At 40.5% G+C, this 72,089-nt stretch overlaps 2 protein-coding genes and 1 long non-coding RNA gene across 5 annotated transcripts; 1 reads left to right on the top strand and 2 right to left on the bottom strand.

The window, feature by feature from the left end:
- Positions 1-11,055: 11,055 nt before the first annotated feature.
- cldn11a (claudin 11a) lies at positions 11,056-14,139 on the top strand. The gene is made up of 3 exons (XM_080871808.1): positions 11,056-11,492; positions 11,753-11,917; positions 12,765-14,139. Exons 1-3 carry the CDS (start codon positions 11,267-11,269, stop codon positions 13,025-13,027), a joined length of 654 nt encoding a protein of 217 aa, XP_080727934.1. The 5' UTR covers positions 11,056-11,266; the 3' UTR covers positions 13,028-14,139.
- A 5,431-nt stretch (positions 14,140-19,570) lies between these two features.
- slc7a14a (solute carrier family 7 member 14a) lies at positions 19,571-44,806 on the bottom strand. 2 transcript variants are annotated; one of them, XM_080870858.1, is made up of 11 exons: positions 39,524-39,580; positions 38,416-38,528; positions 32,177-32,702; positions 31,598-31,834; positions 28,284-28,501; positions 27,995-28,141; positions 26,104-26,312; positions 25,869-26,016; positions 24,449-24,944; positions 24,101-24,337; positions 19,571-22,348 (listed from the first exon to the last, which is right to left on the bottom strand). In XM_080870858.1, the coding sequence occupies exons 3-11, from the start codon at positions 32,481-32,483 to the stop codon at positions 22,050-22,052; spliced, it is 2,298 nt and encodes a 765-aa protein (XP_080726984.1). In that variant the 5' UTR covers positions 32,484-32,702; positions 38,416-38,528; positions 39,524-39,580; the 3' UTR covers positions 19,571-22,049. The 2 variants fall into 2 exon arrangements, with proteins under 2 accessions (XP_080726984.1, XP_080726983.1); XM_080870857.1 differs by lacking the exons at positions 38,416-38,528; positions 39,524-39,580 and adding an exon at positions 44,681-44,806.
- A 24,538-nt stretch (positions 44,807-69,344) lies between these two features.
- LOC308389915 lies at positions 69,345-71,893 on the bottom strand. 2 transcript variants are annotated; one of them, XR_013970363.1, is made up of 4 exons: positions 71,827-71,893; positions 70,527-70,675; positions 69,657-69,821; positions 69,345-69,579 (listed from the first exon to the last, which is right to left on the bottom strand). It is a non-coding gene; the product is annotated as an uncharacterized lncRNA (long non-coding RNA). The 2 variants fall into 2 exon arrangements; XR_013970364.1 differs by lacking the exon at positions 71,827-71,893 and having other exon boundaries at positions 70,527-71,025.
- Positions 71,894-72,089: the final 196 nt, after the last annotated feature.

Below are 72,089 nucleotides of genomic sequence, written 5' to 3'. Positions count from 1 at the left end.
TTATACAAATGCCTTTATAACAGGTCTGCCAAGCCACAATTGAGCTGATTTTTAACTAAATTGTGTATTCCTCTGCCACTCAGTAATTTATGAGCTTCAAACTGGCAACGTGAGGCCTGATTTATCCCCTACTAGCTTGAATATCCAGCATTAATCTCCGGTGCTGGACAGTCTCCCAAGTCTCATTAATTGTCAGCACTTGCCACCTCTCTGCACACTTTTATAACAGTATCACCCCAGCTGCTTTCTGTTGTTCTGAGAAACAAACAGACACATTGGTCATTGTAGTTGCACTGGATCAGTGACCAATCCATCTCCTATCTCTCAAATAATTGCTCTCTCAATTTATTCAGCCAGAGTGAAGCCCCAAAGAGCGAAGGTCCGTTACTCCTGTCTACCTTTCCTCTGTTTGTCTCCTTATGATCCCCCAGGCCAAGTTCAAACTGTGAATTACTAAAGTCCTTGAGAAAGCCTGATTCAGAGAATTCAGTGTCAGCTGCACAGCCCTCCTGCGTGCCATTGTGATCCTTGGCCCATCCATCTATTACTCCCCTTTAGACAACTCCACCTCTGCTCCCTTCCCTCCTCCTCACCAGCACTTCTGATACTAAATCACTTCCAATAGTTATCTCAGCCTGCAGGAGGCAAGGAGAAGAAAGGAGCAAAATTAATTTAAACTAAAAACAAAAACTATTATGTCAGCTGCACACAAGAGAGAGAAATGTTGATTTCAAGCATTTCATGATTAGACTTCACCTGTTCCTAAAAGAAAAACTGCTGTTTATAGGCTATAATTCAGTGAGGATTATCATCTCAACATCAGATAACTTTTCTATCGGATAATAGGTGGTTTGTTGTTGTTGACAACTGCTAATTAATGTGCTATTTTGTTAAATACAATTTAAGGAGTACTTTACCCAGGATAATAAAATTATTAGTTACAAACTTTGATGGCTTATCTAAAAATACATCCACTTTCTACATGTAATGATTTTTGATTTCTGAGTGTTTGTGATGGGCGGTCCATTTAAGAGAGAAAAACGTAAAGAACAGAGCAAAGAGGACAGTGAAGAATCAGAACCGATGCTCATTTTAAATTCTGCCTTGACCACTGGGTTTTCACTCATTCCTCCTCTCTGCAGCAGTTTGACAGACAAGCCTCTGCAATTGTATAAAGGTGTAGCGAAATGTGTCATCCGTCTTTCCTGGTGGACCAATGTCAGCCTCAGTCTCATATGAGATGCTGTTTGTGTGACAAACGGCCCTGAGGCGTGCCAGCTAGAACAGATCAGGGGCAGAGGGAGGGATGCGGGCCATTTTGATATTAGGTTGATGGAGACACTGCTCTGGTTTTCCACACGGAGGGCCCACAGCCAGATTTCTTCTTCTGAGAAATGAATTAAGCTCAATCCCCCATACACAGGAGACGGGAGGTTTACGGAACTGAACAGAATCAAAGCAAAAAATGTTGCAGGTGTTGTTTTTTTGCACAAAAATTGATTGATGAGGTGTGAGATAAAAATTTCCTTTGGCAGGTTTACTCAGGCTCATTTTAAAATTATATTATCGGAGCTCCACGCTGTATTGTGTGGTATTTGCCTTGAGTCTAGTCTATTTCACATAGGACCTGGCTGCCAACTCTGTATATATGTGTGTTTCTAATCTGTATTTATCCAAGGAGGGTTTGCTCAGCACTTAGGCTCTTTATGCAGTAACACTCTGCTTCACATTTATTTAGCCAGTTAAAAACATTCATATCTAGGCAGTTTCAAGAACACTTAGAGTTGTAACATGTCAGCTGCTTAACTGTTTCAAATAACGCAAAAAGGGAATATGCATCTGATATATGCTTCAGGACATTTTGATAGTAATTGTTAAGGGAAAAGGAGAGTGTTTATTTTCTATTTTTCGCTGCCTGGGTATCCTAGCTTGCCTTGCAATCTCAAGCGGCAACTTTTCAAATTCAAAAACATTCAAGATCTGACATTATGCAATGACTGCAGTCACTTCGGGACAGGCCCAAAGGAAGTGATTATTATTGGCTGGAACTTGGTGACAAAGCTGGTGTGATCTTAAAGCGTGTGGTGGAAAAAGTCATTAGGATTAAAAGACCCAATCAGATGCTAATCATCTGATCTTAGGGGACAAAATGGGGCCTTGTTTGTCTGCTACAGTTGAAGCCACACAAATAAGACAGGAAGGAAGAGGAAATGAGCTACACGTGCACAAACTCTATGCACACACACACCCCAACAGCATAAGAGGGCAGGTGTACTAGATGCCCTGCCATGGCTGACTGACTAGCTGACTGGCAAGGTCACACCGATTTGGGATGAGTATGCTGGGCATCACTGAACCCAGCACTGACAGGGGGAAGGCTGCACGTGCATGCTCGCAAGCACCCACACGAGCCTGTGGGGATTTCTCCGGCTCTCTATCAGACACACACACACGCACACACACACACACACACACACACACACACACACACACACACACACACACAGTCACTTCTAAACACAAACAAGCAAAGACATACACACACAGAAATGCATGAGGGCAAAGAAGCCTCCATGATTAAATTGGTTTATTTAAGAGGGAGAAAGCAGGGTTGGCAGTCAGGGAGCAAAGGCAGATAGGGGGTAAATACATTTAAATGCATTTGTAGGGTTTTATGAACGGGGGCTGGGGGGGGGGGGGGGGGGGACAAATAAATTCAAGTTTTTAAGGATTGAGGTAGGATAAAATAGGCAGAGGAACATAAGACGTGACTAATGAAATAAATACTTGCAAAATCTGCACATACAATATGCATAGGACTCATGTCCTATGTTTGTGCACGCTACAAATTAAAGCGCTACATGTACACATGTGCACACAGACATATAGGGAAATTGTTGGAGACAAGCTGGTGGTTAAGGCTGGCGCAGATCCCAACTGCCTCTTTGACAGGCAGCTAAACCGCATTAGCTGAAACAATGGAGCACTCAATCTTATCCACGTTCCCCAGAGAGTCCCAGATAGGGGTAGAGGGGTGAAAGGAAGGAGATTTAGCCGACTTTACATGGGGGGTAGAGGGTGAGGGTGCTTGGGCTTTAGCATGACCCCTTTTCCACACTCCTGTCTGTCAGCTGGTAATTGAGGAATAGCAAAGTATAGGCCGGTGCCTGAGTCAGTGGATAAGTAATGATCTTCTTGGGTCATTGACCTCCGTCCATTATAGTTAATCTTATCTGAAAAATAAATAATGAAATTCACCTATGAGGCCACACTGAAGTGGATCAGTACTCTTGACAATGCGTCAGCACTCATACTAAAAAGTGTCAATTCCTGCCTGTTTGAAGGATACCAAAAATATAAAGCAGCTGTGTGAAGGACACAGCTGCTTTATATAAAGTGTGTCTGATACTGAATTTTATGGGCAATGTCAATACCATTTTTTTTTCAGGATTGAAACATTCAGAAACTCCTAGAAATATATACCAATATAATATTCCACCGTTGTTGATGCAGATTTCCCATGAACACATTGCTTGTCTCACTGTCAGCATCTGGTTATCTTACTATAATGGACAAACTGCTTATGATTGCACAATTTCTTAACTACTCCAATGATCTTTTCCGGTATACCTTTCTGTCGCTGCGATATTTAAAATAAAGGTAGAGGTGTTAAGGTGTAGAGGTCTCCTCATGAAAACAAAGAACTTTAATTACTTATCCAAACCTCAATCTAGATTTTTTACACTATTTTTTCTTCCAATTTTGTTTTTTAATAATCATATTGCTATACTTCTAAAATGGAAAATGTGACATTAGCAGGCGTTTGGAGTTTTGTGTTTAAACCGATCGAATGAAGCTCTCCTTTTAGATTAGTTTTGGTGCCTCAAAGCACAGGAAAAAATCTTTAGCTACTAAATGGTCCATAAAGTTAAATGGTCAGTGTGCTAACTGTCATTTGGTGCAGGGCATGTAGTATATGGTGGAAAACAGCCAACTGCTGTTCTGGGAAAAGGGTTATGAGAGCAGTGAGAAAAGTAATGTTTAGGGATATAACACCAAAGAAATTAGTTAATGACACGCAAATGATAGCCGGAATTCACTGTACGATTATTTTTGATTAATGTGTTAAAATTTTCCATTTTAGAAGATATAAATCTGGGCTTACTTGATTTGTGAATTCAGTCACCCATACATTCACTGAGCTGGTGCGTAAGCTAGCTCAACTTAAAGAATGAAAGCAGCTAGCTAGCATGGCTCTGCCTGCAGCTTCCTTTAAAGTAGGAAAATTTAAGTGCTTTAGCTCATTTAGATGATTTAAGGTTCTGGGGAAACTTACTGTATATGCTGGAACAATTTCTTAACCAGTGACAGATAGGACTTTTTATGGCACTATTCCAGCAGTCTGTCATCACAATAATTTTGCCAGGAGTGTTACCATCATGCTTCTGTTTATCTGCACACAGTACAGATATATATGCCATGCTTAAAACCTGCCTGCAGTCACAAATTGTTGCTCGGACTAAGTCAGACATGTCCTGACTTCTGGACCTCATTTAACACACAGAGTCGAACTATCCCTTTAACTGGTCTAACGTAATCCTGTGGTTCACATATGGCCCAACTTCAACTCAGTCCACTACTGCAGAGCCTCTCATCAAAATGATTTACGAGTCACAACATGGCTCCTTCTCCCTATATCTCTCCATCTCTCTCTCTTTCTGTCTCACTTCCCAACACATTCCCATCTCCTATATTAGATAATGCACAGCCCACCGTGTAAAGAGCAATAGATTATTCTATTCCTGGTGACAACAGGGGAGAGGGGAGGGGAAGAGGAGGATTATAAAGAGCAGAATGATGAGGAGGCTAATTTAAGCAGTTTGAAAATGCCGGAGAGAGGAGCTGTATGAAAGGAATAGGACGAGATGGGAAAGACGGAGCTCAGGTTTAGAAACAAGTTCATGTGCCAGCTGACAGGTAGCTTCAAAATATGTTTGTATACAAGAGTTTCAGAACATGTATTTTGGAAAACACCCCTTTCTTAATCCACCCTCCTAACCCCTGGTAGCTACGTAAATCTCTTCCCAGCATTAATGAAATATTATGACAAATCCTGTGAGTGCATTTACTGTGTTGACAGAATCTGCGCTCCTCGGTCCCAGAGGGTCAGGATGAATTATATATCACCTTTGTTTCCATTTGTCTCTCCCTCCCTCTTTATCCTTGCTTGTTCTCTAGCTGTAACTTTCTTCCCTCTCTTCAGCCATATGGGGAACGACACATGTATCTCTCATCTTCTCCCAGAGAGCGACGGGGTTCTACCACTCTGTTATGTTCTGTGTGGTATGTAGTTAGCAGAGCCAGTGGTGATGTATTGAGTGTAATGGCCAACAGCATTTGCTGAGATTAATTGATACTAATGGCTAACACAGTTAGTGGTGAGTGATGGCTGCTACACTGCAAACACATGGCCAACTCTGCTCCAACTGCAGCAACATGCTCCAACTGCTCTGCCATCTACAGTGCAGTCAAATCAAAGAGATATGTGTGTGAGACCATAAAGTAGCACTCAGCCACTTACTTCACTAGTGGTTTTACTGAAGACTTTTGTCACAGTGAGATCCACTTCCTGACAGCCAAAGGCTAACATTAACTGGTGTTCAAATAAAGTTAATTAGTGGAAACCCATTTTAATGAGAAAAATTATGAGCCACCAAAGCAATTTCACAAAAAAGACATTTAAAAAAGCACAATACCAAAGAAGTGAAGGTGTTGTGCAAACGTTCATATAAAAAAAATCAAAAAAACAAAATGGAAATTGCAGGAGTATGTCAATCAAATGATCTAATAACTCAGCAACATTATTACAGGAAGTGATGTGAATGATGGATGTACACAGTGGAGGAGAATAGAAAATGTAAGTGTAATCCATCTTAATCGTGTCTGTGCAATATCCCAACAAGAGATGCATGTTCACGCCAGGCATAAATCCAGGGATGTATAACAATTTTCAAAAGTACAACTAAGCAGCAATTTAAATTTGGGAGCTCTGCACTAAAGTCTATTTGAAAGAAAGGATCTTTCCTTTTAATGTCTTATAATTGCATAAGGAAATGTCAGCAAAAGTGTGCCTATGTGCCTAAAATACATCCTTTAGTTTTACTTAACCAAACTTCACCATAATTTATGTAATTTAAACATTGCTTTGAGAAATACAGTACTGTGCAAAATTCTTGACCCAGCTCTTATTTCTGTATATCTAGCTTTCCTATCATTTTTAATTTTTAAGTGGTGTTGAGCGAAGATTTTCTTTGGTTATTGGCTACTTTTTCAGTAACTTTCAGTCCACTACATACATATATTTATATATAATATATATTTTGGATTCACGCAGGAGAGATTATATAGCTCAGCTGGCCTGGGAACGCCTTGTCGATGTTCCCCCAGAAAGGCTGGAGGAGATGGTTGGGGAGAAGGAGGTCTGGGCTGGGATTTTGTTTTTTAAGCCATTTAACAATGACCTTTGACTTATTCAAGCATAAAAAACACATAACTCAAGGGGTGTTGTGTTTACACATAAAAGACAATTTAAAAAAAGCTTTGAAATGTCCTCCCAAAAAGCCTTTTTAAAGACTGCTTATGTATATTCAAAGAAGGCTTGCCAAAGAGAGTTCAGGAGGTGTTGAAGAACAAAGGTATCCGTAACAATATTGACTTTCAAGTTCACTGGAATTGTATAAAACCCCTTTTTTAAGACTTATATGGTTTATTTTTTATGTATCTTTGCAAATGTGTAAATAAATTGCTGCCCTTGTTTCTCAACTTAATATCAAAATATAAACGTCTTTGCATAGTTCTGTCAAATGACCAAGAGATGCATAATGGAACAACAGAGACTGTCACTATGCAGAAAAACATAACTGCAGTAATTAAAATATAGTTAATAAATGACCCAACATCATAAAAAGTCAAGTTGATACTTTATGTTCTTGATAACGCTTTTGATGAGCAGATGCTTTGTGTTTAACATTTAAATGATGCATACTCGTTTTTTCCTCAACACATCAACTGTGAAGCACTTTGATTGAAATCTCATCAGTGCAAGTCACGTCACTGTTGGAATGATCGTCTTCTCCTCCGCTTCTGGCTCCTGTTAATCACAGAATGTGACTTGATATCTATTTGAAAAAGTACCCATCATTCCCTTAGGCTGGGGATGACTCATCCAATATGGCTGCCACTCCATCACAGTGGGCTGGCCTAAAACGGTAACCTTCTTCTTCCAATCACTTTATCATTGCTTCTCTTCACCTCCCCACTCATAACTCATTCTCTTCCAATGCAACTCCACCTCTGAACTGGACGACTAGTCCGGGTTTTCAGAGACAAAGAGCATGTCATTGGTCTTCATCTCTTCCAGCTGACTGACTGACAGCTCTGACAGCATGAGGGGTTAGAGAGGAGTTACTCTCTTGTGCTTCCTGTCTTCTGTGTTCAAATGCCCTGTCCACAGGCACACACACAAACATGCTGCATGCACTGCCCCCTCCCCTCTTTCTCTCCCTAGGAGGGATAGAATCCCATCATCCCTCTGTGTCAGTGTCACTGTTGCAGTCCTTAATCCATTAGCATAATATTCCCATCCCCTTGCCGCCTGACTCAACCAGTATCTTACGAACTGCTCAGGGAATCATAGTGGGATTTTCTCTTCCCATGTTCAGGACATTTCTTATTTTTTGACTCTTTTTTTCCATGTGGTTTCCCCCGTTCATGCATGGATACTCCCTCACTTTTTTCCATCTTTGATTTAGTTACTAAGGGCAATCTATCTATATCCATCCATCTTTCTATCTATGCATTCATCCATTTCTATTAGGCAGTTGAGCTGGAGAGTTGAGGGGAGAGACAGAGAGCGATATGAATGACACAGAGTAGTTAAATGGTGGGAGAGATGAAGTGTAACACTTCTTATATGGCTGACTGGCTTAAACCACTTACCCCAATGATCTATGTGTTTATCTAATGTGTTTTTATCCCACCACTTTTACACTAATGTGATGCACACAGACTGTGTCTCATAAGGTTGGAGATACTATCTGAAGATATACGTTTGTGTTTTTCCTTCTTTTCTTTCATTTCTTTCATTTACTCACCACTAAACACACTGCCTGTGCATCCATTAATACATTTTGGATATAAGATTAACCCAGTAAAAGCAAGGTAATCTACAATAAAACAAAAGCCTACAAAAAGTCAGTGGTGTCAGCTGCAGATGGTGTAATGGTAAAGACATTTTTAATAGTCTAACACCACCAAGTGCATGCAGCAAACCCCTTTGCTGTCTTGAATGGAACAAAGTATAAATATTGATCTGAAACAAAGTAGTCTCTTTTAAAATATAACAAAGCTACACTGAATGACTATAACTCAATAGCTCTGTTGGACCCAAGTGAAAGTCATAAATGATTATCTTCAGTGGAAGGTTTTCTCTTTGAAGCAGCTGAAAGAAATATTGAAACTGCATTAACAAGATACATTGCTATTACCCAAAAAAAGAATAATCTGATACCAACAACTTTGGCTTTTCAGCAGCTTTTTGTCCTGCTGATACATTTAAGTCTTAGTCTTTCCTTACTGTTTTTTTCCCCACAGTACCTGGTGGAGTTTTTTTTTAAAGAAGTATGCAGTCTGTGTTAAATTTTGATATGCAGGGTGAGGTAATACTATCGAGCCCACATCTCTGATGTCAAAATTTTCTCAAAGTAAAATCCATTGACCTGGAAGCTATGACAGATACATTGAAAGTAACACTGCTTTCAGGATACTTGTCGAGAAACGTTTTCTTTCAGGCTGAAAATAGCATAGGCCTACCTGATGAGAGGCCATTTCTGTTTAGATATTCTGATCATACCTGATCTGATGAGATGTGCTGAAATAAATAAAATCTGAGATTTGTGCATCTGTGGCAAAGAGCAATGGGCAAAACACGCAATAAGGATGTAGCCCAAAGATGCCATTACAGTCAGTGACCTTGGGGTATCTGAAAAGTCTCAGTCAGTTTCAGTCTTCCTCTCAGAATGATTGCTATGCTGCTGCCACGTCACTGAGTGATGTGAGTGATGGAGGACTTACTTAACTCCATCCAGCAAGGACGGGTGGAAGGAAACACCTTGTCATACAACACCTGAATGTAAACGGTGGACCAATGCTGTGCTTTATCGCCCCCTGTTGATGATTTGGATCATTAACTAGTGGCTCCAAGATTGAGGGATCTTTACCATGATGTTAGAAGTCCCAAACTGTGTCTACATGTAACAGCACAGAGTAACCAGCAGAAATCATACTGAATGTGGGTGTAGATCAAAAGTGGGCATGCATCTAAGACTCATAGGTATGAAAAAATGAAGCTAATTTCACCTGTTTGTGAACTACAGGAGGACACAGTAAATTTCTCCCAGGCTTGTAGTACACTATATGGGAGAGGTGACAGAGAGTTAAAAGCCAGGCAAAAAAAGAGAAAAGATGCCGGCACAGAAACAAAGGAAACAAAAGAACAGAGTAAAGTGACTGGAAATACTTCCTAACACACCCTGGTACAGCAGCCAAATAAACAAATCTACTCCAATTTGCTTTAAGGAAAAGGCACTGTATATACATGTGGACAATAAATTAGAGCAGAAAATCCAGGAGAAAAATAAACAGCTATGATATTTAATCTGCGATGACTGAACAATTTTAATCTACTGAGATCATCATCATTTGTTAGGTAGAGCCCCCAATTCCTGTGGGCTATCATGTTGTATGTTGATACATAGATAGGCTCCTTCAGCTGAACACTGAGTATGTGGTTCTGATCTCCCACCCTGCGTCGTCACATGACAAAATTAATCAGTTTACCTTACACCCCAAGACAACTAAGTCACTTTACAGGCAGAGGAAGCTGGCGTTTAGGTGGTAAACAAGACCAGCAAACATAAAATGCTCATTGTCAGCCACAGCCTGTATATGTCAAAAAAAGGAAGAAGGAGACGAGTTGCACAGAAGGTAGCTCCACATATTTGATTTGACATATTTTTAAGGTGGATTTCCTAACTGACACAGCCCCCGATGGATTTGTGTCTACTTCTAGAATCGATCCTTTGCTTGTTAGGTGAATGTGTGAACCACTGCACAACATATAAAATTATTACTGACTGTTCTTGGGTGATGCTGAACATGTTGTGCTGATAAATTGGACTGCTGTCACAGATAGACATTCAAGGTTATTTCACAGTGTTGATTGTGCTAGCGGTCTTGATCATGCCTTGTGTCTGTTTGCCCAATAAATTAAGATGCTGAGCTTGTCCTCTTTCCTTAATTAGCATCTATATAAAGAAGATTACTTGTCATGTAGGGTTTAGTTCCAGCAACGATAGAAGAAGATTTATCAAAAATGGTAAAATTTACGCCAGGAAGAGTCTTTTTTTTTTAACCAAAAAAACCCCCCACAACAACACCCCCCCCCCCCCCCCCCCCCCCCAAAAAAAAAATAAATAAATAAATAAATAAATTAACATGTAATATATAGTAAATTAACCGATCTACTTTTGTTATTTTAAGGGAAATAACAGGCGGTCACAGACAGAAAATTATATACAGTAAAAATATAAAAGTACATAAAAATTGTGGATTTCAAATAACTTTATTATCCCGCAACGTATCACACAATAATAGAAGTGCGGAAAATAAACGTAGCGATATAGTGAGGAATGTGTACCTTAACTCGGGTCTTCTTTTATTCTTCTCCAACTTTTTATTGAGGGATTGTTTCGTTGGAGACGATGCACCTTTCTGCCAGTCCGTTTGAAGAGAATGCAGAATGACCAGTAGATGGCAGCAGGCCTCTTGTTAAACATTCTGTGCTTCAATCTCAGCCACCTACACAGTCTGCATCACTTGATCCGGTAAAGGGGAGTGCACATTTTGTTTTTTGGAAATAGCAAACGTGATTTTCTGATTGGCTGAAAGTTTTAGGCTAGTTTTTTTTCTTTACTGAACTTCCCCTTATAAAAGGTATCGTCATATTAAACCTTTCTTTTGAAGTACGCAACAGATCTCATTTGATGGAATTATTCAATTGGACGTGGACCGGATTATCTTGTGTGGTGGAACTGATTTAACGCTTTATCACTTACATTTCTGTTTTGTCATTTTACTCAGCTTTAGTTTTAGGGATTCTTACGGTTTCTGAACTCGGGACAAGTGGTCTTTACTCGCAGTTTTCATCATGGCAAACTCTTGTCTCCAACTGGGCGGGTTTCTCCTCAGCTTCCTCGGGTGGCTAGGTATAGTGATCGCCACATCCACCACTGACTGGGTGAATATTTGTAAATACGGTTTAAACACCTGTAAGAAGATGGATGAGCTGGAGGCCAGGGGACCATGGGCGCATTGTGTCATCTCTACAGGGCTCTACCACTGCGTATCCCTTACACAGATCCTGGATCTGCCAGGTAGACACTGCTCCGTCTACGTTGTCTGAACAGCACAGTGTTTGTTTATACACGCTGAGTTATTCTCTTCACTTGAGCTCATGCGGTTTGTTACACCATATTTTTGACACTAATTATTTTATTTCCCGTTATCTAACTACAAGTTCTTTATAATTTCATTCTTTTTCATCTATTGATTCATGAGTTGATTGTCAAAAAAACTGCATTGTTTTTTATGCCGTGTACATTCCTCGCATAACTTTCCTTTTCTGCGTCTATAGCCTACATCCAGACTACTCGTGCCCTGATGATCACAGGTTCAATCCTCGGTTTCCCAGCAGTGGTTATGCTCCTCATGTCCATGCCCTGCATCAACCTTGGGAGTGAACCCCAGAGCTCCAAGAACAAGCGTGCCATCCTGGGAGGAGTGCTTATACTCATAGTTGGTAAGAGATTAGTTAATATACACGTCAACATCTCTTTGAACCTTCCTGATTCTGACCACTTTTATACGTGCACCAGATGCTTACAAGCTGTGGCGAGCACAGGATGTTGAATTTGACTGTTTTCCTCCCTGGGGTACACATGCACTCCTATATGTTCCTGTTCCATTGAACCCACCCCCAAGGTTCCATCACATTCCTCTCCTCCACCTACTCGTCCACACCCTGTCTTTGTCCTGAACAACATGAACTCTGTGCTTATAAATATTTCACTGGTGCTTTAGCATTTCCAGCGCCTGTGTCCCTGAAATGAAATTTCAACCCTAGTGACCAAATCATTTCATACTGCCCATTTTTCTCATGACAGATTTTCTTTCACCATGAAGCTCAGATTTAATGAAGCTAGTAAAAAGTTTTCTTTAGCTATCAGGAACATATATGGGTATGCATGTTTTTAAATACTTATTGGATAGCATAATTAAAATTCAGTGGGCATGTTGCCTTATTGTAACTATATGTTACTATATGTACTCTGTTGTCTGTAAAACTATAATCCACATTTTATCTTTATATCTGTGCTTACTTCTTTACATAAGTAGCCGTATCATTTATATATCTTTGATCGTGTTCACTTAGAATTTGTTCTTGTATGTAATGATACTGGATATAGGATGGATTTAAGTGCACTATTTAAATGTAATTTTTTACATTTAGACATTGTTTGTTTTACACAGGCTTTTTGGGATGAGTTTAAATTCAAGATTCAGTTCTCATAAAATCTAATCATATGTTTTTTTTACATTAATTTCCTGTTTCTAACTGAACATTTTGTCTGTCTCTTTCTCCTCAGCAATCTGCGGTTTGGTGTCCACTATTTGGTTTCCCATTGGGGCCCATCGTGAGTATGGCCTCATGTCATTTGGCTTCTCCCTCTATTCTGGGTGGGTGGGCACTATTTTCAGCCTGCTCGGTGGATCCATCGTCACCTGCTCATCCGATTCCTCCTCGTCTCGCTCCTACCAGGAGAACAACCATTTTTATTACTCCAAACAGGGAGGCAGCAACCCACCAGCTGCGCCCTCCACCAATCATGCCAAAAGCGCCCACGTCTAAGATTGGAGATTAAGCCCATGTGGATTTTTGATAGCAGTGGTTTGTACATAGAGACCTATCCACGAGTGTTAATATATCCCCGTTTATTGCAGTAATCTTTACATGTCCCAGAAGAGAAGGCAACCCATTCTCACACCCATTCATGAAATGGAAATTTCACATTTTTGAATGCACGCATATGCATACACAAAAATCCAAACATAAAAGACTGTTTTGGTGGAGTCGTTTTCCCACCAGTGGACTGTTTTTGTGTCTTCCAGCCTCCTCATCTTGGGTGCGGTGCAAACATTCCCAAATGTTGCATAATTGTAGAATCTCTGAGCAACGGATGCTCAGTCACCTGAGGTCATAGTCAGATGAGGCCTTGTGTCATTCAGACATTGTATTCTATTCTGTATTCTATTTTTTTTTCTATTGTGTACCTAAAGATGAAATCCTTTGAGTGCCTTTGTTAATGAATGTGTTTTTTAAACTGAATAATATCATGACCTATTGCTTTGATTTTTGCAGGGTATGACAGTATTGTTCTTGGAATTAAAAGCATGTTCAATGTTTATGCACATTGATTTTCTTTGACAGTGTTATACAACTCTCTAGCCTCTTGAGTGATAGACTTGATTAAAATGATGTACCACTGCTTTCTGTTCTAGTCCCCACTGAATGATGGTAGAACTATGAGGTCATAAATTTTACAGGAGAGCTTTACCAGTGTTACAGGCTTCATTAAAGTCTCACTTTTTGCACTGAAAAACCTTACTGTAGAATACAACTTTGAACTATGTCATCTGATAGCAGTATTTCTTAGTCCCTTCTTTTGCTACAGTTTAATGTTTGAATAATGACTTTCTGGCAAAATGTAACTTCAGGTGTTGTAAATTTTCCCACAAAATATCAGTTAAATTTTCTCATATATTAGCTCTTGAAAAATGTCTACAGCTAAAAGTATGTTTAACTTGTGTGTGCAAAAAAGCAGCATTGTGTCGATTAATTTCTCGTGAAAGAATATAACACAGATGGAGCCTGATACTTTCAAGCAACTCTGTACATAAGCAGTGTCGGCAATGACTATTTATTGTTTTTACTTATGTGTTGTTTTATTTTCAGCAATAAAGGCAAAGTAGTGAAATGAATAATGCTGGAAGGGTATTTTTTATCTTCTTTTTTTTCTATTTATGGGTGGAAAGAAACTGGAGAAAGCATGTGGTGTGGATGTGTGAGATATACTGCAATGTAACATGCTGTGTTGATTTTTGTTGCACATTAGTTACAAAGACAAACTATAATTGGCGTGTTTGTGCATGAGTCTGTATTTTTTACAAATCTGAACTGAAGACAATGAGAAAACATTACGCGCTGTGATAAAATGTGACTCAGTGACCTTGAGTTAAATCAGTAAATGAAAGCCTGTTTCAACCACACAAATAATATGCAACTAAGAAAGATAATTGTTTCCTTCGTGTGCACTTCTGTGCCCATATCGAGGTCACTTAGTCATACCACAGATATGACATGACACTTTGAAAACAAAATGTGCTATCTCTTTGTCCTGAGCTTTTCTCCTACCACACACGCAACCATCTATAGTGTGCGTACAGATTTCCACTGTGTTACTGTATTTCTGCATATCATTGTCGCTCTGCATGTGAATTTCCTGGCACGCCTGTGAGTGCAGGTGTGTGATCATGTCGGTGTGTGTATTCCCTGAAATGTGATGCTGTTCTAGGCATAAAGCCATCCAGTCAACAGGAGGCCAGTGGGAGGATAGCAAGCATACAAGCTGTCCTGTATTGCTGAAAAAGACTTGTAGTGTTATGATATCCTATACATAAATATTGCTGCTGTCCATCAGGGACAGAACTGACTAAGAAGTTTGAAGGTAATATGGCTCCCATTTACCATGTTGTATCATTTTCAGTAGCTAAAAGTACTTACCAGTTCCTAATGATGCTTACAACGTAGGTACATCATGGGAGTCACAGTTGGCAGTTTATAGCAAAGAATAAACTAATTGTGGGATTTTTTTAATCTCTCCTGGGACATTCTCATACACCAATCTTTATTTTCTGACTAAGTATTTAATTTTCTCTTCTTGTGTTTGCGCCATCATTCAACCTAGCTTTTCTATTTCCATTTCAGTCCCGAATCCAGTTCAAATCCACTATGTAAACATCCATTAATTTTTCTTCAGCTGTGAAGAAAATCATAGTAATGTTTGATTTCCCTTGACCACAACGCAGTGGTCTACACTGCTGATGTGGGTGTTTCATTGTTATTTCTGCCTGTTATGTAATGGATTTCTCACAGTTTCTTCATCACTGATGCAGAATGTCCCTCACTGTATTTTCATACTGTAAAAGACTATAAATAATACCAGATTTTAAGTACATTTAATCCTTATATGCTGTTCAAGTACCAGATTTCAACTTTTAGGTTAAAATGTCATTCTTTTAACCTAAAAGTTGAAATTATGTTTTATTGGACAATGGTGATAAAGTTTAAGGGGAACCTTGACATTGTCATGACGACTGTCTGTGTTTGCCCAGGTTCCTGCAGAGACAGGTACATGGTTTTTGAGGGTTCATGGGAGAATCTCAAAACAGTGAAATAGTAAAATAGCACAGGAGTGACCTGGATATAAGGAACAGATGTTATACAGGGGTCAGAGGCTGTTTTGACACAGACATGAAAGCTGTGCCTGCAGGTGCAAGTGCCTACAATTTATTCTGAGATGTATTCTATGATAACTGAGACGCCGGTGGATCACTGACTTCCTGACGGATAGGAAGCAGCATGTGAGGCTGGGAAAGAATGTCTCGGACTCCCGGACCATCAGCACCGGCTCCCCTCAGGGCTGTGTTCTTTCTCCTCTGCTCTTCTCCCTGTACACCAACTGCTGCACCTCCACCCACCAGTCTGTCAAGCTAATCAAGTTTGCAGATGTCACCACCGTTATTGGACTCATCTCGGACGGGGATGAGTCTGCCTACAGGAGGGAGGTTGAACATCTGGCGTCCTGGTGCAGCCACAACAACCTGGTGCTGAATGCCCAGAAGACAGTGGAGATTATTGTGGACTTCAGGAAGCACACAGCCCCACTCCCCCCCATCATCCTGACTGACACCCCCATCACCTCTGTGGACTCATTCCGCTTCCTGGGTACCACCATCACCCAGGACCTGAAGTGGGAGCCCACCATCACCTCCGTCATCAAGAAAGCCCAGCAGAGGATGTACTTCCTGAAGCAGCTGAAGAAATTCAACCTGCCAACACGGACGATGATGCAATTCTACACTGCAATCATCGAGTCCATCCTCACCTCCTCCATCACCGTGTGGTACGCTGGAGCCACTATCAGGGACAAACAGAGACTGCAGCGTGTTGTGCGCTCTGCTAAGAAGGTGATTGGCTGCAGACTCCCATCTCTGCAGGACCTGTACACCTCCAGGACACTGGGGCGTGCAGCTCGGATCTCAGCTGACCCTTCTCACCCTGGACACAGTCTGTTAGACCTGCTCCCCTCAGGCAGGAGGCTCCGGTCCATTTGCACCAGAACCTCTCGCCATAAGAACAGTTTCTTCCCCTCTGCTGTCGGACACATGAACAATAACCGTATGACTGTTCCCACCACTAACACATGACCCTACGCTGTGTCACTGCATCATTCCATGTTTGGCACTGATCACCACCTGCACTCATGTATATATCTATCTACTTAGCACTTTTAATTCTTATTCTTATTTTTATTTTCATGTCTATTTTAGCGTAATTTATGACAGTATGTTTGCACTGAAGCACCGCAGCAATTTCCTAATGTGGTAAACCTGCTCAACATTTGGCAATAAAACCCTTTCTGATTCTGATTCTGATTTTGAGAGCTAACTAAAATTAAAACAGATCAAAAGAGGAGTTCAAGGGGGTCATAAATTTATAAATGCACCTGAGCTGCCATTTCAGTCAGTGCAGGAAACACATGTGCAAGGGTTTCCTTCCAGTGCTTTGAATACACAGACTAGTGTGCAATTAGCATGTTTTATGTTTTCTGTTCTGCTAATTATGAGAATTTTTTTTATCATATAGCTGTGAGGGCACTAAAAAAACAGGACAAGTCTATTTTTACATACCAAATACTAGTATTTCAAAACAAATAAAGTCGATCATACTGTGGAAACATGAAATATACACAGTATTGTCTGGGTCCCCCATTGTAGGGGTCCAGCTGTCCTCCTCTGTAGACATGGCAACAGTGAGACATCTTATACTGATGACAAAATGCTAAAACAACAGTTTTATATTTTGAGAAATCAATCCGTATGCCTTTTTAAAATGGTCAATAGAAGTAAATTTGTATCTCATTTCGGTTAAAAATAGAATATAACATAAAATAGCTTGCTTTCTGCATTGCAGCCAAAAACTTTAACTGCATACTTTTGCACAGACATAAGAATTTGTATGTAATAAAAAATAAAAATATATCTATTTTAAATTTTTAGTTTTAGAGGGAAAAGACACGGAAAACATCTGTGTATGCATGTGCATTCACCTAATGTGTGAATAAATGTGCGAATAAACGAGCAAGCCACTGTTTTGTAATTGCAATAACTAACTTTCATTGTTGCATGGAAGCAATATCAACAACTCAGCAAAAACAGTGCACCCAGGAGCAAATTAACCACACATATGGAAGAAACCTTTAAAAAACAAAAATTAAAAACAATTACATTATACAGCTTTGTGCCAAAATATACAGAAGTGAAAAGGAATAAAATCTGCTGTTGCAAGAGAAGCCAATCTCAACAAGTCCAACACACACTGACTGGACGCTTGGCCACAGTGAACACAGAGCACAGGAAGAACATGGCACACCTTTTCCAAGACTAAATAAACAAACAGTAACTGACTTTAAAAGCAACAGAGGCAATCTTTGATTTTGTGTGTAGTTTACCATTTATAGAATCGTATTAAAATAGTTTCTGCGTGTTTTCTCTTATTAGTTATTAGTATTCTTACTCCTAAACCACCTATAGTCGTATTGACGTCTTGAACAACCATTTGAAAAACCTTCAAAGGAAAATATTAACATTTATAAATGAGCCTTTTCATTCTAGAGAGACTATGGCTGTTAAAAATATATTTTAGCAGTTTCTCCCAGGCCTCCTTGTGATTAAACAAAACCACAGACAGTGAAGACTGATAACTCCACCCAACTCTGCTGTGTACACCTTCCCGAGGAGGATCCGTGAATGGGAAACAGCTGTAGAAAAATACCTTTCTTTTAGTTCACTCCTCCTATAGTGTTGTACTTTTCACCGCATCGTGTCGTTGCAGAACAGATGCATCGGATTCTACACTAATACTTTAAATATTAACGAAATACTAGCAAAAATTCAGAAATTATCCTTTATACCAATGACCAAAGTCACTTTAATAAAAGAAAAATCTGTCTGCTTGTGATAAAGTAGCTTATTAGAAGAGAAGAAAAAAATTTAGCTCTGTTTTTTTCTCAGGTCTTCACTCTGAAGAAACTACAGCCTTCTGTACGTGAAAAGTAAACAAACATTGTGGACTTTGGCTTGCAGAGGTTGTGGTTGAGAAGATGGACAAAGAGGAAGTAGGCATATTGTAAGTGCTTGAGGAAGGATGTGAGAAGAGCAACCCACATCAGTGTGTTTGCTACATGTACTCCTTCTTTTTCAAATGGAGTCCTGGTTCTCATACCTGGGCAAGGAGATATCGTATATAATATTCCTTTAGCTCTTTCATTTAACATAGTATTGAGTTATAAAGTAAAATTCTGGGTTCCCATCAGAATAGAAAATGCAGCAAAGTGCAACAAATGCACAAAATCATCCTGTAGGATAGTGGTTTTATTTAACCTATTAAATTGTTAAACATTAGTCCTTCCAGAGCAGAGAGGCCAACGTTCCCAGGTATAAGAATTAAGCCTGCATTTGGTTTGGTTTAGTGTTCCATTACAGGTCATTGCGATCAGTCACCGCATGCAAGTACAACATGTATAGTCTGGGCCTCGTGCATGACAGCATGCTACACATTCACCAGACGATCACACTGAGGCGCAGGCGTAGACCACAAACACACATCGCACACACATACAGCACATGCATTCGCACAGTTTTTATACACACACGCAGATCAGATAATATAGAAAGTCGGCTGTACAGTCCAGTGTGAGAGGAATGGCATCGCCTGAATTTACTTTTTTGTTTTGGCTGAGCTATGAATGCAAAGCTGTTGGATTCTTTTGGCTGAGTTAGGAAGTGATCTGAGTGGGTATTTTGGCTAAAAAGTACAAAATGAAAATATGTTTAGATGTGTGCGAGATTTAATGTGCAAATGCTTTTCCAACTGTATCACCTAGAATAATGTTTATATTGGACAATTCTGCAAAACTTTCTATTATTTTTTCCTGTGCCAACCGTAAAAAAACTGCTATAAAATATCAGTTCTTCTAACATCCATGGCTGGAACTTACAGTGTGGTTTAATGTAATATTGTGGTCATAAAATATGATCCCCCCCCCCCCCCCCCCTCAAGTCAATAACCCAGTCACATTTCCATAAAAGATACTAAAGTCATGACCTTGGCAGACTACATAGGCTTCACACTCAACCGCAACTAAATTCCAACTCCCTAAACTTCCACTTGCCTGCACAGCATACTGCTCCGTGCGCTTGCTACCTGCAGAATCATTCAATATGAACATAAATCCCTGTGTATATGGAGTTGGTATAATCTCTTCAATGGACATCACCAAAGGGCCTGTTGATATAATAATTATTTTAATTTATTTTTTTCATTTTTGGTTTGTTTTATTTTTGTTTTCTTGTTTTTTGGAATGTGTATGGTTGTGAGGGGGGCAGAGGTGGGGTGGGGGTATAGCGTGGCATCCTTAGATTTAGTGCATTAGACAAATAAGGCTTCCCTGGAAGGGACTGATGCAGCAACAGGGGCAAAAGGTACAAGTAGGACAATCAGGGCAGACAGCAGCAGCAGCTATATAGAAGAAGCACCCCCCACCTATAAGGGTGGGGGGTGCTTTGGTTGATGCCAAAATCAGTTATAGTGCCATGAATGGATACATTGCACAATCCCTTCAATGTAAAGCACTTTGTATTCTCTTGTTTAAAAGTGTTTTACTCTTAAACATGCTTTGCAGTACATACTAATTATGAAATCCAACCCCTAACCTTGGCTGTAGCTTACTTGTCCTACATGTTAAACCACACTGGCTCATTATCTGATCCAGCTGATTTTCACAAGCTCTTCTGAGTGCACCAGCAATGTAGGTACAATGTGAAGAGTGGGACTTCAGCACAAGCTACATGCTTTAAAAACAAAGTAGGGCCAAATAGTGAGGTTCACTCATACCAGCTTGAGCCTAAGTGGGAGCAGGACCACAGGGAGTGTAGTAAACGCTCCAGTGACAAATCAGAAAAGCGATAGCGGACACCCTTAAGCGAAACAGGAGCTAATAGATCGACAGGCCATGAACAGATTGCTGTTACAAATCCTGACTGAAAACCAATCCTGGCTCTATCACTTGTGGCTTAAAGTGGATGACATGGCCCGATGGATATCAAGCCGAGGGTGAGGTGGCAGCGAGAGGAAGGTAGAGTTGGTTTGGAAGAAGAAAGGAATTGTGGAACCTTATAAAATGCAAAGAAGAAGAAGAAGAAGGAGGAATTGAAGAAAGGAAAGGAAAGGAGGAAGAGGAAGGATTAGATTTCATTTCATTTGGTAAAAAAGAAAGCAAAAAGAACAGATGATCATAAGTCAAAAAACATTCTGAATGAATTTTAAATAAAATCGTAAACTTATCATGCAAAAAAAATCAGGAGAAAACATGACTTTCTTCAGAGTAACCATAGTGGTTACCAGTTAGTATTCAGCTCATTCTCTTTTGCTATCGACTACTCTCTCCTATTTTCCAATATACTGATGAGTTGATTTGTTGCAAGTGAATTCACGCTGAGCTTCATGCTGGGGAAGAGTGGGAAAATATATCTATACATACAGAGTAAAACAATCTGAAGAACACACTTTATACGAACACAAATATAATAACCCATGTAAAGGTGGATTTTGAGTGTACATGCAGTACACCCTCAAATACACACGCAGGCAAAATTAAAGTAGAAAACCGACATAATCAGAAACTCACGTACACATACAGTAGATGAAGGCACTATTGCAAGCAAAGTCCAAGTAATATTTGTGACAGAAAACATCGACACCCTTTCCCACATTCACCTCAGAATCACTTGGGCTAGATGTTTGGGGTCAGGGAAACATTTAAAGCATGAAATAACACTGAGGGTTAACGGTTTTTTATTATTATTTTGAGGGTATGCACAGCACTTTTGCTTTCTGTTGAAAATTCCGAATGAACGGAGAAAACCAGAGCTGTCCACAGGAAGTCATTTGGGCTTGCCGTGCTGTCATCTAACCTTCCTGCCTGTCTGTTAAAACAGGATGGGACATGCTGATTCATCTGCCCCATCTCGTTGCCTTCTCCTCTATTGTATCTCGTAATTCCGTGAAATAAACAGTTAAAAAAATTGCTTAACAGACACTCTCATTTGGTTCAGAGTTCAAAGAGCCACATTGTATTTTATCTCTTGCTACATCTGCACTTTTTCTGTCTGGCCTTTCTTTGTGTGGCATGTGGATTCCAGTAAGTAATAACAAGAAAATGAGTCAAGACACTCACGACCTTGACATCTAAATTTCTGTGGAAGCGGGGGAGCCAGGCACGGTGGAATAAAGTGATAGAAAAGCAGTTCCACTGCCAACAAACAATCTAGCCCAAGAGTTGGACACACAAAAAAACACACATGCTGGCATGAACACGCACACACACACACACACACACACACACACACACACACACACACACACACACACACACACACACAGAGTCATTCGTGCACTCACATATTCTTCCCCACCCATCCCCCAGGCAGCAGACAAGGCAGTACATTCAGGGTAACGCAGAGTCAGTCCCTTAGAAATCCATTGGATCCTCCTCCGCGAGGCCATGATTGGCAATGGTTCTGCCTCCACTTTTCGATGGCATCCCATCATTTTCAGGTTTTGCCACAGGGGGCGAGGTTAGCCCTGATGCCCCGTCTGGCGCACCCCAGGCGTCAGTGGTAGGTGGGTAGAAATCATCTTCGAAGCCGCAGAAGCCTTCGTCAACACCTTGATCGTAGCGCTGGTAGGTGGAAGCATGCACCTCATTCTCTCTGGCTGTGATTTCCAGAGTACTATTCCACATGCCATAGCCAAAGTATATGAGCACACCTACAAGAACAGAACATGTTAATATTTTTCACACATACATAATCCAGTGGATCATATTTATTAGACCTTGGGGCATGATTTTAGTTGCTTAAATAAAAATACAGAAAAAAAGGAAAATCTCCATCAACCTAAAAGCTCTGTTGGACTCTCCTTTTCCTTTCAGCCGTATCCTTTTGGGGGTTGCCACAGCAGATCATTTGCCTCCATCTCACCTTGTCCCTAGAATCATTTTCTGTAACAACAAGCATGTCCTCCTTCACTACAGCCATGAATCTTGTCTTTGGTCTTTCTCCTTTCCTCTTGCCTGGTAGCTTCATCTTCAAAATCCTTTGTCCAGTATACCCACCATGTACTGTGTACATGCCCAAGCTATTTCAGCCTTGCTATTGCGACATGAGCTGTCCCTCTGATGTCCTCATTGTTAATCTTGTCCATCCTGGTCACTCCCAAAGAAAATCTTAGCATCTTCATCCCTGCCACTTTATCTTAGGCTCCTGAAGTTTTGTCAGTGCCACTGTTTACAAACCACATATCAAAGCAGGTCTCACTACCTTCTTGTAAACCTTCCCTTTCACTCTTGCAGCTATAGAGGCAAGTCAAAAATAGGTGCTCAGATAGATACAACTGAGGCAGGAAGGAAAAGGAAAGTTAGATGCCCCAGGTCTTCCACAATAAAACAAACAAGAAGTCACACACAGTCTGTTCTTTATTGGTCACAAAATTTTAATTAAAAAATAGTTATTTTTAATTACTCAGTCGTTACACTAAGTATCAACTGTCATGAGTCATTGCTTACAGTGCAATATTTTGGTTGGCTTTTTGTTTCACTGCTATATTGAGATGGAAGCAGCCAGTTTTCATATAAACCATTGCCAAACATATATACATTACATTCTATAATTATATTGAATTATTTTCATGCATACAACATGGAAATAATTTAGCAACCAACCTGCATAGTGATTAAACACGACAAAACTAAAACAAAAGTCTCATTAAGTTCCTGCTTGTCCTTCTACATGACTGACAGGTGTGGAACTGACTAAATAAAAGCATTATCTTTTCTCTTTCTGTCACGGTCTGGCTGGGGCAGACCGTATGTGTTGCAGAGGAGGACTCAAACGCAGACCAAAACGTAGTGTGGATAAACAAAACAAGCCGTTTATTGAGGCTAGCAATGAGGGTAAAAATAATCGGGCATCGGTGAAAACTAAACAATAACCTAAACTGGGTGAACTAATAACAAAACATGAAAAAGCTTAACCATAGTGAACTGACATGGGTACCTGGGGATGAGACATGGATGAGCAGACGACCTGACAACAAATGACTGAAAGCACACGGACTAAATACACACAGGATGATGAGGGAAGTGGGAACACATGGGGAAACAGCTGGCACACATGAACATAATGACGTCACAGTGGGAGAGTAAAACTGAACATGATGAACACAGAACACCAGACCTCTTCACAATAAAACAGGAAACACAGTGAGATATAAACATGACAACCTGGACTGACAACATACGCCACAGACATAAAATACATGAAAGCAGGGGAGACTTAACATAGTGGAAACACGAGGGGAAAATAACTAGTAACACCTAGGCATGATAATGATAAACTTAGGAAACCTGAAGGCTACATAAACTAAACACAAAACGCTGGGTCAGCAGACCCAGGATCATGACACTTTCCGAATGTTTTAAAGTTAATTTAAAAGCAAACAAATAAAACATCATTTACTTACCCACGAGGCACCAGATTGAAAATCGTATCCAGGTGATTGCAGACAGTTTGAGCATGAGGTAGATATTAACCAGCATGGCTGAAGCAGGTACGAAGGGCACACAGGGTGCCATGTAGGGAAGTCGCTTGGGATTCTCTGGTTGTTGCAGGATGATGATGACTAGTAGGGCAATGATAATGATGAAGACGATCAATAGCAGCAAGGCCCACCAACGACCCTCCCCAATAGTGCTAGCTCCTGAAAGGAAGAAATAATTCATTCAATTCAGTTCAACGCTTTTATTATTTGTTGACCAATCTGTGCCTGAATCATACAAATGTGAGTGTGAGTTTGTTAACTTGTTCTCACCAAAAATTATGAAGGAGCAGAAAGCAAAAATGAAGATGAAGAGCAGCAGAACACACACAGTGACAGTTTTCCCCGTTGCTGGAGTCGGTCTATCCATTTTTCCCGGTAGGCCCAGTCGGATCCTCAAGGTGTAGTAGCGTGGTCCAATCAGCTTCTTTAACCGCCGGGACAGGCCACCTTCTGATTCTTCTGCTTCAATACCAGTAGTCATATCCACTGTACCATAGTTAGGGTGATTGGCCGTGTATGCATTTTTATCTGGTTTGCCAATCAGCATCTCATTGTCACCCAGTGAAGGCAGGTTTTTGGCTCCGCAGGTGTTAGTGGGCGGACCGCCATACTCATCGGCCTCGCTGGTTGGTGAGCAGGCGTCTTTCTCACACTCAGCCAGAACGCCTTCCTTCCTCTTTTCATTCTGCTCCTCAGAGAGAAAGTTCACGAAACCATGGATGTCTCCCTCAGGTTGGTAGCGTAAGAGAAGCACACAGAGACTCACCTGCAAAACACATGTCATTTATAAACAGGAGCTCCATCACAAAACCATTTTTAGTAGTGACATTCCCATTCCACAGGAATTGTGTGGATGTTTTATTTCAAAACAAACAGCTCAATAATTAGTTTTTACAAAAACTGACTGGTTCATAAATCAGTGACTCATTATTATCTTAGTTAACTGCTTACCATCTAACTAGTGTTGTGCAGCCATGGGTAGAAGGTAATCTTTAGAGCCTGATAAACACATGCCCACATGTCTTGTACATACTGGTGACTCTGTTAAGATTTGTTGTCTATGAACACATACAGCTATCCTGTTATCATAGGAAATCATGCACTAGAGAGATTATTTTTCCTAGCAAGGTATCTGTTATTGTGTGCAGTATTTCATAGCTCCTTTAAAGAGCAGTGCTTTTTTGTCAAATCTGAATGTATAGCTACTTAGGAGAAGAAACACCAATCTTTCTGTTTTCAGGCTATAAATTTCTTAGAGTTGAGATGAAAGCTGAGCAACGCATCTTCACTTAGTTCTTATAAAACAATTGTTGCTGGATTATGGATGCCCCCTGGTTACAAAATACTGTGAATTGATCTCTGTAAGGCAGTGTAATACAGTGAGATTGTGGCTTTGTATTGTTCTGCTTAGCAGTTGTTGCTAGTATGTTTGTTTAGACATCCTTAAATACATCTCAAGGGCTTTATCCAGATATATTAAATGCATTCAGTTCAATTCAGTTCAATTCAATTTTATTTATATAGCACCAAATAGCAACAGTTGCCTCAAGGCACTTTATATTGTAAGGTAAAGACAATCAGATGCCCCTCAATGTGGAAGGAAAAACTTCTTTAAAGAAAATTGATCTAAATAATATTGAGAGTAAGCTTCATGATGTACATGTTTCCATTATTATTATCCAACACTCACCAGGGTATAGGCCAAAAGCGTTCCTATGGACATCATCTCTATGAGGTCTCTAAGGCTGACCAGGAGGGACAGCAAGGAAGCCAGAAAGCCTGAAACCACACAGGCTACAACAGGGGTCTCTGTGTAGGAAGACACATGGGCCAGGAACCTATAAAAAAGAGATGAGATGAGACTCATATGCAAACATCATTAAGAATGACATATAAATAAAAATGCAAGTACAGTGTGAACTAACTTAAAGAGCAGGCCATCTCCTGCCATGGCATAGATGACCCTGGGCATGGGGAACAGCGAACCCAAGAGGGATACAGTCAGTCCAGCTATAGAGCCTACCGCCACTATGTACTTTGCGAACATACAACCATGCATGGCAAACATCTCCATCAGTGGTGCATCCTCATCAATTTCATTGTATGGTACCATCAGTGTCAGAATCACAGAAACCTGGAATAAAAAAAACAAACATAGTGTTGATTATTACTAAGAAATCTTTACTGCAGTTCTCACCATAAAATCAAAATCTCATCATGAATCTATTAAAGTACAGAGAAACTTTAATACCAGTGTTAACAAGCAGAAATATTAGATTTTTGCTGCCAGAATTATAGTGTATTAATGCTGCGGGATGATGCTGCAGAAAAGAGACTAATTCGACTTCTTGTGGAGGCTCTTCTCAGAGTAACTCTGTAGAGCCTATAGTCACATCAACATTTAGACCCTAGATACTAAAAAGAGTTGAGCTACATCCTTAGAGCTTAGTTTTGCTTAGCTAATATGCTCAGCACAGAGCATGCTCCATCACATGCAAAGTGGTCATTACTCGTGCCTCACTCAATATGTGTGTCCCTGTGTCTGATGTGTGATATCATGCAGAGCCATCTGTCACAAATGCTGTGCTGCTAATCAGATAGATTTGCATCAACGGATTACAGAAGGGGAGTAATAATAATAAAAAGCACTAACCCCTTACAGAAAGGAAGTTAACATCCATTATTTACTGTATGAAAAGACTGGCTAACACTGTGTGTGAACCAGTCATAAGGGGGTAAAGTAATCTAAAACAAATCTACAACAACATATTTGCTTAGAGCACAAATCCGATCCCAAAATGTATTTTTCAGTGTCCCCTTCAGCTCACAGTCGGCTAAGTTTAGTTGGCAAATTCATATTACCCATCTCCAGAGCAAAGGACTTCCCAGAAAAAATAATCAGCACAATTCTCTCCCCTGCTGCTCATTGCCCCAACCTAAACTGAAGACCACAGTATTGCAAGGCCGTACAAGGATAGATATGTCATCACTAACAGTGAATGAAAAGCTCAGAAACTGACAAACAAGCATAAGTTTGCCTTGCAAACTCTTTGATTTAAATGTACTGCAAAAATCAATGTCACACACACACACACACACACAAAAAGATGTGACAGGTAATGTGTTTAAGCTGATTTCTGAAGATTGAACAGCAGCAACCACGGGATCCTCACAGCAGCAGAAAAGTTATTCCAAGCAGCCTACAGTGAGTGAGATCAAAGAAAGGTGGAGATTAGAGAGAGGCTGGTGCATAGGAGAGCGATGATGTGGAGGAATAGATGTGACTGTGAAAGAGAGAGACAAGGATTTCAAAAAGAAGCACTCGAGTTTTTGAAGTTGATGCAATCTTTGCCACACAAAATGCTGAAAAACGTCTTATATCTGATAGGCTGCTGTTCCACAGCACCCATAGCAACAACCATCCAGCACACATTATGTAATCAGGAAAGCTGTACGGGCTGTAAAGGTGGAGATCATAGATTAGATATACACCCACAAATTTGAAATACAGCATCTTCATATTTATTCATTCCATGTATTGGAAACTTGTCAACATTTGGGGGAGAGCAGGCAGCTGAAGCTAAAGCTGAATTTCAGCACATGATAAGTGATCAATATTCTTTAGGTTTATAATTAAATTAAGTCATTTTACAAAATATATCAACGGAAACCACCATAACATGAATGACGCTCTACTTTGTTATACACAAAACTATTAGTGTGAATAACAATAGATTTGTCGATTACTTAACAATAGATATATAAAGAATAGAGTGGTCATGTTTGTTTATGCAATATGTTATAAAGCTAACTCACAGAGACATAGGCAGTGAGGCAGGTGATGAGTGAGGCGGTGATAGCATAGGGGATGGAGGTGTTGGGACTCTTGGCCTCTTCTCCTGTTGTAGCAATGATGTCAAATCCAATAAAGGCATAGAAGCAGGTGGCTGCACCCTGCATCACCTGCAACACAGAGGAAACAGAGCTGATGGATGTCCTAAAGAAAACAACCAAACAGCACAGATACCCTGCTGATGGTAGGGGGGTTTCTGTTTGTTTGTTTGTTATTTATTGTGTGTGTTTATATATACATTCGGATGCATACCCCTGACCAGCCGAAAGGCAGAAATCTCCCCTCGTCCCAGTTCTCCCCATTTACAAAGAACAGGCCAGCGATCATCATGAACACCCACACTATAAGGTTGATGACGTTCAATGCGTTGTTGAAACCAACAGAGTTCTTCACTCCCAAAGCCACTATCACTGTCACCAGCAGTGCTATCAGCAGTGCCAGTAGGTCTGGGTAGGACTGTTCTCCTTTACCTGGAGAGGAAACACGCATGCTTGAATACACAGAAAGACATAAAAGTGCTGTCACCCTGTGGTGCTGAAGATGAATATATCCATTTTCCTGTGTGTTTGGCGTAAAACTGTTTGAGTAAGTGCTTTGTTATTTTTTCAAGAAAATACTAAATTGTCAGAACAAGAACAAGTCCTCTCACAGTTAAGCAGGTTTCTCAGAGAAATGTTTTTCGTTTTCTTATTTTGTCTGATTAACGCCAAATTAAAAAGAAAAGTAGAAAATCCTCACATTATTGGTGCTAGTTCCAAAGCGCTGTCAAATCAGTTTAACTAAATATAGTTTTTTATCAGAAGTACACATAAAGTACAATCATTAATGGGATAAATGTCAATGCAAATTTGGTCTTTTAATAATTTCTCTGAATTTTTCTTTTTCCAGGGTCGAATAATTGTACAACATACATCTAAAATCAAGAACCGGGTTCAACATTTTGAATTCATTTTGGATTTTCTGTAATCCACACAGGGTCAAACATACAACTTCAAATGTACCACTCTTCACCTCAACCCGACACTTTTAGTATCAATCGACAAGCCTCTGGCATAATTCTGGCTGGATATTTAACTACTCTTCTTGGCAGAATTGGTTTCCTGGCACCGGCCCGGCTTTTAAGCATAGCACACACATTTTCAGAAGGGCTGAGACTGGGGCTTTGGGAAGGTCATTCCAGAAGCTTAACATTAGCCTGCTTTATCCATTCCAAAACCAGTTTTGATCTATCTGTTGGAACACCCATTTGTGTCATCTAGCTATTGATCTGAGGTGAAGTTGATGGATTTTGAGGAGAAGCATAAAGAAGCTTCTTCCTTCTGTATCATTCCATCCATTTAGTGCATTGTACCAATACAATAGTGGCAGAGATGCAGAGCATGTTCATAGGTTTGAAAGCCTCATCTTTACTCCTCCAAACATAACTCTTGTCATTGTGGCCAAATAGTTCAATCTTTGTCTCGCCTGACCATCAAACCTTTCTCTATAAGAAATTTAGCTTATCCATGTGGGCAGCTGAAAATTTAAGTTGAGCCTAAAGGTGTCAACTTTGGAAAAGGGTCTTTTCAAGGTCATCACCATTTCAGTCCATGGCGATGTAACTGTTACCCTGGTATTCCAGCAGTTTCCAGTTCATGGCAGGCTTAAGTGGTTAAGGCCTCAGTGGTTCCTGGCTTGCTCCACATGTCTTAACCAATTTTCTCTCATCTGAGGGTGACAGTTTGGACCTTTTTTTCAGACTTTGACAAAGTGGTGGCCCATCTGAATAACTTTACTTATGTACAATTATTTGAAGTGATGATCATGGAATCTGTCACGAAAGATGTTTGACGTACAATTATTCTTACCAAGAGAAAGAACAGTTCAAAGTCTAAAGAGCTAAAAGGAAGGTGACTTGCATTTGTTTTTGTTTTTTAAATGATGTTTCACCTCTCATCTAAGAGATTACTGAGAACCCACATAGACAGAAACTGTTCAAAGTAATCATTAAATGCTCAAACTTTCCACGATATGAAATCATGTCCATGATCACTCTATGTAAACATTTGACCACAACTATTAATCAGAATAAATAATCCCAGACTAATTTGTTGTTTCCAAGAGTTTCAGCCGCTCTCATAGAGTATGTTGGAGTATGTGTAGATAATTATCCAAGGGTATTCCAGTGAATTCATGTGTAATTCACAGGACATTCCCCAATGGTCCAATAAAACACCCAAAGCCATGGTTTAATAAAAAATTGAACTTTCCAACTCTGTTTAATTTCTTGGCAACAGAAAGTTGGAAACACCTTTAGATTTGGCACATCAACTGAACTATTTTTGTAAGATAAGTCGTCATAGTGAAGTACTGCATTCCTAAATTAGATACACCCCACCCAGTTGACCATTACGGCAACAAATTTTTAGATGCACATGTTCCACAAGAACTCAGCCTGTGTGTATTTGGAAATGAATGAGATATATTTTAGTTAGATTTCACATTTTTTTCCCCTTGGGTGTGGAGAAACAATCATTTCTCTCCAACAGGAAAAGGAAACATCAGCTTTCCGTGATCATTTGGAACGGCTGGCCGTGACACTTGTCATGTGATCACTACCATCACTTTTTCAAAGGCTAACAGGAAGCAACTGATGAGGCAGTGTCAGCCAGATAGAAACTGGCTGGCACACACATCAGCTGGAGCATTGCACAAGATAAGCAGGCATCCTCCTCATGGTAAGATTATGGAAAACTGTGTTATATAGAATTCAAGTTGACGTGCCTGCTTTTACTTTCCGTGACAGTATGACTTCCAAGATAAGCTGCATAATATTCTTTGGATGTTCCTGGGAAAAATAAATTGGTATGGTTTGAATGGTTTCTGAGATAATGTAAGCATTTTTATCTTGGTGTTTTTATTAAAATTTGAAAGATGTGTTGTGATTATCAAGGCAATGGGAGATCCTTTGTATGATAGAAATGGCGCTGCGCTTCTATTCCACACTGATAAAGTAAATCATGACTCTTAGGAGCAAGTCGTGTTAGTGTGCAAATACGGAAGCAGAGCAAAGGCTGGATTTATTAAATGTACTTCTCAAAGTCTAAATGTCAAAGTCTGTTCAAGACCTCAAAGAGGAAGTATTTGTCTTAACTACAACTACAGCAAAAGGAACAGAGCTCTGTCTGACCTTCTGAGGAGAGTGGGGAGGGAGAAAAAAGATAACATCTCTCCAAAAGTCACTTGGGTCAATGCATGTTTTTACCATTAAAGCAAACATGTTTGACAGCTGAACCAAAACAACTAACTGTAGCTGATTGCTGATAAGATGTCGATTCTAAATGAATTACCCTGCTTCTTAATGCCTTTAAAAATGTGCCTTCAAGAAAATTATCTCACAGGTGATTTCTAAGAAGCACTTTGGCTTCAGTTCCCTGAAATATTGTAAATATAACACTGAAAAAAGCATTCACAGTAAACCTGCAGTACTTTACACAATACTTGAATGAATTTCAATCCTGAGAAAATTAGAACCAGAGAGAAAATGTATCAAAGCTGTCATAGCACTGCATCTTTGTGTTACTTACCTAAGCCGTTGAGTGTTCCAATGTGTGAAATCATAAAGTTACTGATGGTGTGATTGGCCAGTGAGTCCGCCATGCTGCTGAGAGCTGACGCCCCCGCTGCTGTGCCAATCAGATATTCCAGAATTAAGTTCCAACCGATGAAAAAAGCCACACACTCCCCCACTGTCACATAGCTGTATGTGTAGGCTGAACCTGTGGTCTTAGGCACACGGACACCAAACTCTGCGTAGCATACTCCTGTGGGGGAGACAGGAAGAGGAGTACAATATAGACACACATAAATTCAGACACATATCAGTGATTTGACTGCATTATCACTAGAGTGAAAGGCTGAATTGAAACTATTGATATGAGCATTAAAGTATATTTTACTATCTCTTGAACCTATTATAGCTGTGCCCCTATAATGTCATTGCCCTTGTAATAATTACATAGGTATTAAAAGGCTTTTCAAATATATCTTACCAGTTTAATGGTAATAAGAAGGACAGCAACCTTTATACTGCGGCTATTGTCCCCTTGGTATTTATGTGATTAGAGAAGCCTTGCATAAATGAGCATGCATAGCTCTAGTCTCACCTGACAGAATGGAGGCAACAGCAGCAATAATAAAGGACACAATGACCCCAGGGCCAGCCATCTCCTTGGCGACCAGTCCAGAGACCACATACATCCCCGTCCCGACGCAGCTGCCCACACCCAGCGACACTAGGTCCACCGTAGACAAAACCCGGGCCAGTCTGGTTCCATGTGAGCTTGTACCCGATATGGCTGAATCTAACATGGACTCCACAGGCTTGGTCCTGAGGACACGGGATGCAAAGGTGTTCCATGTCGACCCCCACTGTATCCTGCGAGGATCCAGCTTCCCTACCAGACCACTCATATTGAAAGCCAATGGGGAGTAGCGAAAGATACTGTTTGACCAGTGTTTTTCCTTAAGTTCTGTGAATGAGTTCTTCAAGAAGATGTGCAGATGTGAGGAATTATTCCTAATCCAAATAAATGAAGAAAATCTGATTTTGTCTTGCAGTCCACGCCTCTGTTTTCAGGCTCAGTAGAATGCCACGTCAGTTTTTCCCCACATAGTGAGAGAGAAAGTAATCTGAAAGACACAAGAGGGATAATTTATTTTTACAGCATTTCACAGCCCATTGCCTACTATTATTCATCTGACACAATGCTTATTTTGGAGTATGCATGCCAAGACATATTAGTTCAAAAGGGGAAATGTATTACAAGTTTGTCCACAAATGAGGTGTACCTGAATGAGGAAACAGCTAATTAGAAATCCTCTCCCCAAAGCCATGTCGCTATAGTAGCAAAGCTCATTAGTGACAGCCCTAATGACATTTTATTTTGTTTGTAAGGGGGAGAGATAGCAATATTAAACCTTGGCAAAACCTCTTCTGTTGTGTTTGCTGATAAATAACTGTAGAATCAGAGGCAATGTACTTCAACTACAACATCTTCGCCATACTTAACGATCACTCCATTAAAATTCAGAATGAAATCTTTAACACGTTTATTTACATTTTACTCTCATGTGAAAATAATACTGGGGTCTTTTTACATAATTATTTTTAATTTATTAGCCTGTGTTTTCACATAAATAAATGCCATATTATATGATGCATTACTTCAAAACAAGCTAAAAAATATTACATGCAAAGCCATGGCAATCATAGGGGCTGAATTTTTTTTTTCCTTTCAGTATAAGTAGAATTTATCGGAATAATTCAAATGCAACTATGTAAATTCCTAGTGCTGCTGTAATGCAGGTTTTCCTGCCACGTTTAAACAAAGCATTAGCTGAGTCGAGTGAGTAACAGATTAGAGATGCTGTTGAAAAGAGAGCTATTAAAGCCATCAATTGTAGCCGAGTCCACCTCTGTCTCTCTTAACAGCAATGAACTAACACTCACCATTCATCTACTTTAAACAACAAATTCAAGTTACTGAACAAACACACTTACATTCAGCAGACCCACACTGCGCGCCCTCAACTATAACATAAGCCACTCAAATGATGACTGCAATTACTCAGCTGTTTAACCAGATAGAGTGGGGCTGCTATTGTCACTGCACTTAGTGGGTGTATTACATGTGCAGCAGTATAGAAAGCTTAAAAGGTGATTCACTTTGAGCATGGTGGTTAGCTCTGGGTGGGGCGGTACCTCTTAAATTCTGACAAAAGGGATTTTCCTTAATGGAGCTGGTATGAAGCCCTGTAGTTATAAATGACGTGCAGAACCCTTCTGAAATTAAAATTCAGAAATTTCCAGTCATAACCATATATAATAATTTACGTTTAAGAGCATCTGATCAGTAGAGTTCTTACTCCTGGGCATGTAGATGAAATTCTGCTTCTATTCTGTATTTGCACACACATTCTAACAAAAGTTTTTATTGCTCTTCAGACATAAAATGATGACATCTTATTCAATTATCGTAGATTACTGCAATAAAAACTCATTTATTCTAGTGCCATTTATGTTTTATATGAAAATGTACTTAAATGAATGACGCAGTCACAAAATGTGACGCACAAGTGAGCTATGTGTTACAATCACTGGACAAACAACCTGATATTTGTGGAAACAAGATTTTATTTCCGTCATCTCATAGAAGCAATCAATAAGAAATAAGAAAATTTAAATTGAGCGTAATACTGCTCAATACTTGTGCGTGTGTGTGTGTGTGTGTGTGTGTGTGTGTGTGTGTGTGTGTGTGTGTGTGTGTGTGTGTGTGTGTGTGTACAGAAGACAGAAGAAGATGAACACATTAGGAGAAAAGAATGAGGATGATGAGCAGACTGAAAAACAGCAAATCTGGTTTCGTTAGTGCACTAAGCTTTGATCACCTGGCTCTGCTTTGTCAATCAATGTGTGTGTATGTGCGGGTTCATGAGTGTGTGTGCGCGCGTGTATGGAACATGAGTGTCCAGACAAGCCAGCCAGACCTTAATACCTTAAATTTGAAACAATGATACCTATACATGAATTCAATCACATTCAGCCAGTTTCAAAAATGTCATAAAAGTGGCAGATTAGGAAGACATACGTTCCATTTTGTGTGTACTAGAGTAAGTGCCACACATAAACATACAACCTTTCATCAGTCTATATCTTTAATCAGATCATACAAGTGCTCTGCTTTTCAGAACATCTGCTCACTTAAATATTCTAGGCCAGTTTTCATTGATGATGACCACCACCTGTCCTGCATTGAGTGCGAGCTATTTGAACAGTCGTACTCTAGATCAACAAAACAGAGCCGCACAAAGCCCCGTGGCAGCAGGTGTTCCATCTGCTCTGGAAAAATGACTTCATCTTGCTAATAGTTGTTCCTGGGTTAAAGGTTTATGTGATAAAGTGTCCTGTTGATGTTCTCTGTGTGACCTTTTTATGGTAAAGAAATACACTTTGCTTTCTAGCAGGTGGCATGATGAATGGATCAATGAGAGTCTGTAACCAGGAGGCAAATTTCTGGATCACCCTATATAATGAAAACCAAAACCTCCCTCATTAGTAATGAGTGCATCATCACAGCATCCAAAAGAAAATCTGAGCACCTCTAACAGAGACAGACACTGCTGTTCTTCGGAGTACAGTGCAGAAGCTAAAATGCCAGTGGTGACACTGGCTACTAAATTATTTAATAGAGTGTGGTTGCAGGCAATACATTTTAGATTTTTGCCTATTATTTAAATATCTTTTCATCAGTTGATCTAATTATTTCTGTCACTGAACTGCAGGGGAAGAAATCTTGGAAATTAACACGTACGTATCAAGAAATGTGTAATGTGCACAACACAAAGAGCTAAAAGCATCGCTTTCGTCTCCCAGCATGGGAGGAACTGTTTCACACTCTAATGGATTTTTGAACTAGACACTTCTTTGTTCTTCTTCCATAATTTTACACGCTTAAACAAACACCCATTTGCGCAGATGTATAAAGATCAATAGTTAAATCCCTGTCATCATAATCACCACAGCCACCTCTAGCATCTTAACATTAGTGTGTTTCCTCTCCAGATAAGAGAGCTGTCAGAACATCTATACTTGTGTCTAATCAGCCATGACTAAGCTTGTTTCTGTGTCCGCCCCTGCCTGTGTCTGAATTAACTGGATGAATAACCTGATTGAGCTCTCATTGCCTTTACAGTAAGAGCTGCTGTGGTTTAATAAAGTTGAGAGCACTTCTAATTCACTCAACACTGACGTGGAAACCAGTCTGCAATGCATGGCCCTGGCCTCCACAAAAATTAGACCTGGCATGCTGCCCTGGCCCCATTCTCACATCCTGCAGACAGAACAGGAAGCAGTTCTTGGTAGAGCACCTGAGTCAGGGAAATTACAATTTTTGTGTGAGTTTGTTTTCCGTTTTATCACACACTCGATGTCAGTGTCACTGATGATTTGGATGTTTTTTTGAAAGAGAAATTAATGTAAAATACAAGTGAGCAAGTCTGTCACTTTGCAATTGCTTTTGTTTTAGCACAATTAGCAAATAGCAGTATATAAAAATGCTAAATTATATTTCATTTTAGCTTAACAAACGGACACACAAACAACTTATGTAAAAGAGAAAATATTATTATGCATAATTCATGTGTGTATGTGCATATCTCCATATTAGTGCCTCTCAGTATTAAGAGTTATGAGGCTAGCCTCTGTGGAGTGTTACACATCAGTGCTTAGAGCCCCATCGAGTCTTGAACACAATAATGTATTACTATCAATCACTATGACTAATAGCAAATACCCTCTTATTTAATCACAGCTAATTCCATTTAGTCATACATTATTATTAAATATATTCTGGTCTATATAAACCAGCTCTATTTTTCATGAGTTCCTATAGGTCTCGTACCTGGGAGCAAAGCTATTGTGCTAAAAGCACAATGACCCAGTCAGCAGATCAATAAATATCAGCAGTAACTGAAGGTTTTAACGTGGAAGTGGAAGTCCTAAATTCATTTTCCTCTGCATGGCTGATCTTGGTGGCAGTGTGGCTGATTTAGTGTCTTGGCTCCCCGGCCACAGTGTCCCTGTCTGACAAGCCCAATGAATCTGACATAAAAGAGAAATTGCCACCTGCCAGGTTGATTATGTTGTCTGGCTCATCAGTCACACTGTACCTATCCCTGTACGACCAAAGGCTGTTTTTTACTGTATACATGAACTTTGATTTTCTGGAGTTTCATCGAGCAGGAATATGCTAATATCATACATCATTTGTTTTATTTAATGTCAAACAAAACTAAATGACCACCAGTGCAATAGACACAGCATATCAATATGGTCAGTTCATGAGCAAAGACAAAGAAAACTGCACATGCGTTAAAATAACTAGGTAACACTCAATTCATGCTCCTCTGGTTTATATTGTAAAATAAACTGACTAAAGGTTTAAGAAGAGCAGATAAATATGGTTAATTTAAAGAGATTTAAACTTGGTGGTTCAATGTCCAGCAATGTTGCATCACAGAGAGAAGGTCCTGTGTGTGAATCCATCGGTCAACTGGTTGAAATTATATGGTTTTGGGGCCCGGTAGAGATCATGATCCAACGATGTTTGTTGGATTGATATCTACTAATTAAATTTTCAGTTCATAATAATACAATTGCCGACCCACTGTTTATTTCAGGCAGATGAAGACACATGAAAAATGTTTCTTTGCTTAAACACAGGATGAGACTACCTGGGGAAAAGGCGTCATCATTCATCAAGGGGTAAATAACATATTGTAAAGTAATGGTGCACACACAGTGCACAAGAGCCACTTAAGTACATATCTTTATTTGTTCATGCTGTTATGATATGTTTTATAAGCTATTTCATATGTAGAAGCACATATAAAATGTATATAGCTCTAAATGTAGAGCTATATACATTCTGATCGCCTATATTTGAAGTGTAGACAACAGGACTATCCTAAGACTATCTATATTTTTGCTGTCTTGTTTACTTGGAAAAAACCACAGTAAACATTTAGCTTGACTTTATGGTAATAACTGATAAACTACATTTAGATCAAAACAATTTTTTTGGTGTTTGTTTTTTAGCATGTTGTATTATGTGTTAATATAAGTACGACTAACGCATCAAGATCTGGTTTAAGATCACTAAGAAAAGAGCCACCTACCATGCTTTTCTCATCTGTTACTACAGAAAAACTCTTATTCACGATTTTCTTATCTTTTGATTCTAATCTTGTGATTTTTAATATGTTAATTCATTCATAAAAATTTTATGATTATGGAGCACAAGACAGAATTAAGACAGACCGTGTGGCCTTGGAACTTGAAATGGGCTCGGCTCACAGTGTAAATAAACAGCATGCTCGTAGAAGATGCTGCTGAACCTTAATTAAGATTCAGGAAAACACAAGAAATCTGTGTCCAAGTGTAGATTGGGCAAAGATTTTCTTAAACAAGCCAAAAAAAAAAAAAACACAACTAATGTACTGTACAATGAGTGGTTAAATGTCTCGAGGTTTCCAGGTTATGTATATAGTATCCACGTTACTGGAATTTCTATTCCTTTAGAGTACTGGAATCAATTTTTTGGCTGTCTCACAGGATTACTCTTTTAATGACTACCTGGACTATAATCGCTGCAAATTTTAACCATTAACCTTAAACCTGTTGAGGCATATTCTAGATTTCTAAGAAACCAGTAAACACAGGGAGGAAATGTTCCATTTCTCAGTCAACTTAAGACATATAATGCCTATCTATCAAAAGTTTACAGTGTGGAATCTCCTGGCACTAGTCCAAAAAGGTACAGACCAATTGCTCTGCATGACTGACCTGTCAGCTGGTCTGCTCCACTCACAGTTTGCAATGCTACATCCTCATCTATCTTCCCCTAATGTAGCACAGTCGGGGCCTGGAGCCTAAAGCAAAATGGATCTGCTTCTACACTGCAAGATAAACAAAAACAGTGCTGTCATTCCCTCTGGCTCTGTGCTTAACCAGCCATATCAATGACATCTCTGTCAATGTGGCCTAAAGCCCTAAAGAAACAACAGGGCCATCTGACACACTCAGGGACTTACCCCAGTTGTGACTCCCTTAATGTTAAAACTTCAACTGAAGACCTGGCCCTAAAACTGGCTTGTTGATTCCGTGGCAGACTTTAGGCGTGCCCTGCTGAGTAATTCTTTGACAAATAACTCCAAAACCATGAAACGCTGGTAACACTCTGAACCAATGGGAAAGGAAATATTGCCTGTGGCAGCCAAATGATGCTTTTTCCTCACAGTATTGTCACTATATGTCCAATTTGCTAATCCCTCTCAAATCAAATCAAATCAAATCAAATCAAATCACTTTTATTGTCACATCACATGTGCAGGTACATTGGTACAGTACATGTGAGTGAAATTCTTGTGTGCGAGCTTCACAAGCAACAGAGTTGTGCAAAATATAATAATGTAAACAAGCAAAATACAAGAATGGCTACATCTGAAACTAATAAATATATGTACAATATATAATAGTATATGCATTTCTGGATGTGTATACTAAATATTTTTCTACGTGTGTGTGTGTGTGTGTGTGTGTGTGTGTGTGTGTGTGTGTGTGTGTGTGTGTGTGTGTGTGTGTGTGTGTGTGTGTGTACACATATTTTACAAATTAAATAGAGTGAACAATAAATAAAAAAATAAAATATACAAAAATATACAAATATACTCCCAACTGTGTCCAGGATTGTCACTCTGTAGTTCCTCAGTCAGAATTCTATATCACTGACAATACATCTATCACAAACCATGCCTTTAACACAACCCTCTCTAATCTCCACATTTCCTTTCTGATATATTCCCGTTTCAGCTCCGACAGTGCAGAGAATTGTTTGTCATCTCATACCGCTCAGCACTAAATGAATGTAGCGCCTGTTGTGTGCACTGCTCACCATGTCGAAACAGTCCTCTGCCAGTTGACAGTCTTTTATATTTCGATTCCACTTTCACCCGTTCGACCACTCCACACTCCCAGGTGTATTTCATCCCCTTCTCTCTCTGGCAGTGTTTCTCTGACTTCTTTCAAAGGAAAGCCTTGGGGTACTTTCCCAAAGAAAGCAAATGGATAAATTGAATTGACCAAATTAGTGGAAAACAACCTTGCATTTTAAAGTTAACACACGAATAAATGCCAGATTCAAAGTTAAACAAGACTGAATGATGTTCTGTGCTTTGTTTTCTTTGACCTTTCTTAATGGTCAGTGGTGACAGTTTTGAACAGACCAATGCAATTTTTGAGGAGTGACTGACTTGATATTGTAAAAAAGCGAGACAAACTGAGTCAAATTAATACATTTATAAGCATTTAACTAATGATCTTTCATTTGTTTTTGGGGTGAACATTTATTTATGAAATACATCATATTGAGGAATACGTTTCTGACAGCATTGTATTAATATCGTTTTATAATATGGAGCTATTTTCAGAGATCTTTTTTACATTCCTGTATTGCGCTACTATTGTCTCTTTGATGTAAAGATGCAAATATTAGGTTAGTTAACTGTTTCTTGTTGCTGTTTTCCAATATACCCTGGGCAACACTGAAATGAAGGGAAAATGAGGGGAAATAGGACTGTTCGGGGTAGAAATAGGACAGAGCCCCAGAGGCATCCAATCATTCCTACACAACCAATTCCACAGATTGAAGCTACTTTGTAAAGTTCCAAAATCATTGACTGCATTTGTCAGTGGAACAGAATGCCTTGGTTCACTATTTTATTGATTTTTTAAATAATGGGAGCCAATTGTTTTTTGAAAGGCAAACCTTGAGTGGAAGAAATGGGTGCTGTGTCTGAAAGTGGCAAATACATCAGTGTGTGAAGACTTTTTTATACAGATTACAAAACTGCATGATCCAGCCATTTATATTCATCAGCTACCTTTTAGCAAAGTGTTTTTCTCCAGCTTAGAAACATATGCTTAAGTGGCAGCTTTTAGCTTTAGTGTGATTCCGTACACCCATTTTTAGGAACGATCTCAAAATTGCAAGTGAAGCCTGTGAAAAGAAAAGTAGAAAAAGCCTATTTTTATGCAAATCTGCTCCTAAATAAGCAGTCACTTTCTCAAATCAGAGATCAGATAACATACTGGCCTTCAAGTCTTTTTTCTGTGTGTGTGTGTGTGTGTGTGTGTGTGTGTGTGTGTGTGTGTGTGTGTGTGTGTGTGTGTGTGTGTGTGTCTGTGTGTGTGTGTGTGTGTGTGTGTGTGTGTGTGTGTTCTGATTATATTAGCCTTTATGCGCAAGCAGACTCACTGACGTCAGTGCTGAGCAGCATCTCATAGAGGAAGGGTGATGGAGGCCATAAAATTAAGAGCTGATGTTTACGTGTCTGATTTTCTCTTGGTTAGTCACAGCTATATTTTACAGTATAGAAATTAGTACATCACCTATTCTAAAGAATCAATCTCAATAAATCAATTAACCTCTTATCCAATTCAGGTGTACCTGTACCTGTCATCTGTCTACTGCTGCAAAGAGAGAAAGACACTCACAGCTGCACCTACAGTCAGTTAAGAATTGACTGACCAACTGACTGTGAGTCATAGTACCTGGATACTCAGGCTAGCAAAGTGAGAGCACAGGGACTCCACATAGGCCGCAGCTAGCTCCTGGATTCAAATCCAGAACTCTATTGTTGTGTGCTTAACAGTGCATCACTGTGCTGCTCATATTCTATTCTAAAGTAGTTATTTGCAATATACCAGAAATATTTTGTGTTGAAGGCAAATAAAGATTTTAAAAATAAATATCAATTCCCTTTTTCGTATGTGTCTTGTATCTATCACACGCACACACACACTCACAACTCTTCTGTCAGCGCCTATTATTGCTAATAAAAATGAATGAGAGGCCAGTAGCATTTCATAACCTCTGCAGTAACATAGTTCCTGCCTGCATCTAAAGCCTTGAATAGGAGCAAGACAGTGTGGTTTTGAAATTGAAAATAAAACATATATTATTTATGTGAATGCAATATTTAGATTCAGGGGTTTCATTGCTGAAGCCTTACTACATCTGACACGACCAGCTAGTCTCTAGTTGCTCACTGGGGCAAGAGTCCAAAAGCTTTCGATTAATATTGCTGCCAAGCTGATATTACTAAGTCTGTTCATTTATTTTGTTATCCCTTTTTTACTTGCACTTCCACACGTTTCAGCATTTGCTAGTTTTATTTAATCGATACTGAAAAAATGACAATTTGTTAGCCTTTGTCGATGCAGGACAAGAATCTTGGGAGAGAGCAGTGGGGAGACATGCAATAAATAGCCTCGGCGCACATATGAACCCACAAGCCTCTGAAGTGGCCTTAAGACATATGTGTCGCCTGCTCAACCCAGCTACAGCACCCGAAAATGGCAGATGAATCAAATATTGCATCGTCTAGGTTAAGAGCGCATTGTTAGTTTATGTATGCTGTTTAAAATTGTTTTAAAGTTGTTTAAAATTTGTAACACGAAGAAATCGTAACACATGAAAAAACCCATATGAGTTTATGAATGGTACCCTAAAGATGTGGCATCAAAAAAGTGTTTTCATTAGATTAGCATTATTACAAGCAGATACATTAAAGGCTGACAAAATAAATAGATAAGTAAACAATAATATACAAAATATTTTAAACACTTATTAAACGTACTACTTTACTGCATTGAAGGAACCATTTTTCTACCCCTTCTTTGCCACATCTCCAATATTGTTATCTAATAAAAGCTATTATCACATGTGCACTGTAGATATCGACTTCTCTAAACATTATCCAACGTATGCATGAGAATGCACATGTACAGAGCAGTCGTATTAGTAATCAAGCAGTCTTTGACATGTCAGCTCGCTAGTACAAATCTGTTTCAAGTTTATTGTGCCAATATGAGATTGATGAAGACAATAGTCCAGTGAAATCAGAGCCAAGTAATAGCCATCTTATATCCTTCTTCCTGCAAGTGCATCCCAACCCTAAACATTTTATTTCCAGTAGTGAGAACACATCTGAAGCAGACAGCCTCCTGCTGTGTCCTGTGATTCTTCTAACACTGTCTGGAGTTAAATTGTGAAGACAGCTAAAGACAGAAATGCTCAATAAACGTCACCAACAAATGAGTTGTGCCTTATCCTCTTCATTCAGCTGCAATTTCAATACATCTCTTCAACATGATAATATTCAGCCAGTGCAAAAGAAATATAAAAGGAGGGGGGTGCAGATGCCCCACTCTTGACCTTTGTTACTGCTAAAGTGCCCTTAAGCAAGGAACGACTGCCCCTCAAGCTTATGGTGTGTCTCTACATGTGACTTCATCCTCCAATGTGAGACCTGGATATCCTGGAGGCTGTTTGACAGAGTGTGTGAGGGATATGCAGACAGACATAGTGCAGTTGCTAAATTGGTCTGTTATATAATATTCTGCTTCTACTTCTTATTGTTGTTTTCACCAACTCAATCATCAGCATCACCATGGTTTTCATTTTCCTATCGGATGTCCATTCAATGGTTTGGATGGACTGCTTTTGACTTAAATGCTAGGAGCTTCTGAACGTTTACTGCCTGTCCAGCATAGATTTTTCTGTTTGAAATAATAAAGTATTAATTATTATTAATACTTTATTATTAAGCATTAATATTGATCAGATATTAATATTTATACATTTTTACTGCTTGATTCTATGGTAATCATCCCAAGATTTTTTGCTTATTGATACATCCTGAAATTCAGAGCAGTATCACAAACCCAAAAATCTGTAAAATAATGTGTGTTAAAAAGCAGTAATTTTGCAATGCCCACTGCCCTTTGAATTGCATAATTCCATGTTGGCAAATTAATTGCTTCTGTGTCAGGAGCATGCCATTTCAGAGAAAAACTCAGAGTGCATGCAATCACAACACCCGTTTTAAATGACAGAGTTACAACTGAAATCAACTTCTCTTATTTCTGTGTAGCTGTAGCAGTAAAAGGCACCTGTTGAGCGATGACAGGGCCATCAAGCTTCAGCGTATTAGCAAGCCATCTGCAGACGACTGCTTTCAGCACCATGGACAGCACGACACCACAAGTGTGTTTTTTAAAGAATTAAGAGCAGAAAAATGAGACAAGGCCTTATGGCAAATGAGAGAGAAAGAATGAGAAAGAGAGAGAGAGAGAGAGAGAGAGAGAGAGAGAGAGAGAGAGAGATCTGGCCATGTCATTAGGGATTAGCCTAGTTGAACTGGTTGAAGCTTTAGTCCTCTTGTCCTCACAGACACACACATGAATCAAGTAACATAGTAGTTTGCTTTACTGGACAGACAGACAGACAGACAGACAGACAGACAGACAGACAGATAGATAGATAGATAGATAGATAGATAGATAGATAGATAGATAGATAGATAGATAGATAGATAGATAGATAGATAGATAGATAGATAGATAGATAGATAGATAGATAGATAGATAGATAGATAGATAGATAGATAGATAGATAGAATGTCCACATGTCCAGCTTTATTTTTCCTACCCTGCCCTGATCATAAAGATCAAGTCTAACTCTAATTATGTAATCTTTTCTTTCTCCGACACACCCACTGAGCCAACAGTCTAGGTAATAACCGCATACATACTAAAAACTGCAAATGTTCTCAATTAAAGAACCCACCCTCTTTCATTTGGGTCCAAGTCGCCACTTTGTCTTGCCCTGTCCTCCTCTCGACCCTCCAAGCATAGCCTCCTGCAGCTCTAGTCCGCTGGGAGAAGCGATACCCGCCCTAAACTCTGCCTCCCCCCTTGTTTCTAACGCTCACCGTTAAGGTGACAGGACGGGACCATTGACCGACCATTCCGTCCACTCCGCGAAATCATAAACACACTCCCTATAGGAAAGACGCACGGTTTCCGCCACGTTATAATGCGCCATCACTCGTGAAAAAACTGCACAAAGGAAGACAACAAAAAAGGGTGGGTGAAGAGGAGGGGTGGATAGGTGATAAACGAAGGAGGAGGGTGGAAGGTGATCAAGTTTAAGATAACACGATGGCAAGGAGAACAAAGGGGAGAAAAGCGAAGGAAAAACACTCACTGTGGCACGGCCGGATTAGAGGATACCCATGTCGGATGCTGCAGTCGGTCACCAGCATCAGCAGCAGCATCTCCGGGCTGCGCGGTGCATCAGCGGCAGACAGAGCGGGAGGGAGGGTGAGGCTGATGATGTAAAAAGCTTTAAATCATTCAGGAGCCCGCTGCACGACATGTGACCGTCGACACTGTGTATTATTCATCCGGTTTATTTCCTGACCGGCCAAGACACCAAGCTGACCGGACATCACCGTTGCAGTCCACTACCCCCCCCCCCCCCCCCCCCCCCCCCCCCCCCCGTGACTTAAACTGATCCAGCCATGACACAAGGATTATCACTACAGTACGCCCACAATATGCCTCAAATTAATATTCGTATCTTATTCAAAATGAAATAGAGAAGATTCGTTATTACTGATCATTTATGGTGAACATATGTGCTCAAAGAGTAAAAAAGTTTTGTCAAGGCCAGTAACACAAAACAAGGGTATAAAAGGAGCATCCCAGATTAACAACTGAAGAATAGTTTAGGTATAACATTTTTTTAAGTAAATCGCAAAGGATATAGGGTTTTAATCTACTACAGTACATGATATTAAAACTCTTAGTATGAAAGAAAAAACTTCAACTCACTAAGAAAATATTTGCTTTTAAGACTACAGGAATTACCCTTTTTTAGTTCCAAAATTAGTACAGAGAGCTTAAATAGGTTTAATATTTTCATGCCGGTTTTAGTACTTTATAATTTCATTGAGCGGATTATCAGTATATCATGAAACTACCAAACACATCTGCAGCAATAAATCATCTTCCATAATGTAAAGTAGGTGGTATTCAGGCATGCCTGTAAAATATAATGATATCAGATTTAGACAGCTGTTGAATAGTTTCTAGTCAAGTGGCAGAATTTATTCCTAGTGTGCCAAGTGGACCCAACATTCACTAGCAGTGAGAGTCATGCAAAGGCCTGTTGCTAAATTATTAAGGCTGCGCTGGTCTCTGATCAAATATTCAACAGATGGCTATGTTGTTTGCCATAGATAGCCTGTTTATGTCATTGTGTGTATTTGAGTATGTTGAGGAGAAAGAGAGACAAAGGCTGTGTATTTGACTTCCTGTGCAACATCAACATTGCCAGTGAATAACCTGTTCTCCAACTCACCAATTTCAGCAGCCATTAACCCGACACAGACCTTAACACTTGTTTATCAGCAATATTTCTTTACAGATATGCCAACATATATGTTTTTAGAAAAAACTAACAAACAAAGCTCTCTGTTGCTGCCAGGACATTAAGTAAGGTGGGCAATACTGAGTGGGAAGCAGGTCTTATTAATCTTTACGTTGTATGGATACAACATATACATGTTCAAGACTATTCAAGGCTTGAAAAAAAAACATGATTTTAAGAAATATTTTAGTCTGGAGATTGTTCTCAGCTGAAAAAACTGCTCTTAAAAGAATAACAAGGAAAAATAAATAAATAAAATAAACATATTTTCATAAAATGTATCTTGTAACATCTCGCAACAGTAAAGAATACTTGCAAATATTCCTGGATCCAGATCCAGATAACTTGTAATTTTTTAGCAATTTTGCAAACAGATAGATGTGGTGGTGTAAAGTGGTGTTCGCACCAAACGTCGTAGAGACAAGAGTAAAACAAACTGCAAAACATTACTGTAATTTATTTTTCATTAGTTATTTGCACTGTTGTATTAAAAATGCCTTGTTTAGATTTCAGACAGTAGGTCAGTTTCCTTATTTCAGTTTAGTTTTTGATTTTTAATCATTTTTTTGTTTTTGTATAGCTTATTAGTTTCTATCATAACATGGACGTGAACAGGATCCAATGAAAAGAGTCTTTATTGTGGTTGATTTGGGGGAGTTCAAAATCCCCCAAAAAGAACATCGCCATGAGCCAGGCAAAACAGAAGGGTAGATAACAGACCCTTTGACAAAGGAAGAGTCCGAGCTGATTAGGCTAAGATGTAAAATAATACTCAAACATAAACTAAAACACCCAAAACATAAATTTAAAGTAAAATTGGGTGACTCAATAAAAGGACAAGGATCCAAAACTGAAAAAGAAAAAAAATATCCTTAAAGATTTGATCTGTTTAGAGAACAGCTATTAAAATAGAAAAATATTATGTGCTGGCAATTAACTCACACTCATGTCAACAACCCCATCTCAAAGAATTATACGCACCAGTGCCCCCTGTTGTTTGTGATGTCGATTCATTTGACCTACTTGACTACAAGATTACAGCTGAAGACATTTCCTGTATAATTTTAGCTTCTGCGCGGTCAAGTCTAATCTAGCCATTCATCAATCTTTTTAGTTTCTAAGTGAAAGTAAGTGTTTTCTCACGTTTAGGTTTTAGTTGAAAATATCTAATGTTATTCCTATTTCATTTCAAGATAAAAATGCAGATATATAGCAAGAGACGTGCCACCTAACCTCTAGGCCAAGGGTGGGCAACTCCAGGCCCCGAGGGCCGGTGTCCTGCAGGTTTTAGATCTCACCCTGGGTCAGCACACCTGAATCAAATGATTAGTTCATTACCAGGCCTCTGGAGAACTTCAAGACATGTTGAGGAGGTCATTTAGCCATTTGAATCAGCCGTGTTGGATCAAGGACACATCTAAAACCTGCAGGACAGCTGCACTCGAGGCCTGGAGTTGCCCACCCCTGCTCTAGGCTAAGAGACTGTGTGTAAATCATATCCACCTCAACCTAAAATCTTGTTTTTGAGTGTTTGAATTGATTGAATATGGCTTATCTGTTAGACCTATTGCGTTTTTATCACTTGCTTAGGTCAGTGGAGAAGCAGCTCTTAGTAGGTCTTCAATCCAAACTGGCTTTCAAACTTTCTCTAAAGGCCATCTCAGACATTTCAGCTTCACTACTGATTTTCATATCTCAGGTGAAATCATATTTATTCCCACAGGCATTTCCAGACTGCACTAAAATTCAAGAGTATCTGCAAATAATGGAATGTTGTTTTAATACACCTTAAATGTCGTTTTAAAGTGTAATTGTTTAATTTGCTTTCATTTAGTGTGATGTTTTAATCTCTAAAGCAGATTGAATGACTAAAATTCTTGTAAATGTTTTGAAAATTCACATAAAAAAAACATGCTGTAGCAAAGAGAATAAGTACAGGCCAAAAAGCACACACTCGCTTTAAACACAAGTAGGCCAAATCTATGACTATTCTAGTCTTTGGTGCTCTGATGTGTTTGTTACCATCATGGCTGCAGCTCTGTTTTTTTCCAGCTCCCACTCATTGCTTTTTCCCTCACTTTTAAATGTCAGCGACTCTGCAGTCCAGCTGCTGTGTGTGTGTGTGTGTGTGTGTGTGTGTGTGTGTGTGTGTGTGTGTGTGTGTGTGTGTGTGTGTGTGTGTGTGTGTGTGTGTGTGTGTGTGTGTTTGGGAGAAAGAGAGAGAGGTAGAGAGAGATGACTCACTATCACTGTGCCCAAAGCGGTGAGACAGCTGTGAGACCTAAGTGCCACTACCCATAATTCAACACTGTCTGATGGGGTCACTGGGCTACAGGGCAGGAGTGACCCTTTATGTCTGACAGATCTGACTCTGCAGGAATGGACAGACCACAAACACGTCCTGCTTCCTCAAATCTCAGATAAGAGTCAATATCTTTGCTTATACATATTTGAAGTGAGGTTTAACCATCAACACATTGAACTGGCTGTTAACATGTTTATGAAAAAGTCTGTATGCTCATTAAAAACATCTAAAAAATAAACATGTGCTTTTACACATTTTCACTTTTGCCAGGAAGAACCTAAAAGATTTATCAAATCTTATAATTTCGCCCTGTAATGAACCTGTCTGCTCATTTCTCAACATAATAAATGCTCCATAGTCACACGTTATAAAAACTCTATATCCAGCTCAATAGTCTCTCTTCCATCCATGTCAGCCTCCTCAGCTCTACTGTGCTCGAACAGGCATGTATTATTCAACAAATTCTTAAGAAGTAGTCCTCTTACTCCCTTTGGATGGAGGAGAGCTAAGAAGAGGGAGGATTCAAGAAAAAAAACTTAAAGAGTGAAAAAGTGATGTGAAAATTAGAGGAACAGAATGTGATGAGTTGAGAAAGCTAAAACAGAAGGAATACGAGATATAAAGGAGAGGATACACCATGAAGAGAGCAACACAGACAGAGCGGGGGAGCTGAAAAGGAGGAAAAGACTAAACAGATATGTTTTTATATATTTTTGAACACTTTGGCTTTGAAGAAGCTTTGAGGACACTGCAGTCCTGTCTTTTTTGGAGTGTTTCTTATCCTCTTCAGTCTGCAGCCAGCCAAGTTTGCCTCATTAAATTTCAATACATGGAGATAAATTTAGTCTTTCATTCTATAATGAAACACAACAAAGCTGATAATATGATAAAAAATCGACCTTCCTAATCTGATGCTGAATAAACATTACTTGAGATCTTTGACAGAAAACAGCAGGCCAAACCAACAATAGGTTGTTGGTGTAAGCTATATGATAAAATTGAGCTTTATGATATTCTAAACTTACATTAATTAAGTTTAGAACTAGGAGGAGTAAACGCTAAATGGTCCTCTTCCTCCAGCTCTATATTTAACATGCAGGCATTTTTTTAAACTAGCTCTTTGAAGAAGGCAAAAGTTTCCAAAGCACAGTGGCCAAAAGTTTAACACTCCATTAAGGGCACTTTCAGTGGCACTTTAAAACAAATGTATTTTTAAGTAGTACCATATGCAGATGGTATTATAGACAAACTGATGAACTCCCCATATTAGTCAGCTTGGTTTTTGATCAGAATATGATAGTAAAAAAGTTTTGCTGCAGAAGTCATTACCAAAAATCTTAACATACCTTTTCCATGACTTCTTAAAGAGTGTGCTTTTCATTGTGTTGTGCCGCATGGTCACCTCCTCTAAACCAACATTTAAACAAACCTTGTTATCTCTGTGCAAATGCAATTTTACACAGACTTGGTCTGCAAAAGGCAAAACCCAGAGGGTTCACACCACTAATTGGCAGCGCTGTCAGTTAATGCCATGGTTTCTGGAGTCTCTTTGAGGCATGGCGGCTCCTGTGCCATGATCCTTTACAGCGCTTTTGAGGTTGGCTGTTCCCACAGGTGTGAGCTCCACACATGGGGTCATTATCGATGGCCTCCCCCGGCTGCTTCGACCCAGCAGCCATGCACTCACAATGCACATGCACCCACAAAAAAGAACACACACTTAATAAACAGCTTCGGCAGCTCAGCAGGAATAGACAAACAACTCTGTGTAGCTGGACTCGAACCAGCCTAATTGTGCAGTGCACCAAGTTTAGATTTATAACTGTGGATGTGTATCGATTGGTGTCTGTGCGCTGTATGCCTATTTGGCTGTGCACGTATTACTTATTTCAGCGATGATTAACAGCATATTGTGGTTTCATTCAGTTGGCTTCAACAGTGCAATTTATTGTGACAAATGTCTCCCAATACAAACAGGAAACTGCTGACCTGTTCACAATTTTCAAGAACACTAGCAAGCATTAAAGTGTAAGGGACAATCTTTTTTGTCCTGATGCATGGATAGCAAGAAAATATAAGGATCCCAGCTAGTGTCCTCTTTTAAAAGAAGCACGCACAGGACATACCTAAAATGCTATCGAATATTTGAAATGGATGATAATTTTATCCCATTGTTTCACTGTATGAAATTCTTCTCAATTCCCTTCCCCTGTCTCCTCATCTTCCACATATCACAGTGTCACTCACACACACATTCACATTATCAATGTGCTTTGTACATCTCCCAGGTGAAGATATCTCACATCTCTTGTCACAGAGGTAGCTCGTGAGTTGCATGTTTCTAAAATGAGCTCAGAGCTGCTGGATTAAAAAAACCTTGTATCTCCATGAAGCCCATGGCCTCATTTTCTAATGCTGATGAGTTCTTGACATTTCGGTTTGGGTGTTATTATCGAGGCAATTATACTAATGTATTGTAACGTTCACAAGAACCAGACGGTTGGGTCTCAGTTTGTCCGTTTATTCGGCACATACAAGCGGGTTGCTAACTCAGGGGAGAGCGCCCTCGTGCTACACCTCTCTTCAGCCTGGCACCCACACAACACAGAACCCAGGTCCCCCCTCCCCTTCCTCCACACCACCCTCCCTACTTCCTGCAGCACAACCAAACATGAATCTTAAAAGAACAACAACAGTGTGCAAAGATAACCAACATGTACAATAACACTTAACCATCGTTACACTGCCCCCCCAGCAATAAGTTCCTCGTCCCCGAGGGAACGACACAGTCTCTGAGGCGGGGTGGTAGCCTACGTTCCCTCCTTGACCTCCTGAGCCCCTGAGGTGGGCGCGGAGCGTCGGGGCTTTGGGGTGAAGAGTCCGAGGGAGGGGAACGCAGCCCCGGTCGGGGGCCCCTCTGAGCAGGGTCATGGACGCTCTGTACACGTCCCTCTGGAAAGGAGGGGAGGGACTGCCCTCTGTAGGGGGCCATCCGGTCTCTGTGCAGCGCTACTATCCTCCCCCTAGGAGGCAACTGCACCCTGTAAACAACCTCCCCCACTCGCTCTAGGACGCTGCAAGGCCCCACCCAGCTGCTATCCAGTTTAGGACACCGTCCCTTCTTTCTCTTTGGGCTGTAGACCCACACCAGCTCCCCAGCACGGAAGTGCCTCCCCTTAGTGGTGATGTCATAATTCCTCTTTTGGCGCAGGCCTGCCTTCGCCAGCTGCTCCCGGGCGTAGGAATGTGCAGAATCCAGCCGGTCCTGCAGCTTCCTTGCGTAGTCCCGGCCTGGTGGTGCTTCTGGCGCGTCCGGGGGCTTCCCAAAAGCCAACTCTGCAGGAGTTCTCAGCTCTCTCCCTAACATGAGCAGGGCAGGCGTACATTGGGTGGAGTCTTGCACTGCCGACCTGTAGGCCATGAGGATAAGGGGAAGATGGTAGTCCCAGTCCCGTTGGTGTTCTGAGGTAAGGATGGCTAGCTGCTGGGCCAGCGTCCTGTTAAACCTTTCCACCAGTCCATCGCTTTGGGGGTGAAGTGGGGTGGTGCGGGTCTTCTTAATCCCAAGGCGGTCACACATGGCAGCAAATACCTTGGACTCAAAGTTACGCCCCTGGTCACTGTGGAGGGTCTCTGCTGTTCCAAAGCGGCTGAACATCCCCTCCACTAATACATCAGCGACAGTCTCAGCCTCCTGATCTGGGATGGCGTATGCTTCCGGCCACTTGGTAAAATAGTCCATGGCCACAAGAACATAGCGGTTTCCTCTGTCTGTGCGAGGAAATGGGCCCATGACGTCCACAGCTACTCGCTCCATTGGAGCCCCTGCTGGTTGCTGCTGAAGCTGAGCCCGGGACTGGTCCTGTGGCCCTTTGTGTGAGGAACATGCATCACAGCTGCGGCAAAAGTCCTCCACATCCCTCCGCTGTTGACCCCAGTAATAGCCCTGGCGGAGGCGGCGGAGAGTCTTAGAGACCCCAAAGTGGCCGGAGCCAGTGCTCCCATGGCAGGCTTCCAGCACCGCTGACCTCAGCGACCTTGGCACCACAACCTGCCACCTCTCCTCCCCCGTGGCAGGATCCTTCCAGGCACGCTCCAACACCCCCTCCTTCAGCCTGAGAGCTGCAAACTTGGCCCATAGCCCCCTGGTACAGATGGAAAACCCAGTGACCTCATCCCAAAGGGGTTGCTCCCCCTTCTCCAGCCACTGCAGGACCGGCAGCAGGTCTGTGTCTTGTTCCTGCCGTGCCCTCCACTCCGCTGCATCCACCACCAGAAGAGCCCTGCAGGCGAGCTGTGCTGCTCCGTCTATTGTCGTGAGTTCCCGCTCTATTTCCTCTCGCTTCTCACAGTAACGGCAGCCAGCTGCAGCACATGGGCGGCGAGAGAGGGCGTCTGCGTTAGAATGGTGCGTCCCTGCTCTGTGCTCCACAGTGAAATTGAAGGCTTGGAGCTCCTCCAGCCAGCGAGCCACCTGCCCCTCTGGCTCCCTGAAAGACATCAGCCACTGAAGGGCAGCATGATCAGTTCTGATAACAAATGCTGTGCCGCACAGGTAGTACTTAAAGTGTCTCACCCCTGCCACCACAGCCAGCAGCTCTCGTCGTGTGACACAGTAGCGCCGCTCACTCCTGTTCAGGACCCGACTGAAGTACACCACCACCTTCTCACCTTCCGGCCCAACCTGCGACAACACAGCTCCCAGCCCCACATTACTTGCGTCAGTGTCCAGGACAAAAGGCAGGGTGGGGTCAGGGGGGGCGAGGACTGGGGACTCTGTCAGCGATTTGCGGAGGGTGTTGAACGCCTGCTGACAGTCCTGGGTCCAGATGAAGTCACGGTCCTTCTGCAGCAGGTGGAAGAGTGGTGCGGCTATGGAGGAAAAGCCCTTCACAAACCTCCTGTAATAAGACGCCAGTCCTAGGAAGCTTTTGAGCTGTTTCTGGTCTGCTGGTGTGGGCCACTCGGTAATGGTGTGAATTTTTTCCTCCAAAGTGCTGATGCCCTCACGACCCAGCTTGTGGCCCAGAAACTCCACCTCCCTCCTCATGAAGTGGCACTTGTCGGGATGCAGCTTCAGGCCTGCAGCCGCCACCCTCTCCAACACTTGTCTCAGGGCATCCAGGGCAGCATCAAAGGAGCTCCCGTGCACTAGAAGATCATCCAGGTAAACCAGACACCGTTGCCGTGGGACGCCAGCCAGCACACTGTCCATAAGCCTCTCGAAGGTCGCAGGAGCGTTGCAAAGACCAAAGCTCAGGACTTTGAACTGCCATAGTCCCCTGTTAGTGCAGAAGGCTGTCTTCGGTCTGGATTCCGGGGACAGTGGCACCTGCCAGTAGCCACTCCGCAGGTCCAGGGTGGAGAACCAGGAGGACCCGGCTACTAAGTCGAGAGACTCATCAATCCTGGGAAGGGGGTAAGAGTCCTTCTTCGTCACTTTGTTGAGTGGTCTGTAGTCCACACAGAAACGCATCCTAGGACTTTTTTTCTTAGGCACCATCACCACCGCGGAGGCCCACGGGCTATCAGATGGCTCTATGATGCCCGCCTTCATCATTTCACACAACTCTCTGTCTGCAGCCTCCTGATGAGCCAGGGGCAGGCGGCGGGGGTGCACTTTAATAGGCTGGGCATCCCCGGTCTCAATGACGTGCTCTACCAAGTGTGTCAAGCCAACATCACTTTCTTTCAGGGCAAAAATGTCACTAAACTCTTTTAGTACCTGCCATAGACTCTCTTGCTGCTGTGGAGTCAGCCCCTCACAGTTCTTTGACCAGATACTCCTCACTGCTGAGAGCCTCTCCTCCTCCTCCGCTCGCTGTTCTGCTGGCGGGTCTGCAGGGGTCTCTGCGGTGGAGGTGGACGCCGCGGCAGATGCTGTGCAGACCGGGGGGGGAATAAGCGGCACCTTCTTCCCATCAGGGAGTGCGAGGAAGCCTTTGCCTAAGTCCAGTACACCACCAATGGCTCGTAAAAAATCCAGCCCAAGGATGCAGGCGTCCTGCACGTCAGCCACCCAGGCAGCATAAGACACACCGAGGTCCCCCACCTTGAACTGGAACACTCCCCTCCCTCTCATTGGGGCCAGATCACCGGTCACAGTCTTAAGTTGCACATTAGTCGGTTGCACAGCAGCTCCGGGTGGGACAACATCGGGTCGGACCAGCGTTGCATTGGACCCCGTGTCCAGCAGGGCCGCACAGGACACCCCCGCAATCGTCACTGGAACATGGCAAAAGCCGCCAACCTGGGTCCAGCCCACAGCGATGGCCGCACCAGGTGGGGGTGGCGGTGGAGTGGGGATGTCGTTCTCCCAGGCCCGTGTACTCCCGCCTACACGGGCCCATGGGCGTTTCCCTGAACCGCTGCAAGCTTGGGGCACTGCCTGATGAGGTGTCCGACTTGTCCACATCCCCAGCAGCTCTGCGGTCGGCGGTGTGGGCCAGCCCGAGGGGAAGGCGACTGCAGCGAAGCCGCCTGCACCAAACTGCACAGGCCCGCTGGCGTCTCCGTCTGTTCCACAGGTGCTGACACAGCCCTCACCACGTGTGCGTCATCAGCGTCCCCAGAGGATCCCGCAAGCATCTCCCTCTCCAACGCTAGCTCCAGGGCTGCACTGAGTGTGGCCGGCCGAGCAAGCTGAGTTTGCATACGGAGCTCTTTAGGGCTCAGGGCCTGCAGGAACTGGTCCCGAGCTAACTCCGCCTGCACTGATGGTGGCATGCTGTCATACGCCCTCCGGCAAAGGCACTCGACTTCATGGGCCAAAATGCGGAGGGGCTCACCTGGCAATCTGCGTCTGTTGTGGAACTCCGACCTCAGCAGCACTGGTTGGTTATACTGCCCGAAGCGCCTCTGAAGTGCTCCGACCAGAGCATTATAATCTCCCCTCTGCTCCTCGGTTAGCAGCAGCAGGCATGCAGCTGCATCCTCACACAGGCACAAAGCCAACTGGAGAGCTTTATGTTCCTCAGACCAGCCAGCTGCAACAGCTAACAGCTCGAACTGTGCGATAAACACTTCCCATGGCGTCTTGCCGCTGAACTTAGGCGTTTTTATATGCGCTGTAGCTTGCTGGGCGCCGCCATGTTTGTTTACATCACGTGACGGCGCGCCAAGCGAGGTCGACTCCTTCCCGCCGGAATCGCGGCCGCTGTGCGAACAGTTCCCGAGCCTAGTCAAACCTGGAGAAAATCCAGCCTCGGCAGACAGCCGCAGCGCCGTTTCCCTCACTCCATGGGCGGGCGAGCGCGGACGAACCTCCCTCTCCTCCGTCTCCTTCTTAATCCTGCCCGGCAACATCCTCGTCTCGTAACGGCAAGCGTCGCCAGCAACAGGGTGTCGGGCGTTCTGGGGTTCTTTTTCCTTTCTTCACTTCTGACACCAATGTAACGTTCACAAGAACCAGACGGTTGGGTCTCAGTTTGTCCGTTTATTCGGCACATACAAGCGGGTTGCTAACTCAGGGGAGAGCGCCCTCGTGCTACACCTCTCTTCAGCCTGGCACCCACACAACACAGAACCCAGGTCCCCCCTCCCCTTCCTCCACACCACCCTCCCTACTTCCTGCAGCACAACCAAACATGAATCTTAAAAGAACAACAACAGTGTGCAAAGATAACCAACATGTACAATAACACTTAACCATCGTTACAGTATGCTTGTGTGGTGTTTGGTAACCACGGCAACCGTGTGTGTGTGTGTTTAGCACGAGAAGCTTCTAAACATATGTTAGAAGCAAACATTACTCATTAATCAACTTTAATCATGAAAATGAAGATGACAATTATTACTTGTAATTACTTTAATGCATTTGAATCACCGTCATCTCAAAAATCGATACAAAGATGTTTCGGTTATGTATAATGGGCTGTTTCTACAGCGGTGTTTACTTTTCTGCTTTCCACACAGAAAGGCTGGTCCTCCTACTTCCTTTCATCATTGTTTCCTTAGGTTGCAATCAATGAATGAGCATACAGATAGCAGCTCTCCATGCAGGCTCAGGAAATATAACATTTCAGGATTCAATAAATGATTCAATTACATTCCAGCTTATGAGTGTCCATGGGAGATTGACTGTGAGAGCAATTGTTGCAAGCATATGGGTAAGTATGACTCGCATGTGGAGCATGTCCTGTCACATGTAATCTCACGGAGACCAAGATGTAATTAAGTTGTAAACTGAGCCTTGTAAACGCAGCCAAGTGCGAAAAAACAGAGATGGCTCAGAGGAATATCATTTTTAATATCAGGGTGGGTGAAGCATTCCAACATTTCTCTAGAACTTGTAATTAAATAAAAATGCAGATGATAAGCTATCTCCAGGGTGTGTATGTCTTTGTGTATGGGGTAGACAATATTCAGTGTATCTACTACTGCTATTGTTATAAGTGCTCTGTCAGAGAGGGGAAAAAATAATTTACCACCCCTACCTTGGGGAATTGACCAGTCTGCTCTTCTGCACTCTCTTTATTTCCTTCCGTTAATGGTTTTCCTCAGCTTTGCCCTCTCTCTCCTCAGTGTCTGCCCACACACATAAACACGTCACCATGGGGATGAAAGATGGAAGGAGGGGGTGTTCTGTTTTATGAAAATCTGGACAAAACACCCCTGATGCCAGCTTTTCATTATCTCTTGGATCTTTCCCTTTATCACTTTTTTCATAATGTCTTCATTATGGCGTCTGCACAATTTTCAGTTGCCACGTTGCCGTATTTGATATCATCAGTAAGCCTTGCTTCATTCATCCTTCTTCTTCCTTGTCTCTGCATTTTGTTTTAGAAATTGTTAAGATAAAGATAGATGCTATTCACCCGTTAATGAAATCCACCTGAGGCAAGGCATGACTCATTCAGTGTTTACCCTGGGTGACGACACAATGTCCTCTACATCTATCATGTGCGTATACACATACACCATTGTATAGTAATTAGATGTGTGTGGTAATAAGAAAATTGGGGCTATTTTAGGTGCCTATAGGTTGACACCCTGATCAAACACTGGATTAATCTTATATCTACGTTTACCCTGAAGTGAAAGTCACAAATGCATATATCCCTCGATCAAAACATCCCAGACACATACTTGAGCTCATCTGAGAGCAGTAGACTAAAACACTGCACACATATTCTATGTTTATTCATAAGGTCCACAGTGTTAATAGAAGCAATAGATATTGTTAGACTACACAGCTGCTGTCGCAATTAACCTAAAGCACAGCTGTTTGGTAATATTTATTATAAAACTAAATCCTGCGTTCTGAGAGGCACTGCTCATTGTGACAAATCCACAGAGAATTATCAGTCAACAACAGGCACTATAGAGCTTTTTAGTCTCTGTTAGCTCATAGTTTTGGTGCCGCAGTGTGCAAATCTTGCTAAAATAAGCTCCCAGCTAAGAGCAGATGTTTTCTGTAAATAATAAAGCTCTAAATTATTTAACCATTAAACACTTTAAAGCCAAATAGTAAAATCTGACAACAACCTCATAAGTAAATGTTTTTTATTGGTCTATACCAATAACTTTTGGTAGCTAGATGCAGGTAGCTAGGACTGATGATGCCATTAAAATTTCCCTGTGTAACAACTAATATAGAAATTATATTTGTGATTTAATATTTGTTGATGAACCATATGCTTACTTTTGTCATTAGCCAGAGGGACAGTACCACCTTATCTGTTAAGTCTGCTTATATCAGTTGGTTTCATATCCTGTGTGGAAGCTCTACAATGTGTGCAGGTTGTGTGTCTGTGTCTGAAATCCTATATGACTCATAACCAATGGATTTAAGTGCTTATAATCCATAAATGTGCACTTCTTTGTAGTTTTATTGTAGTAAGAGTACGTCTCTCTTCAGTAATCTCAACACAATGGTGGTATGGGACCTTGATGACAAACTGGCACAGCAAAATAAATGTCTAAGATTTTTTGTCTTTTTTCATTCCGTCCTTCTGTTCGATTAGTGCACAGTAAAGGGCTTCTGCCCTTGATAAGGTTCATTCTTTTCATATTTATTTCTTTGTATAAAAAGTTGTTTCAGCCATCAGAGAGGAATTCATTCTTTTCAGTGTAGCAAATTGTGACATATGTGAAAGACTTTTATTCAGTTCCACAGCAATAACAGAAAAAAATGTAAATATGAGTTTGTTTGTGCATTATGCAATGACCCTGGTGACCATAAGATCAGAATCAGAATCAGAATACTTTATTGATCCCTGGGGGAAATTATTTATGAGGATATGCAGATCTCTACAAATATGTTTGCTTCACAAAGCACCTCTAGCTACTTTAAATATATCAGAAACTGTGCATAACCTGTTTTAAGCTACAGTAAAATGTAAAATGCAAATAAAAGCGGAGTGCAATGTTTTGCAGGTCACATAAATCCAGATTTGCTTCACAATAGAATAGAAAAGATACATTTTACTATTTTATGAAAATTATTAGCTCATTTTGAATTTGAGCTGCACATGTATAAAAAAAAGACAGTTGCTATGGGGGCAACAAAAGAAATGAAACAGCTGGAGGGACATTTTGCAGCTAATTAGGTTAATTGGCAACAGGCCAGTACCATGACTGACTATAAAAAAAGAACATCTGTGGGAGGAAGAATTTCTCAGAAATTAGGACTGTCAGAGGTTCGTCATTCTGCAAAATCGGCATCTACAAACTGTGAAGACTTTGAATATCTTATTATCTTCAATCCAAAAATCATCAAAGGATTCTTGGATTCTGGAGAAACCTCTTTTGACTAGTGAGGTCAGTTCTGCATGTCTATGGTCTTTGGTTCCTCAGGCAGCACTACATTCACCATTTGAAAATATCTGATGCATGGTGACATGAAAAATACAGCAAAGGACTGTTAAGCAACTAAACTCCTATGTCATACAAGAAGAGGACAAGATTCCTCTTCAGTTCCCAGATATTTTTGGACTTTTGTTAAAAGAAAAGGGGACAGTACGCTGTGGTAAACATGGTCCTCTTCTCAACTTTTTTGAGATGTACTCCAGTCATCAAATTCAAACATGTCCTTATTTTTCTTAAAATTGTATATTTTTTTCACTCTAATCTTTTTATATCTTCTTTGTTCTTTTGTGACTAAAGTATAGGTTTATAAGACAAACGGTCATTTAAGTGATTGCTGTTGGTGCCACACAGGTTCTTCTGAGAATGGTCCAAAAAAGAGAAAATATCCAGTTTTTGGACTAACAATTTTTTGGACAAAAATGCCTTTTGATGCCAGAGGTCAGAGGAGTATAGAAAGGCATCAGTGATTTAAATAACCACTTATTAAAACCAGTATATGCAGAAGAGCATAAGACAGCATATCAAAGCTTGAAGCAGATGGCCTGTAGCAACAGAAAACCACACTGGGTGTCATTCCTGTCAGCTAAGAACAGAAACTGAGGCTCCAATTTGCAAGGGCTCATCAAGGTTGAATAATGGAAGACTGGAAAAATATTGTCTGGCATAATGAGTTAGAATCTCTGCTGTGACATTTAGATAGTAGGGTTAGAAGTTTGTCTAAATGATATTAAGGCAAGGCTTCATCCTACATCATATTAGGTTTAGGCTGCTGGTGGTGTAATATTATGAATATTGTTTTCTTGGCACAGATTGGACCCCTTAGTACCAATTGAGTGTCTTTTAAATGTCACAGTGTACCTGATTATTGTTGCTTGCCACAGCCATCCCTCCAACCTGGTACTAAAAAAGTGTCCATAATAAAGTGGCTGGCGAGTGTATAATTGTTAGTTTTCCCAACTCTGTATATAAAAGAGCTTCTATGAGGGACTATGTATTCAGTTTGAAGAAATGTGCAGGTGTCATGGGGTTTAGGTTGGGTCAGTGGCCTTTCGTTACCTTCCTATTTTAAATGAGCATTTTAATTTTAAAACGCCTGATTTTAAAAGACCTCTGTTTTCCTAAGAATAACAGTAGTAAATGTTGACCTACTCGCTGCTGTGTGATTTTCATCTGTTCATGTTGCTTATATTTGTTTTTCAAAGCACACAATGGGGAGCTATTGAGAGGTCTAAGACTTGAGCAAACATGCACATCTGCCCTAACACATACTCACTTGCTTTATTAACCCCTGACCTACAATATCAGTATCAGTGTCATTATCATAGGTTTTAAAATACATCACAAACTTGAAGCATCATTTTCAAAGCACTGCTCAATGATTAAACACACACAGACATGTAATAACACAAAGGGATGGACTCATTCAACACATGTCTCTCCGGCCTACTTATAGCCCCCAGCATTAGAACAAAGAGAGCTGTTAGGATCTGATTACAAAGAGAAAGAGCTATATAGCAATCCCCATTTCTCTAGTTCTGTTTTATTTAAGTCCTAGCTTTGGCCATTTCTGATTGATTTTTTTTTTTCTTTTATTTGCTTTAACTCTGTTTGTTCATAACCAAAATACACAGATACATCACTCCAAAAAGACGTGCACTCAAAGTACAGTAAAGATAGAAAAGAAATGCAGCCCTAGGAAAGAGCTTTAACCACCAGACCCCCAAAATGACAGCAAGCCAATCACCTCCCAGTGCTTCAAGCGGGTCATGAATAAATGATGCCATGAAGTATTTTAACTGGAGCTGGAATGAAGTTAAAGTAAGTCACACACCATAAGTCAGAGAAAAAAGGAAAGGGAAATGAAAGCAGGCATTTACTGCCTAGAAAACGGGAGGTGTCTGTATTTTCTTCTCCAGTATAACAATTTAAAGAAACATGAAGGATAACTGCATTTAACAACAGCTGTGCCATGCAATGTTAAACTATGGCCACATGTCCATGAAGTAGCCTTGAGAGAGGGGTCACCAGAACTACAGGCCTCTACTGTTTGGACAAAGCGAACAGGAGGAAGACATTTAGGGCTGCTCCTGTGGATAAAGGAAGGCGCTTTGGGGGTCAAAAGTTAAATTAGAAGCATCTGAACTTTGATATGAAGGTTTTCATTACTCTGCTGACGTTGGACTCTTTACTCCCCCCATAGCATTTTGCATTGAATTTTGTACTATCAGTATTTTCTTGTTTTTCAGTATTTTGATTGTCTTGTGGGTTACATTCCTTATAAATCCCCAACATTTTTGTCTAGTTTTAGTCTCAATGTTGCTATAAAAAATCCTTTTATGCATTCATTTCCTATGACTAGGGTTTTTCTTTCACTATGACTATACACTTCACTGGGACCATTACCGTTATCTTATATTAATCATGTTGTAATAGAAACACCACCACACCAATAACACCACTTTGGAAAGATTTGAAAACAGTACATCAGAATGCTTAAAGCCAGCAGAAAGAATGCTTTATGTTTTATGAATCATACAAAAAGTCTTTGTAATAAAATCACACTCAGGTGAGTCCAGATCCAGTTATGCTGCTGCTTCTCCAATGTAGAAACCAGTTTGACTAATCTAATAAGTCAGTGGATTCAACCGTTTCATTGGATTATACAGCAGGAAATGATTAACATATTGGAACACAGGGTCAAGTGAGAAGACTGTGCAGGAAATATCGTTTTCTCTCACTACCGGTGCAAGCAATGTGTGTATGGGTGCTTGTGCGTGTGCATGTGTGTGATGTACAGCTAGAAAAGCAATGACTGAATGAGTCACTTGGAAGAACAGAAACACCAGAGGGTGAACTTAGATCAAATCAGTCTCGAAATGGGGTCTATCTAAACCAGAACCAGATGACAAGGATCAGCTTACATTGATTGAGACATGACTTGCAGCCCAGTGTGAATGTGTCCACGTATGAGTGTCTCTCTCTTTGCCCTGTTTGCAAAATATTGCTTTTTCTGGATAAAATTCACAGTATGTGTTTATTTCCCTAAAGAAATAAAGGAGAAAAAAGGGTTCTCCACTGATTTGAATTTATCTCTAAAAGCAAACAGGCGGACCTAGGTCACAGGACTTCATATAACTAATTCTAAATTTTCATGAATATAAGGTATGTTTATTCCTCCTTTAGAAAGCCTGAGGCAGTGAATAAATCCAAAATATGGGCAAGTAAAATCCCCCCCAAGCCTCAAAGCCAGAAATATCTGTGGTGAATACCTTTCCCTGAAATGCCTCCATGAAGTTCAATTCAAACCAATTACTGTTGCTAAGTCAACAATTCAGCCGGTAGAGTACATCTCCTGAGATGTTATCTGACCTCCCAGTTTAAAGGTCAACACAGGCTTAGGAATGCCAGGAAAAGGGGTTGAAAACAGAAGCGACCGCTGGTGTGTACTTGTATGTACACACACACATTTATGTGGGTGTCCGATTGTGAAATAGTATCTCACAGTTGCCATTTTTCTAGACTAACAGCTTTTATTTTTGATCTTTTAGATGCTAGACCAAGCAGTTGCCTGATATACATCGTAAAACCACTGAGCCCAGACTAGCACAGCACACATCCTGCCAACATAACCACACACACTTGATATGCACATACACTCACATGCCAGGGGGGGGGGGGGGGGGGGGGGGGGCATGAATTATTTATATGCTGTCTCCTGAAGCAAAATGCACACTTAGACTAATATATAAATGGATAAAAATCATTAAACTACACTTGCATGGCAATGACACCAAGAAAGACACTGCCAAGTTTAGATGCTATCACAGCTACTGAGTGCTAGATTCTTCACACACATGCTTCAGACAAAAGGAGCTTTATTAAACTGCAGCAAAGGACTTGATCTCATGATTGCTTATCAGGATCATGGCATCATTTACTGTGTTAAGTTCAAATTGCTCGCTTCGCTATTCCTGAGTCCTAAGACCTTGGCCGCGAATCAAGCTGTCTCAACTTTCAGCACGTTTCACCAGAAGTTTCCCTAAAGAAAGCTTATGAAACCACCCAAAAACATTTACTACGTGATAGTGGAACAAGGAGCTGTAGTCCTTTATTTTAGTTTTGTCGTTGGGTTTAGAGCTAGTAAAGCACAGTTGTGTTTAGGGAACATGCAGAGAACACAAGCACAAGTTAAAGCAGGTACATGTGAACATGGGTGTCTTGCTTTTTTCTTAATTTTTTCATCTGCAGTGAGTGCGTTAACCATATGAAAATGATACGCAGTAGTTATGGGAGAATACGCTTTTACATGTCTTCTCAGATTCACTGCTGTGTTAGCACATACCTGTCTGCCTCAGCGCTATGATTGCTCAGTCTGATTAGAATGTGGTTGGTTTATTTAAACTCGGGTACGAAGTGTAGTATTTATCTGATTAAGAAGAAAAGACATTTCTGCAGCTGCACATGCTGAACTGTGGAGAGGTGCTGGTTATGGAAACTCATATACTGTGTCTCATAGACAAAGTGCACATCCAAGCAAGACAATCTGGTAGCACGTAAGTAAGAATCTGAGCTGCTTTTTGTTGAAAAACACTGCTTTAAAACTATGTACCCATTCTCATAACTTGATTTTATTTGCAATCTTTTGGTTTATATAAAGTATATATCCTCTTTTCATGGTTTTTACATTATACAAATATAGCTTTTAAAATATTTATTTCAGTAGTTATGAGACTAGAATTTTGACTTTTCAGATTTCTGTGCTAAGCCTCACAATGGGAAAACTGGACAAAACATTTCCTGTACAGCACCTTTTGTGCAGTTCAGTGGAATTTAAAGTGGTTCACACATGGATGACATGCTAATAATAAGACAGCACAAATAATAAGAAAATAATAATTTAAGAAAAGCAGGGCTAGATATCAATCTCCTGCTCTGCTATTCACCCTGACTGCACCAGAAGTACCCTGGCTTATGACCTGTAGCAACTTAAAATATTACACTAAATTAGATTAATAGGGCTCAACTAATTTTAGTATTTTAATGTTCCTCCTTTCACATCTATCTATCTATCTATCTATCTATCTATCTATCTATCTATCTATCTATCTATCTATCTATCTATCTATCTATCTACTCAATAAAACATAACATTTGACCAGTTTTTATGGTGTTTTTCCAAGAAATTCAGCCCCTGTTTCATGTTGCTGCTCACACATTCAGAGCAGTGGATAGCATGTACTTGATGAATGACCACTGAGTAGGTGGGATTTTGTTCTGTGTTAAAACTAAGCTATATAGATCTGCAATGGATTCACTTTCCTGCATACTGCCTGCTCAGGGCAGCAGGTTTTTAATCCTTTCATTGAATCAAGGTGGCTAAGAGCATTTAAGCTGAAACTAATTAAATGGACAAAACGACTCCAAAGTATCAGCTTAAATAGCTTATATTGATTAGAACATTTTAATGCATATATGCATTTAGTGTATATGCAAGGCCTTGTGGACACACTGGAACACAGACTAAGTGTCAGTGTGAACAAAATCCAATGATACATTTTATGCTTTAACTTTGAAGTCTGAATTTTGTGTGTTGTGTGTCAGCCGCTTGGATTAAAAATTATAGCTGCACCAGCAATGTGAGGAACTAAATCATCTTTATATTTCGTCACAGGCCTGCACTGCAGAAAGGACATCCTTAGTTATTGTGCAAGTGTGGTACACTACTTTCATCAAATTACCAGGGATAGTGAAACATGGCAAGGTTGGAAATTTTGAAGGGATTGCAGAACAGATGGTGAGGATTTGACTAGCCAAAAGGTTTTGGTTTCATAGAGTGAGTCGGACATAGGTCTAAGCTCAAGGCTGGCTACTTGGAAAAAAAGACGGACAAAGTACAAAAATTATCATTTGAAGACAACTTTTTACTCTCCAGGGAATCATTACTCTGTCTGCTGATTGAAGCTGTAGAGCTAGACGGTACATTACAAAACATACTCAAAATAAAGGATTGAGTGTTCTATGACTAATTGACTGCAAATGTTTGGTGACAAAATGGTGTGAGAAAATGAGTGTTCTTAGGAAGGAGGTCTGTCTTTGATCATGCAGCAAGACATTGGGTAAAGAGAGAAGATGGACCAAGTGAAGGAATGGAGAGAGAAAAAGACATGGGGGCCAAAGTAAGCAGGACTATTGGTTTATTATCTAACCGACATCCATAGTGTGTGGGTGTGTGTGGGAGTGTGCAAAAGTGTGTGCTTTCTGTCCCTGTCCCTATTGTGTGTCCTGTGCACAGTAGTGGGAAACATGTTTTGGATTGTTACAGTATGTTCATAGTGAGAATGTTAAGATAAGCACACATGCGCATGCACGTACATGCTGTTCCACTAACATACACACACAGCGATAGCTCTGATCCACAAATAAAATCCCTGAAATGGATGCTGTGAGCAGGGCTCCAAATCCTGGTGCAGTGCACTGTTCTTCAAACAAAAACATTTTTTATATTAGTGATGGTCTACAGCCAAATTGCTTTGTTTTGTCCACAGTTTTTATAGTTCTTCTACGTGTCCATTTAAACTTAAAAATCTAATCAGTCTAACATATCTTCTGCTTTTCTGTTAAAGTGTTGATATATTTGACTCTGTGCCAATGCAAATACTTTGAAAAGAAAAAGTATGTATCCCTGCTCAAAATTCTATCATTTAGCATTTAATTGCTACACCTAGTGAAAAATACAACCCCAATTCCAAAAAAGCTGGGATGCACCGTAAAATGAAAAAAGCAACAGAATGCAGTCATTTTCAAATCTCATTAACCCATCATTTATTCATAATATAACATAGAAAACATATCAGATGTTTAAATGTAGATAATAATACCATTCTGAAGTTTAAAAAAAAAAGAAAAAGCTTTGATGGGAGAAACACACCACAAAAAAGGGCCATCTTTAAACTTTGTAGCAGTCTGTAATCATCTATGAACTGAGGAGGCCAGTTGTTGGACTTTTGGAAAAGGAAAGGAAGTTATGTTGTTGTATGTTTGGTTTAGCATCAAATCATGCTGAAATATGCAAACCCTTCCCTGAAAAATATCATCTGGATGAGACATATGCTGCTCTTAAACCTGTGTGTAGTACCTTTGACCATTGATGGTGCCATTGAAGATGCACAAGCTACCAATTCCATAACCACTAATGTTTCCCCTACGATCGAAGATGAAACCTTTTTATCTAAGCCCTCTCCTCTTTAGTCTCAACGATGTAGCTTTTCCCAAAAAAATTGTAAAATATCAATTTTTCTCATCAGAGAAGATTTTTCCACTTTGCCATTTTAAATGCGCTTTGGCTCAGAGAAGAATGCAGTGTTTCTGAATCATGTGATCAAATAAGGTTTATTCTTTGAATGATAGAGCTTTAAACTGCATTTGTGGATGGCATCATACACTGTGCTGACAATTCTGAGTTCCTGAGTCCATGCAGGGATTTTATGGAAGAATTAGTTTTTTAATGTGTCTTGAGGGCCTGAAGCTCACTGGTATACAGTCTTGATTTTTGACCTTGTCATTTGCACATTTGCGTTTCTCCAGATTCTCAGATTATTTTGATCATATTATGTACTGCAGATGAAGAGATATTAATGCTCATTACACGGAAATTCCTGCTTGTCTAAGATGTTCTTTCTGTGAACGATCATGTTACTGACCTTTTGCCAGTTAACCCAATTAGCTGCAAAATGTTCTTCGAGCTGTTTCTTTTTAGTACCATTTACTTTTTCAGCCTTTCGTTGCCCTTGCCCAACTTTCTTCTTAGACATGTTACTGCTATCAAATTCAAAATGAGGTTTTGAATTTTACATTTTACTATTATGGACTTGTGAGATTTGTAAGTCATCAGATTCTTTCTTTATTTACATTTTGAAGAGTATACTTTGTAAGTACCATCTTTCAAAACTAGAGCAGTCTCGTAACAGAAAGTGAGTGGTGTATTGTCTCTTGCATTTCTACTTCTTATATGTCTGATGTCTATTAACTCAATTAGGTTTCTCACACACCACGAGTCAAGCCCTTTGACATTCTTTCATCCTTCAGACTCCCACTCTCACGTCTCAGCGCTCTCTTTCACCGCCCTACCCATTTTATCTTGGTCATACTAAATCCCTCACATTGTTTGGGATATGGTCTTCTCTCACGCCTCATCTCCAAGTAAAATTCAGTGAGCACTTTGATGATCCAACATTAGAACAGTAGGAGAAAATGCCTCCAAAGCAGAAGATAAAAAAAATTAACTGCAGCCATGAGAGGATCAAGCTCATGAAAGAGCTGTTATAATTTATCCAGTTTCTTCTAGCTGCATTGCATATCTTTCCCACTTTCTATATAAGAAGGAAATGTAAGAGTGAATCTCTGGGCAAAATGTTTTATGATGCAAATTATATTAAAAGCAATATCAACACCAATGATTGGTGCTATTTGATGCTGTTATTTGTGGCCCATGTGGACAAATCGAAAGCCTTGTGGTGAAAAAAGACAAAACTAGAATTTGTTGGTCACATTTATAAGACGTATGTTTTGAGGAGTAAAGTTGCAGCCAGTTGACAGTGGAATTGCACAAAATAGTTGAAATATTGACTGGAGGATGTCTACCTCCGATTCTCAAATCGTGTGGTATGAAATGAATGAATCAGGCCAACATTGTGCTTCTAGAATTGCCTTCCCAAACCCTCGACTAAAATTGAAAATCTGTTGCTTACACTTGCAACTGGCTCCATGCCAGGAAACCAACCCATTTAAATGAAATCTACCAAGTGTGGCAAGACGAATGGTCAAATATCCAGACAGGATTATGTCAGAAGCTTGTTGATTGCTGCCAAAACTGTCTGGTCGAGGCGCAACTTGCTAAGGGACGTTTAACCCAAGTATGTATATATTTACGGCTGTATATACACTTTTATCCCTGTGTGGATTAGAAAAAAATCCAGAATAAACTTGTTTAAGTTGCCAAGGATCATGAACTGATATTTAAGGCCTTATGTGCAGCTGTCCCTCTTTGCAGACAGCATTTCAACCCATATACCTTACTATGAAAAGACTGATTTGGTCTTTTATACATTGTTTGAAAAACTATGGACTAAATAACTGTTTTTCAGTCAGAGAAAAAAAAAAAACCACGGCCTTTGTTCTCATCTGTATTTTTACAAGGTTTTTTTAAATCTGTCCCTTGTGAGCATCCCAGTTTTATGGAACTACAATATTAAATTAGTTTGGCATCATTGTAACACAGTTCCTGTTTCCCCCTTTGAGCCTTTCCACATCATCGTCTAATAACATCTTGAGGATTGTGAAGATTCATTCAGCATGTCCCATTTTAAGCTTGACACATGGTCAACAAGAGAGCAGAAATCCAGCTCTATACTTTATGTATGCTGTCGGGCCAAAGTTGTTCATAAACGACATCATTTATCCTGAAGGACAAGATACAGTATGAAACTGTTGACATTAGTCATGATGATGTAAGCATGTTTATCCAGTTTGTTCAGTGAGTTCAACCCTGTCCCACACTCAGAAAAATAAAGGTGCCAACTGGAACCAAAAGTGGTTCTTTAGACTGATGCCATAGAAGAACCTTTTTTGGTGCCACAAAGAACCTTTCAAACAATGGTTCTTTGAAGAACCATTTCTTTCAGTGGTTCATTAAAGAACCATTAAAGGTTCCCCAAAGAACCATCAAGAAATGGTTCTTTGGGGCACCTTTAATGGTTTTTCAAAGAACCTTTTAAAAAATGGTTCTTTAAAGAACCATTTTTAAAAAGGTCCTTCAAATGGTTCTTTAAAAGAACCATTTTAAAGAACCTTTTTTCAGTGGTTCTTTAAAAAACCATTTTAAATCTTTCAAAATAAAATGCATCATAAATTGAATTTGAGTAGGGTAAAATAAATACGAGCACAGCATAGACATATATTAATGGTTTATTGTCATTTTGTAGTTACCAAAAGACAAAAAGGCATTTTAACCCTCAGCACAACATCACTACTAATACATGTCACATATTAGTGTTTTAAACAGTAATAATTAAATATATTTGCTATACTATAAATAAATATATATAAATACTATAGCTACAGATAACACAACAAATAATACATGTATTGTTTAATTAATAAAACATCAGAAAGTGATAAAACACAATAGAAATAGCAATGGCTTCATAACAGACCAATAAATCAACACATTTTCATCAGCAGATATTTGCATGTTCAGTAAAAACATTTCAACAACAAGTTTATGATTAAAATGATCAATGAACTTCAGCCTTACGCTATGTAATGTACGTTTCATGTTGTACTCATGGTCCTTTGTTAGTCCAGTTTAGGATAATGTCTCTGACGTATGTATCATATCAAATATATGTCATATCAAAACAAGCCCACACCTGCAGTTGTTTCAGTTTTTCACTGGTGTTTCCTGGTGTTTCCAGTCACTCAGGCGGACATCCATATCAGCCAACCAAACGACAAGCTCCTCCCTTTGTGCTTCAAATCCCTCCCACTCTGAGACAAGGAGCTGAAAGAGAGAGAAAAGAGTCAATTATAAAGAAGAGAGAAAAGTGAAACCCTCCTCAGAAGGTCTGACTCGCATACCTGCAGTTGACCTGTGATGGACTCCAGTTTGGCGTTCACGTCATCCCTTGCTGTTGCCAGTAGCCGAGTCTGCAGGGTGCCCTGGAAGAGCTGAGTTAATGTTCGACTCCTCCTGGTCAGGCTCTCCAGCTGGATGAGCTGAGGTCTCCCCTCTCACCGCTGCCTCTGAACACAGAAACACAAATTGCATCTGAAGCAGGAGGTGCAGATTTTTTTTGCTATTCTTTTCTAAATCCAGGCTAGATCACGTGGAGGTATTTGGAAAACTTTTTTGGCCAGTGGACGACTGTTGTCTTGCAGAAAGTCAAATCAATCAAACATATGCGATACACAATCAATTCACAAGAACACATTGTAAAAAATAAGTCCAGTTCTTGCCTGATTTCAAGTGAAATCTGCATCAAAACAGGGTGACAGAAGTAAAACGAGTGCACAAAGCCTCACTTTGTACAAGCCTGCTATTACAGTTCTCCTCTATGCAGACGACTTTCCTGTTTTGAAGGCACAACTTGGATCTGCTGTACGAATCTTATGGATACACACTAAATGAAACAATAGTGTGCATGACTCCAGATTCTGATCCCTCATCCTAATATGGTCCCAACATAGCAACAGCAATAAAGCAAATGTTGAGGCTTCAAAATACAAAGTCCATAAACCAATGGCTGACATGGGTTTTATCATAAGGGTGATAAATATACAGATTTCCGTCTGTCTTAGAGATTTGATGTTCATTTACCTGCAGATGCACTATACGTACCTGCTCTGTGGTTTTTCACAACATTTTGCACATCACTATTTAATACAGGAAGTAGGTGAACTAAAACAAGTCATCTTTCTTTGTGAGAGGACCATATTAATGAAACAAACCTCAATGACATCATAGGGAGCCCTAAAGATGCTCCTGCTGCTTCTCTTCCTCCTCATCCAAAGCTTCCTTCTCCTTGTCCTCGCCTTCCATCCAATTGTAATTCAACCTAATTGTGTTTCTCCCCCTTCTCTTCCTCATTTTGTTGGAGCTGTGAACACAATTAATGTGAATCTGGATTAATTTGTGCAAACAAGAAAAATCTACAGCTTTTTGGTCAGAGGTGCTCTTGTGATTTAAGCCGGGTAGAGTAGATTTATGTGTTGATGCTGCCTGCTTCAGCTGAGTGATATTTACACCCTGGCTGGATTACAAACTTTAACCATGTGCTGAACTTTGGCCCAGCGTTATAATAATGTATAATGTGTATAATGTGTATGTGTTAGTCCCCATAGGGAAATAGTTCCTCTGCATTTAACCCATTCACCCAGTGAAGCAGTGGGCAGCCATCAATGCAGCGCCCGGGGAGCAGTGTGTAGGGACGGTACCTTGCTCAGGGGTACCTCAGGGTAGCCGTTCAGTGGAGTTGAACCCCCGACCTTCCGATCATGGGGCCACCACTCTACCTACTGAGCTATCCCTGCCCGTTAATACCTCTTGTTAGTATAACGACCTCTTCTTAGCTTGCATGTATGATGTATGATGGTGGGTAAATGAAATATACAAAAAAATTAACTATATTACAAAAGAACATCTATCTTGGAAACATCAAATGACCGGAGCATAACTTGTCAACTAGTCCGAAAATAAGTTATACAGGAACAGTCAAAGACACACCTTCTCATGTCACATTTCTATTCATTTCTATATAATTCGATTAGACAATAAAGAGTTATCTAATCTAATTATTCATTCAAAACTCTTATGCATAGCTGTATTTTATACAGCTCATACAGAATTCAAAGTACAGGTTCATGTGAGTATTTAATGTACGGCTCAGATCTACAGAATTTCAGAGTTTCTAGAGCAGACACAGAGCTCACGCCACAACAGGCTTCAGGCGCCATTTTAGTGACTTTAACAACATATTAATTTTAATTTCGGTCTAGCTGACATTAGGTTATGTACGCAGCACGCAATTGAACCACATATTTTAGAAGCCAAAGGTTCAAATTAGCTGGGAGCACCTTCACTTCATTATAACAGTGGTTTTGTTAAGAAAACAGTTGGATACTAAATTGCGCTGACGTCAACGGCTAACGTATCTAGCTAATCGCTACTGTTAGCACAACATTAACAGCAAGCTACAATGACGAGTAACAAAAACAAAACAGTAATAAGGTTTTAATGAAAATGTTTTACCTCTTCCAACAGTCCCAGAATCCACAGCTTCAAAGTCCAGAAGGTACTGAAGACTGTTATCCGTTTCGCTGTCACCGTCCGTGAGAAAGTGTTTTTTCCCCCCCCCGAAAGGTCAAGGCCCGCCGCTCGCGCACTCTGTCTGCGCATGCGCATCCCAACGACTGACCCCCTCCGTCCGCTCCCGGGAGATTATAGTATGACGTGTTCTGACGTCACTCTCTCTCTCCCTGTCATTTATTTGGCTCGAAACACATATTAACAAA

This window comes from Rhamphochromis sp. 'chilingali', assembly GCF_963969265.1.
Source record: "Rhamphochromis sp. 'chilingali' genome assembly, chromosome: 21".
Classification (NCBI taxonomy): domain Eukaryota; kingdom Metazoa; phylum Chordata; class Actinopteri; order Cichliformes; family Cichlidae; genus Rhamphochromis; species Rhamphochromis sp. 'chilingali'.
This window is presented reverse-complemented; position numbering and strand designations above follow the sequence as displayed.

What these genes read in the sequence shown, in the direction of transcription:
- slc7a14a (XM_080870857.1), bottom strand. Translation starts at nt 32,483, where the DNA reads ATGAGTGGTCTGGTAGGGAAGCTGGATCCTCGCAGGATACAGTGGGGG. An exon ending in TGGAACACTCAACGGCTTAG is followed by an intron (nt 28,502 to 31,597) that starts GTAAGTAACACA and finishes TTTCCTCTCCAG; the next exon opens with GTAAAGGAGAACAGTCCTAC. An exon ending in GGAGATGGCCTGCTCTTTAA is followed by an intron (nt 26,017 to 26,103) that starts GTTAGTTCACAC and finishes TCTTTTTTATAG; the next exon opens with GTTCCTGGCCCATGTGTCTT.
- cldn11a (XM_080871808.1), top strand. Translation starts at nt 11,267, where the DNA reads ATGGCAAACTCTTGTCTCCAACTGGGCGGGTTTCTCCTCAGCTTCCTC. An exon ending in ACAGATCCTGGATCTGCCAG is followed by an intron (nt 11,493 to 11,752) that starts GTAGACACTGCT and finishes CTGCGTCTATAG; the next exon opens with CCTACATCCAGACTACTCGT. An exon ending in AGTGCTTATACTCATAGTTG is followed by an intron (nt 11,918 to 12,764) that starts GTAAGAGATTAG and finishes CTTTCTCCTCAG; the next exon opens with CAATCTGCGGTTTGGTGTCC.